Below are 72089 nucleotides of genomic sequence, written 5' to 3'. Positions count from 1 at the left end.
AAGAATGGCATGGCTGACTAATATTGCTAAAGCGTTTTAACCATAAAATTAAGCACTAAGGATTCTTTACTTGTGCGTGAACTCCTCTAAAGAAAGGTCGAACCGGACAAGCACCTCCTCCTATAGCTCCCTCTAAGCATTATTAAAATTCAAGTCCTTATAATTTCGCAGCAATATTGCTCTGGTAAAGACCAGTCGCGATATTATTGAAAAACTAATTTTATGATTTTAATAACCTTTATCTAGAGAAATCTTATCACGACCGCCCATACTAGGGGTGTTACAAATGAGGCGATCGTGACCAAGGGACAAACATTAAGAATAGCATTTAAGGATAACAGTTCATAAGAAAGCCTCAATTAGCTTAAAGAATAATATTTTAGTTCAAAAATATAGCAGCGGAAATAAGGTTTCAAAGAGAGTCAAGGATGACGCCTATGTATGAAGACACAACGCATCCATATTCCCTATGCCGACTCAACATCCACCGCAACATCCCGCTCAACCTGCACATAGGGAAAACATATGCAGGGCTGAGTACTTGTTGTACTCAATGGGCTCATGCCGAAAACATTTTCATAACAAACAGTTATGTCATCCATACCAGTGATCTCGAGTTTTATATGTAGTTAAGAAATATCACGAGAACACAAAAACATTTCAAAGTCTGGCCAGACAATCAATCTCTCCACTTTCTCATAAATCATTCAATCACATTCTCTTTCCATAGTGCGACGAAAGTGTGGCCACACTATTCGCCCACGAGACCGGCCGACTAGCAAGGACGGCTCACGATCCCACTTGTGTACACAGCCTGATAGGGTTTGCGGCCCTACTCAGACCCGAATTCGTTTCATTCATAGCCATATAGTCTAACGGAGTAAACTCAGACGAACTAGGCATCAGGCACACAATCTCAATCAAAACAATCCATGGCATGACATAACACTTTAAACCACCCTTATTACACCATAATCATACTTTTGAAAGCGTAAAAGGGTTTAGTAAAAGAAAGCTCACGTAAAAACTTCTCGTAAAAACTGTACGGTAACTAGAAAGCCCACGAAAAACTTAGTTAGAAAGCCCTACCTCGTTTGCTTAAACCATTCAATATCCATTTAAGGCAACCCTCGTTCCTCGAGCTCACGTATACTCAATCACCCTTGCCAACGACAACACAAATCAGCCTTCCACAAAATCATATTACTATGCATGTCCTATCGTTTCTCTCTCATCGTTATTCTCAATTTACCCAACCCAACGTTCGTCACAAAGGTGGAAAAATACACCATAATATATTTCAACGTATCACACGTGATCACATTGTTAAACACGTTCCTTGGATATACATGCATCATATAATACTTTTAAACTTGGGAATAAGTGTCATTTTATCAAGGCAGAAAATTGGCAGAACTGCGCGACCGTGTTGTAAAAATCACTAAAAATTCACCCGACCTCATATGAAGCTAAATTTTGGTCACAACACAGTAGACACATTCAAGTTCACACAGTTAAAATTTCACACCGAAATCATATCATTTGTCAGTCAAAACATTTATGCAATTCTCTGATCGGAACATAAAAATTCTAGTAGCACTGTGCAGTTCATTTGAAATATTCACCATAAATTCATACGATGTCCAATAAGGCTGAAAATTTTATAAGACTCAGAAGACACTTCAAATTTTCATCTAGTTCAAGAATTACATCAAACGGAGATCATTTGGTCAGTCAAAAAGATTTCGAAACCTTCTAGTCGAGAACACATGTTACTGGCAGAATTGCGCAGTCGACTTCAAACATTTTTCAAAATTTCATTTTTTGACAAAAAGGGCTGAAATTTATACTAGACACAGAAATCACATTCAAATTTACTCAGTAAAATTTTCATATCAAAATTTACTCAGTAAAATTTTCATATCAGGAAATACTGTTCGAACGTCACAGATTTCAGACTCATAAATTCGAAATTAGGGTTTCTTCCCCAATCATCCAAATACAAATTCTCATGCTTATAACACGAAATCATGCTTGATAAGGCTCTCATAAACATGTTTGCACATAAACTTACATCATTCACCAAGGATTCAAAACAATTTCACATAACCTCAAATCAAAACGCATACTATCAAAGTTCTCATGCAAACTCAATTTTATCACCGATAAATTTGCGATCTATGATTCCTACACCCTCTATATGCATGTAGGATTCAAGAATAAAGTTTCAATGAAAGAGATGAGAAGAAAACTTAGTTATACCTTCTTGAATCAAGAAACGAACGGTAGAAACAAACGTTGACACGATTCGTCGGAAATTCTTGGAAAATCCATTCCACTTGAAGCAATAACAAAGGTGGAAGAAGTTTTTCTTTTTTTTCGGAGAGGATGGAGAGTGAGGGAGAAAAAATGTGTGGGGGAAGGATGGAGTTATATATATATAGACAAAAGAAAAGAAAAAAAATGGAAAAGAAAAATTATTTTTCATAAAAGACAAAAATTCACGTCTTTTCGTTTCGATGCGACGAGTAATTAATATGGTCATTGGAAAACGTGCCTGATGCGACGTGGTTCTTATCCTAACTTTTCGTCTTGATGTGACGAGGTTCTTATCCAACTTTTCGTCTCAATTTGTTGTCGAAAGTGTATTTGATACGTGGTTTATTCGTTCGTGTAGGTATCGGGAGTGCAAAAAGTGGTGATAGAGCAAGACCCGGAGGACAGAAGACGGGCTGTCCCGGGGCTGCCCGGCACTCAGCACGGCTGTCCGGCGCGAGTCCATCCCGGCACGACTCTTGTGATGTCCGAAATCGTGTTCTTATTCTATTCTAGCATCGAACTCGTTGTAAAACGCTTTTGGACTCTTATGTGTAAAAAGAACCTCACAACTAGCTATTAGTTCTTCAATGCTAAAAGAACTACATGATACTTACTTCAAACCTAACACTCGATCCCAACGCGAGGTAAAAGAGATTAGATACGAAAAACAACACTAAAGAGTCGATTTTCCCCACATTAAAAAAATAAAAGTATCAAACACTTCATTCCATATCACCAACGAGAATTATTTCACATAATTCACTTAATCACATAGAAACAATCAATTTCATAATTGAAATTTCAATTCAACTCATTAAATAAAAGTCACAAAAAGCTGGGATGTTACATTCTTCCCTTCTTAACAGAAATTTCGTCCCGAAATTTGATCGTCTCACATAAACAACTCGGGGTACTTTTCTTTAATTCAATCTTCTAACTCCCACGTGGCTTCCTCGAAACCATGGTGTTTCCACAACACTTTCACGAATGCTATCGACTTGTTTCGCAACTCTTGCACCTTCCGATCTAGGATTGCCTCTGGCCTTTTCTCGTAGCTCATGTCGGGGTTTAGGATCATTTCCTCTTGACGAATCACATGCTTGGGGTCAAACACGTACTTGCGCAACTACGACACATGGAACACGTTGTGCACATTCCCAAAACTGGGAGGTAACGCCAAACGATACACTACAGGACCTACTTCATCGAATATCTCGTACGATCCTACAAAGCGCGGTTTCAACTTGCCCTTCATTCCAAACCTCACAACTTCTTTCGTCGGGGATACTTTCAAGAACACTTTGTCACCAACGTCGAATTTGATTTCCGTTCGACGCACGTCAGCATACGACTTCTGCCTATCTTGAGCTTCTTTGATCCTTGCGCTGATTTGATATATAATTTCGGTCATTTCCTTTATAGCGCTGAGTCTTAACATCTTCCTCTTGCCAACTTCATCCCAATATAGTGGGGATTGACACTTCCTGCCATATAAAGCTTCATACGGAGCCATATCGATCGTAGTTTGGTAGCTATTGTTGTAGGTGAATTCAACCAACGGCAGAACAGTTTCCCAACTTTCCCCTCGATCTAAGACAACGGCTCGTAGCATATCCTCAAGCGTTTGAATCGTCCTCTCTGACTGTCCATCCGATTGCGGGTGATAAGTAGTTCTGAAGTTTTGTTGTGTGCCCAATTCCCGTTGCAAACTCATCCAAAACTTTGATGTGAACTTCGTACCACGGTCGGACACAATGGTCTTTGGCACCCCATGCAAACGCACAATCTCATTCACGTAGAGCTTTGCTAGCTTGTCCGCGCCATAAGTAATTCGAATTGGTAAAAAGTGCGTGCTTTTAGTTAGTCGATCGATGATCACCCAAATCGCAGTATTGCCCTTCTGTGACTTTGGCAAACCTATCACGAAATCCATAGCTAGATGCTCCCACTTCCATTCGGAAATCTCGAGCGGTTGCAATTTCCATATGGCCTTTGGTGTAAGGCTTTCACTTGTTGACAAGTTAGACATCGTTCTACGAACGATACTACGTCTCCTTTCATTGCGTTCCACCAAAAATGTTGCTTCAAATCTCGGTACATCTTCGTGCTTCCAACGTGAGCAGTGTAAGGTGTGTCATATGCTTCACTCAAAATCTCATCTTTCAGTGCCTCGTCTTTCGGCACACATAATCATCCATCGAACGTCAAAGCATTGTTCGCCTCTTCACGAAAATGGTCATGTTTCTCGGTTCTCACCTTCACGCGTGTCTCTTTCAAATTTCTCATCACGTCGTTGGGCTTCTATGAGCGTTGTTCTCAAATCTGGCTCAATCACTAGCGTCGCTATTCTTCCTCCTACTGTCTCGGGCGCTTTTACTATTTCAATCTCATTCTATCGAATTCGCGAATCAACGCTTCCTCTTGCGTTAGGGAATAAGCCAATTGCAGTTGGTTCTTCCTACTCAAAGCATCGGCTACTACGTTCGCCTTGCCCGGATGATAGTGATTACCACAGTCATAGTCTTTCACGACTTCTAACCAACGACGTTGTCGCATGTTTAGCTCTTTCTGCTCGAAGTACTTGAGACTCTTATGATCCGTATAAATCTCACATCACACTCCATAGAGATGGTGTCTCCAAATCTTTAGTGCGTGCACTACTGCTGCTAGCTCCAAATCATGAGTCGGAAAATTAAGCTCATTCGGTCTCAATTGCCGGGAAGCATACGCTATCACTTTCCCATCTTGCATTAACATGCATCCAAGTCCTACTTTCGACGCGTCGGTACAGACGGCGAAGTCCTTGTCGCTAGGATAGGTGCTGTAGTCAACTTCTCTTTCAACAGTTGGAAACTCGTCTCGCATTCCGGCGTCCAAACCACTTTGATTCCTTTCTTCAGTTGCGTCATCGGTCTCGCAATTTTAGAGAATCCCTCGATGAAACGTCGGTAGTATCCCGCCAATCCCAAGAAACCGCGGATTTCACTCGGCGTTTTCGGTGATTTCCAGTTTTGCACAGCCTCGATCTTCGCTGGGTCCACTTGAATTCCATCAGCCGTCACTATATGACCAAGAAAGTTCACTTTGTTCAACCAAAACTCACATTTACTAAACTTGGCATACAACTTTTCCTTTCGCAAAGTTTCCAACAAGGTTCGCAGGTGCCATCCATGCTCCTCCTCGTTCTTCGAGTATACTAAAACATCGTCGATGAAGACTAACACGAAATTGTCAAGATACTCGTGGAAAACTAGGTTCATCAAGTCCATGAAGACGGCCGGGGCATTGGTCAGCCCAAATGGCATCACTACGAATTCATAATGGCCATAACAAGTGCGAAAAGCAGTCTTAAGTACATCCTCTCGTCGGATCTTTAGTTGATGATATCCCGACCTCAAGTCCATTTTTGAAAATACTCCAGCTCCTCGAAGTTGGTCAAATAAGTCATCGATTCTTAGAAGTGGGTACTTATTCTTCAAGGTCAACTTGTTGAGCTCACGGTAGTCGATGCACATCCTCATCGTTCCATCCTTCTTCTTCACGAATAACACAGGCGCTCCCCATGGTGACACACTAGGTCAAATGAATCCCAAATCTAGTAATTCTTGCAACTGAATCTTCAACTCTGCTAACTCTTTGGGGGCCATTCGGTATGGCGCCTTCGATACTGGCGCAGACCCCTGGTTCCAAATCAATAGTGAACTCTAATTGTCTATCGGTTGGCGGTCCAGGCAAAGCTTCGGGAAAACATATCGAGAAAATCTCATACTACTGCCACGTCTTCCACTCTCAAATCCTTCTTTTCCTCTCCGTTCAAGTACACAAGATACGCCGGATGCCCTTTCCTTATCATCATGGTTGCTTGCAATGCGGAGATTATAGAGGTTTGTCGATTTAAAGAAATCCCATACAAAAATAGTCGGCTCGTCGCCAGGGGTTTGAAAAGAAATTTGCCTCTAGCTGGTGCATCACTTTTACGCATGTCTGAGTATAGAAACTTATTCCCTCGTGTACATTCGAAAAGCTCAACCCCACCCTTTTCTCCAAGTCTAGTATCAAGAACTCGAAAATTGATCAAGCAGTCTTACTTGGATATGAACTGAATTCAAAATTGTAGCAACACTGCTGAAGGTGTCTTAATCAGAAAGGTTGCAGAATTAATCAAGAAAACAAGAAAAACACTTCTAATTCGACTCTTTTAGATCTCATCACCAACTTGTAGAAATTGGTTTGAAAAAAAAATAAGGCAGGGTCTAAGTTTCATTGATCTTGATCATGTTCATTCTGGAAATTAAGGTTTCAAATAAACTCATAAAGGTTGAGACTTTACTTCTGACGAGAGCTCGAAAGAATATAAGATAGGACTTGAAAACAGGATGAAACTGAATCAGGTCTCAAATTCCATAGTAGGCTGCCAAATAAGATATTTCAATTGTCAAATCAAATTTGCAAAATTTTGGCATCAATGAATGATGGTTCCAACATGTCTTGACATGAGATGATCAATCGTGGGAGGATTTAGAAGAATAGACAAATGTCATGAGGTAGCACTGATCATGATTCGACGACATCATGTTACTGAATAATGATGTCACATCAATGGATTCACAGGGTTGCAACCAACGTGAAGTGAACTTTTTAGGAAGATCGGCTAGATCAACCACGTTAAGGAAAAAGAGACACAATAGCCTTAACTTGGTGTTGCAGAAAGAAAATCATGGAGCATGAAACAATATATGTAGTGAAACTGAGCTAAAAATTTCGCTTCAGCAAGGAATAACTTGCCGCATGCATAGTTACGAAATAAAAAGGTGTACAAAAGTTCAAAGGAGGGAATAAGGTGTACAAAAGTTCCAAGAAGAATATTCCCTCCTTTGAAGAAACATGTTTGGGAATGGGATCGTACTGAAGGTCATAACTACAAACAACTTTAGAAATGAAGTTCAAAGGCGGAAGTTCATAAAGTCAAAATATTGTCCTTACAAAAGATGAATCAAAGAAGACTACTAATCAAGATGTCCCAAAAATGACGAAGGCAAACTCAAATTTTCAAGAACTGAAAGTGAATCATGACTCGATATAGGAAAAGAAATAACGTGCAATAATTGCGAATTGTGAGTCAAACAAGGTCGTAATTAGACAAAGGCTCACCGTTAATTGAAAGATTCCAAAAAGAATTTCTTATAATCCCAAGTAAGTACTGTTGATTAAAATCATTCATTCTAGCTACGAGGGTCACGCTCTCACGTTCATCTTTCTGAGGCCGAACATGGTAACATCGTTCTACGAAACTGCGGATTCCAAGTTGAGATTCATCGTGTCGTTACAACTAATAACAAAAGTCGAAAGCCATATCTTCATATATTCCTTGCACGTGATAATCGTCATTTTCTTAAAACGTTGTACTTATACTCGCGCTCATAACGGTCGTTTTCGCCGCATCGCCACTTTTGACCGAAGATCGGATTTATCCATTAGATCGCAGGTATGATCTCTACATCCGTTGTAGGATTACATCATTTCGCATCTCTTCTTGCCTCAAATATTTTCTCGTTTGGAACATCTCTTCAATTTGCACTTCTTCTTTTCTTAAACTCTTTATCATATGCTACGTCTTTTCGCATTCTCCTTGTTCTCGTCATTCAGAAAAAAAAATTCTGAATTTGTAATCATTCGATAAAGTTTGAGTTCACACCACATATTTCCATTTGTCCTATCACTCGGAAAAGTAATATTGCAGTTGTCAACACCTAAATTCGATATTATTCAATCTAACATACTTCTTAGGCACTCTAAGTTCACGACACATTTCATCATCTCGTAGATAACAAAATATCACAACAAGTACTATAACACACGACATTTTCACATCACAAAGCAAAACACTTTCACACTTCTCATTATCATTCAAAACTTTTGAAATAAAAAAATTTTCAGACTCTCACACTTTCCTCAAAATTTTCACATCTCACTTTCATCTTTAGAGTAAAAGTTTTGACTCAAAACTCAAAACATACTTGAACATCCACTTTCATCACTCGTATAAAACACTCCATAGAATAACGCTTCATACTTCGCACCTCATAACATATATAACATCACACTTCCATGGCTAAATTTTCCAATCGAAATGGTTTTTTTTTTTTATAAATCATAAACACAACATTTTCAATTGATCAATTAATTTTTCCCAAAAGAAAGAACTAACATGTTTTCATTTAAAATTCAAAGATTTTTTTGTTTTTTTTCAACAACCTTCCACGACATAAACATTTTTCCTCAATCAAACTCCACTAGAACAACGAGTCATTAATGTTACAAAACATCATAACACATTTGTATTCCAAACAAAACACTCATGCACTTCACATATATGTTTGAAACAACATTCTTAAATTACTCATTTATTTTTTTTTTTTTTAACATTCTCAAAACAACTCATCAACTTTCGTCCTTCATGTAAAACACTCCATCATCCTATGTTCACATGCTCACATCGTAGTACTTTCACACATATAAAACATACTTAGTCATCATACTAGTCTTGCTCATGCTCCATATAATCACATCATAACAATATCATGATCAACATACCACACGTGCTTAGATCATCTTGTCAATCATGCGCATACTTCACATAATCATACTATCACAACATCGTGTTCACATATATAACACGTGCTTAAATTTTCATGTCAATCTTACTCATATTCTACATAATCATATCATCAAAATTCATCTTCACGTATAACATTCATTCACATGCGTACACTTGCTAAAACATCCTCATCATATCATCATCAATTTCATACATCGATCTCACATTCTTTCAACAACTTAAAACATACCTCACTTTCTTTGATTGAGCGTGATGCTTTGGATGTTGAGCCTTCGTGACACTTCCAGTTTAAGGTTTACTATTCTAGACTTAAGGTGAAAGAAGACTCTCGGACCAGAGCGAAAGAATGAAGCTCTGATACCACTCTGTCACGACCGCCCATACTAGGGGTGTTACAAACGAGGCGATCGTGACCAAGGGACAAACATTAAGAATAGCATTTAAGGATAACAGTTCATAAGAATAATATTTTAGTTCAAAAATATAGCAGCGGAAATAAGGTTTCAAAGAGAGTCAAGGATGACGCCTATGTATGAAGACACAACGCATCCATATTCCTTATGCCGACTCAACATCCACCGCAACATCCCGCTCAACCTGCACATAGGGAAAACACATGCAGGGCTGAGTACTTGTTGTACTCAATGGGCTCATGCCGAAAACATTTTCATAACAAACAGTTATGTCATCCATACCAGTGATCTCGAGTTTTATATGTAGTTAAGAAATATCACGAGAACACAAAAACATTTCAAAGTCTGGCCAGACAATCAATCTCTCCACTTTCTCATAAATCATTCAATCACATTCTCTTTCCATAGTGCGACGAAAGTGTGGCCACACTATTCGCCCACGAGACCGGCCGACTAGCAAGGACGGCTCACGATCCCACTTGTGTACACAGCCTGATAGGGTTTGCGGCCCTACTCAGACCCGAATTCGTTTCATTCATAGCCATATAGTCTAACGGAGTAAACTCAGACGAACTAGGCATCAGGCACACAATCTCAATCAAAACAATCCATGACATGACATAACACTTTAAACCACCCTTATTACACCATAATCATACTTTTGAAAGCGTAAAAGGGTTTAGTAAAAAAATCCCACGTAAAAACTTCTCTTAAAAACTGTACGGTAACTAGAAAGCCCACGAAAAACTTAGTTAGAAAGCCCTACCTCGTTTGCTTAAACCATTCAATATCCATTTAAGGCAACCCTCGTTCCTCGAGCTCACGTATACTCAATCACCCTTGCCAACGACAACACAAATCAGCCTTCCACAAAATCATATTACTATGCATGTCCTATCGTTTCTCTCTCATCGTTATTCTCAATTTACCCAACCCAACGTTCGTCACAAAGGCGGAAAAATACACCATAATATATTTCAACGTATCACACTTGATCACATTGTTAAACACGTTCCTTGGACATACATGCATCATATAATACTTTTAAACTTGGGAATAAGTGTCATTTTATCAAGGCAGAAAATTGGCAGAACTGCGCGACCGTGTTGTAAAAATCACTAAAAATTCACCCAACCTCATGTGAAGCTAAATTTTGGTCACAACACAGTATACACATTCAATTTCACCCAGTTAAAATTTCACACCGAAATCATATCATTTGGTCAGTCAAACCATTTATGCAATTCTCTGATAGGAACATAAAAATTCTAGCAGCACTGCGCAGTTCATTTGAAAAATTCACCATAAATTCATACGATGTCCAATAAGGCTGAAAATTTTACAAGACTTAGAAGACACTTCAAATTTTCATCTAGTTCAAGAATTACATCAAACGGAGATCATTTGGTGGTCAAAAAGATTTCGAAACCCTCTGGTCGAGAACACATGTTACTGGCAGAATTGCGCAGTCGACTTCAAACATTTTTCAAAATTTCATTTTTTGACAAAAAGAGCTAAACTTTATACGAGACACAGAAATCACCTTGAAATTTACTCAGTAAAATTTTTATATCAAAATTCGACCGTTTGATAGGTCAATCACACATCAGGAAATACTGTTCGAACGTCACAGATTTCAGACTCATAAATTCAAAATTAGGGTTTCTTCCCCAATCATCCAAATACAAATTCTCATGCTTATAACACGAAATCATGCTTGATAAGGCTCTCATAAACATGTTTGCACATAAACTTACATCATTCACCAAGGATTCAAAACAATTTCACATAACCTCAAATCAAAACGCATACTATCAAAGTTCTCATGCAAACTCAATTTTCCCACCGATAAATTTGCGATCTATGATTCCTACACCCTCTATATGCATGTAGGATTCAAGAATAAAGTTTCAATGAAAGAGATGAGAAGAAAACTTAGTTATACCTTCTTGAATCAAGAAACGAACGGTAGAAACAAACGTTGACACGATTTGTCGGAAATTCTTGGAAAATCCATTCCATTTGAAGCAATAACAAAGGTGGAAGAAGTTTTTCTTTTTTTTTCAGAGAGGATGGAGAGTGAGGGAGAAAAAATGTGTGGGGGAAGGATGGAGTTATATATATATAGACAAAAGAAAAGAAAAAAATGGAAAAGAAAAATTATTTTTCATAAAAGACAAAAATTCACGTCTTTTCGTTTCGATGCGACGAGTAATTAATGTGGTCGTTGGAAAACATGCCTGATGCGACGTGGTTCTTATCCTAACTTTTCTTCTTGATGTGACGAGGTTCTTATCCAACTTTTCGTCTCAATTTGTTGTCGAAAGTGTATTTGATACGTGGTTTATTCTTTCGTGTAGGTATCGGGAGTGCAAAAAGTGGTGATAGAGCAAGACCCGGAGGACAGAAGACGGGCTGTCCCGGGGCTGCCCGGCACGACTCTTGTGATGTCCGAAATCGTGTTCTTATTCTATTCTAGCATCGAACTCGTTGTAAAACGCTTTTGGACTTTTATGTGTAAAAAGAACCTCACAACTAGCTATTAGTTCTTCAATGCTAAAAGAACTACATGATACTTACTTCAAACCTAACACTCGATCCCAACGCGAGGTAAAAGAGATTAGATACGAAAAACAACACTAAAGAGTCGATTTTCCCCACATTAAAAAAATAAAAGTATCAAACACTTCATTCCATATCACCAACGAGAATTATTTCACATAATTCACTTAATCACATAGAAACAATCAATTTCATAATTGAAATTTCAATTCAACTCATTAAATAAAAGTCACAAAAAGCTGGGATGTTACAAATCTAAACATACAAACTGGTAATGTTCCTCCCGTAAAGACATGCCGGTCACTACTTCGTACTTAGATCAATTTCATGGAGGCCATATACAAACATGTTGTAATTATCGCTTCATATTTTCGCGTTGGTAGTTTTAATAGTTTAATTATCACTTAAGAAGATTAGGTAGGCATCTACATTCAAAGTATAATTAAACATGTACTAGCTATGCATGCAATGCAATAAATACATAGGCGATGCCCGAGTTAAACTAGATTTTAACAAATAAAATCATAACTCAAATCAAATATCCATCAGTCATCATTAAAACATGTAAACACATTTACAAGTAGTTCACATAACCATAATGACGAAACTTGATTATTTAATTTAGCATCTAATATAGACAGAATTAGAAATTCTACCTTCACATGAACAAGACTATCTAGACATTAAGTCAATCTTAAATCATCATACATTATTAATCAAAACAACGTATCTTGATTATTAGAAATACCTTTTAATATACTTAGGATTTGCTTAGATAGAATTAATCCATCATTATCCTAAAATTAATGTCTAGGTGTATATCATAAAAGATTAGCTAAGTCTTAATTTAAAATGCCCACTTGGATATATAAATCCGCATTTGTCCAATCAAGACTAAATCCATTTAAAACACACCAATTAAATTCGAGAATTAAAATTCTCATAGCTTTCACAAAATCACATGATAAGAAGAAATTTATTACATCTTTAACTTATAACGATGTTTTCTAGATGAAACAAAATTCACCTTCATCAAAGATTAAAGACAAATTTCAACTTGAATAAATAATTAAGGATTTTAATAGCAAAAATTAATGCTCTATGAATTTCTCATACCTTTAAATCAATTTGATGTTATCTAGATGAAACAAATTCACCTTCATCAAAATTAAAGATAAAATTCAAATTTTAAACTAGGAATTGAATTCCAATTAAAATCCAATTAATCATTTCACACTTTAATAATTTAGGATTTTAGTAGCATGTCAATGCCAAATGAATTTCTCACTTCTTTAGTTAAATTGACGTTATCTAGATAAAACAAAATCCATCTTACATCAAATTAAAGACAAAATTCAAACTAGGAATTGGATTCCAATTAAAATCCATCTAATTATTAATTATGTAATTATCGAAATTTTTGAGGTTTTGAACAATTGAAAAACTCATGTCTTTTCCTTAGGTATATTTCTAGGAAATAATTCCGTAACACACCAATTAAAATAAAAACAATTTCAATTAAACCTTAAAATAAAACATGAAAGCACATTGAGAGAATATTCTTTAAAATTCCATCCGTTTATGGAAATGCCAAAAATTAGATCAATCAAATGTTGAATCTCCTTATGTTAATTACCATGATATTATCTAGATGGAAAGAATCCATCAAAATCAACTAATTAACAAATTAAATCAATTATCGAGCTAATTATTTCAATTGACAATTTTAAAGAAGACAACAAATCTCTTTAAATTAGAATCTTGATTAAACAAATTATTCATTCTAATTTACTACAAGTTAAATAATTCTTCTAGGTTTAGGATTTTAAACCAAAAATTATAAATTCCTTGTGCATTAAGAAACGAAACGAAAACGTAGAACAAGACAAACGCAACCCAAAACCCTAATTAGGGTTTAGGCCGCCACTGGGCCTCGCAGCAGCAGCTACTGCCGCGTCTGACCTCCACCGCCTGCTGACTGCTGCCGCCTCTGCCGCTCCCACTGGAGCAGCCGGCTCTGTCCAGCAACAAAGACCGCCGCTGCCTCCGTTGCTCCCACTGGAACAGCCGCTGCTGTCCAGCAACGAAGACCTCTGCGTTGTAGATGCTGCTCTCCGGAGATGGAGCGGCTGCTGGCACCACCGATCAGCCGTGACTACCCGAATGCGGCGTGTCTGCCGCTGACTTCCTGAAGACGTCGCTGCCATGGCTGGATCAACAAGGATCCATGGCTTCCATCTTCGTCAGCGCCGCCGCTGTCTGCTTCTCCGACCAGCCGTGACTGCCCGAAGACGACACAGCAATCGCCGATGGTGTTGTCGAGAAGGAGCTGCTGTGACTGCAGCGTTGCTGCTGTCCAGCCCTTCGCACGCTGCCTTGGCTGCCCGGAAAACATACTGCCGCTGTCCGAAGACGACGGCTGCTGCCCGGTGAAGACGACGGCTGCTGCCCGGTGAAGACGACGGCTGCCAGCCACCGTGGCTGCCTCCCTCAGCCGGATCTGGATCAGCGATCCCCGACAAGGCAAGATCCGCAGCCCGGTTCACGAACACATCTAGGACTAATCAAATTAATCAATTCTTTTATCTATGTTATGGAATTGAAAATTCCTGATAATAAAAATAATGTTAGTAAATCGTCTATTTTATCAATTTTTAAAAGTAAATAAATACTTATTCTGTTAGTACGTTTTACTAATAACATAAACATTAACTATGCAATATAAATAAAATAGTTATTACATTTACGGTGTTTATTGCAGTAATAAAATTTAGTAGTGTGGATATATTGTGATGCGGTGTTTGAAATAAATTTAAATTGTAGAAATCATTTTTTCTCATTTTTTCCCTTTCTACAATATTATATCAAATAAAATGAACTTTTACTCTTATGGTAGGGAATTAGGGATTAGTGGAAAAAGAACTCAAATCTCTAAAGTTTGTTATTCATCTTTTTTTTACTAAAATTTTTAACATAGCAATTATAAACAATTTCCCAAAATTAAACGATGGTAGAGCTTCTGGAGCGTCGGAAGCAGTGTACCATACTAGAGGTAGCACAAGCACAAGAGAACAAGCCTCAAGCTCTGTGCGTGCTTATACTCTTGTGGATAATGAAGATGACAGTGAAGATATTAATTTGGTTGTATCCGATGAAGGAGAAGAGGACTTACCTCGGAGTGATGATGATATTATTTAGTTAATTATTTTATGTTTTGCAACTTTTTTTGGAACTTTGATGATTTTTGATAATAAAATTCAGTTATTTAGTTATGTTATGTTGTTTAAAAATTTATATTTTTCGACTAACAACACCGCCAAGAACTACTCGAACTAGTTTATTGGATGTATTAATGGCTACTGACAAATTAACCTTCATGCGTTTGCTAAACTTTATGTATCGCATCATTTATGAGATATTGCAGCCAATTACTGCACAACTTTCCACTGACTTGTGAATCAACCTTGCTTTACTTGGATCTTCCTTCAACTGTTTTAATGGTTGATACACAGATGCTGGCAAACGGTTCATTGTTGCGCGCTTCAAGGACTTAAGCAAGTAAGCACTATGTCTAAAATTATATCCTACGGTCATGGGAAGAATATCTTTCAGCAATTGACTATTAACTTGCTTTGATTGATTCATTTTGCTTATTTCAGTTTAAATCTACTTGTATATATGATTTTGGTATACGATTGAAGAACAACCTATTACGTTAAAATTAGGACAATAATCCGACACGAATCCGCACGAAAATAACGGGTTTGGGTCACACCTCCTTATTGGGTTGATCCGTTAAGAACCCGAAATTTCTGGTTGGTTCAGGTAGGATATGGATAACCATTACGAAATAATATATATTATTATTTATATTATTATTTTATAAAATAATGCTTTAGTTTTTAGTTATTTAATTCGTTGTAAATCGGGTTTAAATCCTGGAAAATTAATTTTTATCATGTAAATCAAGTTTAAAATTAGGTTTAATCGTTTAATATTAAGTTTTAATCGTGTAATATTGGTACATGTCGTTATCGTGTCGTGTCAACCCATATTATATCTTGTCGTTAACGGGTTCGGGTTCGGTCGTGTTCAGGTATGAGGGTAGTAGGCCGGGTTCGTGTTCGGATTTGCAGTTTCCTTAACAAGTCGGGTTCGGGTTAGGTCTTATTGGGTTGAGTCGTTATCAGATTGACCCAATAACGACCCAATCCGCACGATTTGCCACCCCTATGTAAAATGATTTTATTTCTATTCTTGTTCAGGTGTCAGAAAGAGGCTATTGGAAGAGATTATGAACCAACCTTTAGCTGGTATTGAAGCAGTTCTATCTAGTGATAATCGGCAAGTGGCGGACTTTAACAGTGATGGAATCAGAAATTTTATGTTGGGGTCCAAATTTGAAATATTTTTTTGCTGTCGCACCGCCATTTTTTAATCATTATAATACAGTAAATAGATAAATAAAAAGATTTTATAAATAAGAACATAATTTTAAATTAACTTATACTAATTGATATATTAACACATTTAATATTAACAAAGTCTTCGAATACTTGTTCATCTAATAATATAAAGATTTATTTCATAAAATTTAACATATTCAAATTTTACCAGATAAATTAAGATATGAAATTTCTTATTTCACCTCAAACGATTGATTGATCGATTACTTAGAAATTTATGAATAGTAATAATTCTAAAAAATGTATATATTTGAAAGAGAATTTTAGTTTAACATATTCAAATTTTACTAAATAAATTAAAATATAAATTTCTTATTTCACTATAAACGATTGATCAATAACTTAGAAATTTATCTATATAATCATTCTAAAAAATATACATATTTCATAAATAGAGTTTTAGGAATATAATAAGGGTAGTGATTTAAAGACATAATGTCTCTAAGCCATAATGCTCCTATGTCATTTTGCCATAAAATTAAATTAAATATGGACTATATCCTTATTTCAAATAAAATGAAACTTGAATAAATATATATGTATCAATTTATTACAAAAGGAATGTCAACTCATATCAAATTGCTATCGTTTATCTAAATATACATCAATCAAAATGGTTTTATTAAAAAAATGATTTTATTAGTATTAAAAAAATATTAAAATTATAAGTCATCAAAAATACTATATGTATATATATCCTTAATTTCTTATTGATGTCATTCAATGAAATAATAATATTCTTTCGCATCCAGTTATTTTATTATTAAATAATCTTTAAAATTCTAAATTGTAAAAAACTAGTATATATACTTAATTTCTAATTGTTATCGTCCAATGAAATAGTAATAGTCATTCGCATAAAATTATTTATTAGTTTTAGATAATTAGTCAAATTCAAAATCATAAAACGATTACATGTATATTTAATTTTTAATTGTTACTCATTTGCATCAAATTATTCTATTAGCATTTAATAATTATTAAAAATCTAAAATTAAAAGTACTAGTAGTATATATATGTGCTTTATATACTTAATGAAAAGATAATAGTCGTTCGCATCAAATTATTTTATTAGTATTAAATAATTATTAAATTTCTAAGCTATAAAAATGACTGTGTATATATATACTTAATTTATTAGTGTTATCCTCCAACGAAATAGTAATATTTCGACACTCTTATTTTATCCTCTTTTCTTTTTTACTTTTTTTCTTTACTACTTTAATCTATTTATTCTCTTAACACTTAATCTTTAAACACTCAATTAAAATGGATAAAGAAAGTATATAAATTAAAATATTATCATAGTAGCTATATAAAATAATGTGAACAGTATTTAAATCAAATTCAAAAAATTCAACTAATTTTTTAAGTTCCAAAATTAAAATTAATCATTTATTGATAAATGCCTAAATAAAAATGAACTTTAATTTGGGAATATAAATGCATGGATTTTGGAATTTTAATTGCACTTTTATTAGTTTACTAGTATGGAGAGAGATTGGCGACATTTGAGTATATATTTGCTAAATTTAAGCCATCTACGTAACTCTCCTAAGCAAGTCATTCTTCATTACAATTGTATACGTATAAAATATATATTTATATAAAGAGTGAACTGCATCAAAAGGCCCTAACTTTTCGCTGTGTAACAACAGATGCCCCTAACTTTTAAAAATCCCACCAGAGGGATCTAACAAAATATGTAATCACAAATCGAGTTTTTCGGACCATAACAACCTCAGGGCTTGGAAGGGCAAAACCGCCATTTTGTATGGCCGTCACTGCTGCATGCACTGTTGATGGGACATGCGAAAGTAATTGATGTGACAGCAAAGCATGGTTCTTGTCCCCTATTATTTTCCCACGCTCGGACCTGCATTGTAATTTATTAAGCCGAAGTTTAGTTTCATTTCACCCGCAATTTTTTGTTTTCATTTCATATTTATTTGACTCAGTTTCAAGTATACCATTGATTATTCAATTCCCTTTTTAATGTTATATGGCATTGTTGTTGACAAATTGTTAGGATAAGATCATCTATTAATATGGTATAGTATAATAAAGTTGACTAATGAAATTCAAATAAATCATAGTAATAAAAATAAAATAAGCATTTGTCCTTATTTACATTTTTTTATTAAATGGTACGTTTTCCATTTTAATGTAGTACTAGTAGCTTTTAAAAACACAAATAACTTTTTGAATATATACTTACTATTTTAACATGGGAATTGCAGCATTAAAAATATAAATATTATGAATCCAAATCAATTTTTATAAAAATTAAAAGGGATACTGTGGCACAACATCCCATCGGACTTTCATCTTCATACGTGACTAAAATCCTATTCTTTTGCTGGGCACATTTGTTTGCTCCAATAAAAGTAGTTCACTTTTATATTTTATTTTATTTTATTTTTTTAATTATGTATTTCTATTTTTGATAATTTTCTTTCTATTACCAATTGACCATTTTCTAGAGTAATACTTCACTCACACTTTTTTTCATATCTGTCCCATATTATAAATTTCACATTAGAACTTACAGCACACGTCTTCCAAATTCTTTATTTTTTAGAAATTGGAATAAGTATTTATCTTGGTTATGTCCGTTGTTTAATTTGCAAAATAAATTGATAACAAGCCCATGTTATTTTCTCGATGACAAAGGACCGCACAGAGTTTATTTAACATAATCGAAATTCTGAGCCAATTAATTCTATATGGAGTACTACACCATTACCTAACTTCCTCCAATGTAAAAGCCACAGTACGTTTGCATTTATACCAAACAGCTACATCAATTAGGAGAATGGAATTATGAAGACTATACTGTTTGACAAGACAGCCCCTACACATGCAGACTATGTGCAGGCATAGGGAGCAAGTGTAGTACGTAAAAGGTCTAAACTGCCCTTCAACCTATTTGGGCATTTTCGTCCGAAAAATAGCAAAATATACACGTTTTGTGATTACATATTTTGTTAGATCCATCTGGTGAGATTTTTAAAAGTTAGGGGCCTCTGCTGTTACACAGCGAAAAATTATGGCATTTTGGTGCAGTTCACTCTTATATAAAAATTAAAAACAATTTAAAATTATTTTTTTATCCTCGTTATGGCATTTCCATTATGTCTCTAATCATTTTTCTAATAATAATTACTCATTTCGTCCCATAAAAGATGTCACACTTGTGAAACGGCACGTGTTTAGGAGGTTTTATTTTGTGTTAGATGGAAAGAGAAAATATAATATTTATATTATTGTGAGAGTGAATTTTTTCTAAATATAAAAATGTGACATTTTTAGTGGAATAAACTAAAAAAAGGAAAGTGAACATCTTTTATGGGAGTGAAGGAATATCATAGATATATGCAGAGTATCGACCCGCGACCTTGAGTTTAATAGGCAACGCCCAAATGTACATGTATCATAGATATATATATACCTGGATCTTCCATTGATGAACAGCACTTGACATTTTAGATTGATGAACTACCAAATCAACTTTTGCAATTTAAAAATTGATCTTCTTCCATTGATTCAGCACCAAAGTGGGCCAAAAGGCAACAACAGCATGCACTAACACCTCCTCCTTCTCTATCATTACACACCTCTACTTAGGGAACCATATAATGAACTTGGGTCCATTCATCAAAAGAATATATCTAAAGCCAACAAGCAACACATCAAATTCAACTCCATCATGGGGCACAACAAATTCAACTTCATCTTGTTGTTGCACTTCTTCACCTCTTTGGTCCACTGCTTAGCTGAATCACTAGACACCATTCTTCATGACCATGCTCTGAGAGTCATGAGTCAGCAGCGACAGCGCTCGGACAAGCTGTACGACGCTAGGCTCCCCAATTATCTAGCCGGGATGAAGGTTTCCGTGGTAGAGCTGAGGAGCAGAACTCTATGGAGAAAAGGAGCCAATTTCAGCAGCTTCCTCATCCCACCCAACACTCTTCCCAAGCCTTATGTGAAGAGAGTCCTCATAGTTTACCACAATCTTGGCAACTGCTCTTCTTCATACTACAGCTTATCCGGTTACACACTCTTGACCCCGGTTGTTGGCTTTCTGGTTTACGATGCATCCAGCAAAAACTTGTCGAACGTGGAGCTCAACACCAATGGGAACACGATATCTGTTTCGTTCAACAGTAACTCATCAGGCAACGAGGGTGCGAAATGTGCTGCATTTGGGCCTCTCGGGGACGTCTTCCTAAGCGATCCAAGCTCCCCCAATAGCTGTCACAGCAATAGTCAAGGCCATTTCTCTATAGTAACTCCAACCAATAAAAGACACAAGACGTCGGTGGTTTGGATACTCGGGTTTGTGGCAGGATTCATGGGGCTGATCTTAGGAACAGTGGGGGTGAGATGTTTAGTTTGTATGAGAAGTGAAGGAGTGGAAAGAGAAGCAGATGAAGGAGAGTTTTTGAAGACTTACTGGATTGGTAGCAGCAGCAAAATGCCAAGAGCTCAAGTGACAAGAACTCAGCCTGTTCTTGAGAGTCAAATTCACCCTAATCCAAAACTATCTTTATATGCTTAGACTATTTCTTATTGTACGACTTCTCATTAGAATAGCCTTCAAGGATCTCTCTCTTCTTGTAATCTATGAATATATCACCACTTTTGGGATTTGCAGATTACATATATTCTATACATGTACATAATGGTTAAAAGATTTGCTACAAAAACCCAAACTAGAGTTGAGTTCTTAAGGAACCAAACAATTCAATGCAATGGCATGCTTCTTTTATTAAATGCAAAGCTACAAAATATCTTTGTCAACAACAAAATCTGAGTTCCATTATTAGTTTTGGTGTTTCCCTGATAACTAAATTAATTTTGAGTTATATTAGCTCAAAATGAAATCATATTGAACTAACTGAATTAGTACGAATGTTAGTAGGACAAACTTGCTCAGATTGTCAGATTATTTGGATACGAACAATTCGGGTTATAAATTTTCAGAATATCAATTTTCTACCTTGACCATAAAATTTCGGATTTCAAGCTAACTAATAAGTGGACTTATCAGACCTATTTTTTAAAAAAAATTTCTAACTAATACATTTAAAATATAATTTTTATATTTGTAATAAATAAATACACATATGATTCCTCTATCCCATAAAAATATAGGCATATTATATGGTACGGGAATTAAGATAAAATTGTTAAAGTTTTAAGAAAGAGGACGAGAGGGTAGTTAAAGTAGTATTAGTGGATAGTGAGACAAATCATTATTATTAGTGTTTCAATGGTGGTATAAGTTGTTATAAGTTGTAAATAACATTTTTATGAAACGAATGAAAATATAAAGTGTACATATTTTTATGAAATGATGGGAGTATTACTCCTTTAATTAAGTCGTTTTTTTATTTTAAATTTTTTAATATAAATAAGTCATTCTATTTTTGGTAAAAAAAAAACCAGTGAGTTCCATCCTCGAGTGACACATCAACCCAGAATTTATTTTCTGAACATTTTGTTTATATTTTCTGGTCTGTGATAGTTCGCTTAATTACCCTACCACAAATCCACCAAACATACATAAAGCAAAAAAGATTTCCCACAAAAACAAGATTTGATTTTTTTTTCCAGAAAACGAAGGCGTATTTGGTGAAATGGGTAGCCGGGGATCGAATTTCGGGAACCGGATGTCGTTCTTGATGCTTTCCATGTTTGCTACCATGGCTTGGTTTTACGTCGCCGGCCGGTATTCCTATTCTTGAATTTTCTTTTTCTCCTCTATTTCTCATCAATTTTGATGGATGGATTTCTTCAGATTGTGGCAGGATACGGAAAGCAGAGTTTATTTAGTAAACGAGCTGGATAAGAGAACTGGACAGGTCAAATTTCACATTCTCTATATATCTCAAAATTTGCCTACTTTTTTATTCTGGTTTAGATGGTGAAAGAAAAAGGAAACGTGGGTGTGTCAAGATTATCCTTTTAGTGTAACCTAATATTTCACTTGTCAGCCTTTGATTTAGTGGTTGTGAATTTGTGATTAATGTATTGTGGGATTGATGCAGCTTCAATTGTAACGGGCATCTTGTTTGAAATAAGATATGAGCCCTTACAAGTCTAGCATCTTGCATCATTTTTCGCTTTATATTGAGCTACATAGTGGGTGATGATGATGATGATGGATAGTTATTGTCCATCTGTTATGTGAATGTATGCTGTCGAGGCGAAAAGTCGCTACTTGCTTGCTTCCACGATTGATGTTTGTTGATCTATTTCCGTAGTATATGTTTTTGCAATGTTGCACCAGAGAAACAATCCACGGCGGCAGTTCAACACATGACTGATTTGAGAACCTAAAATTTCTTCTTTATTCTGCAACGGTTTTCGTTAACTTCGTTTTTCTACGAGTGATGGCATCTTGTGTGTTCTATGTCAGGGGAAGTCGTCAGTCTCTGTAGATGACACGATGAAGATCATTACTTGCAGGTAGTTTTTGTATTTCATATCCACTGCCATTTAGGTGCTACATTTGTTTCCGATTGAGTTTATTAGGGCCCAACAGATGATATATTGTTTGTCAGGGAATATCAGAAGAGATTAGCTGATCTTAATGTGGATCTGGAGAAAGCTAGGCATGAAGGTTTCGTGCCTAAGCATGTCATAGAAAATAGTGTAACCACAAAGAAAAAACTTTTGGCTGTTGTAGGAATAATGACAATGTTTGGACGTAAGAACAACAGAGATGCCATTCGTAAGGCCTGGATGCCTACCGGTACGCCCTTCTTACATGTTGTTTTCTCTGTCAATACAAGTAGATGCGAACTATTTGAACATGTTTGTGCCTATAAAATATATTTCTCTTTATAGTACATACAGACACGATTGCTAAAATTTGTCATTACTAAGAATCACTTGCCACTGAATTTATAGCACTCACATTTACAATCTAACAACTCCAATTTTCAAGTGTAAATTTCCACTCTTTTAGTAAGATGGCTGCTTCTTGAATATTGTGTATCCTGAATTTAATCAATGTAGGCACTGCTCTCAAGAAACTGGAAGAGGAAAAAGGCATTGCCATCCGATTTGTGATAGGGAGAAGGTCTATGTGCCGCTGATACTAAACTGATAGAAGAGTAACTTAGAGCACTGGGTTTTGACTATTTTTACACATCAATGCAGTGTAAATCAAGGTGACAGTTCAGACAGGAAGATCGACAGCGAAAATAGGGAGGCTAATGACTTCATGATCCTCGTATGTCTGGTTTTTGAAATGGCTTTGTAATTAACACAAATAAGTCAGTCCCTTTGTCCATTGCATGATGGTCAAGACTCAAGATACTAACCATAACATGCTCATATATTTTAGGCTTTTAGCCTTCACCTAGCTTTCCCTTCTAGAATTCATGACTTTTTCCTTGCTTTCCTAGTCACTTTAATTTAACTATTGTTCTAGATCTCTTTAATTCAACTACAAGACTGCTTTTTGGGGTTGTTTTTTAAACCCTTGCATAACAAATAAGAAGATCGACTTTCTTTATTCTATCCATCTGACATGGGAACATACCTTCCATCATTTGAGAATATCACTATCATACACATGGACAATGGTGCCGCGTCTTGATATCCTACTCATGCTCTCTCTTACCCGTAAAACGTCAATTAGACAGTATCTCTTCACATTCTTAAAAGTATTATACATAATGGTTGAATTTTATAACCTTGTCAGGAAAATCATGTCGAGACAACTGAAGAGCGAGCAAAGAAAACAAAACTGTTCCTGATTCATGCTGTGGAGCTCTGGGATGCTGAGTTCTATGCTAAGATTAATGACGATGTGTATGTTAATATTGGTATGTGTTCCTTCATCTACTAAATGCTGAAGATCTTTGCTTGTTCTTCCTCTAATACACTACCTAAGGGCTAAGGTCCACTGCATAATCTATAACTCTGAACCCGTTATTGAGTCTGATTTCTAAATTTTTGTTTAGTTTCGGATTTACGGTTCAATCAATGTTCATTAGGAGTATTTCATTACTATGAAGTTTCTCTTGGTAACATCTGAGGTTTCTCTACCAGAGAATTCCCTGAAAATGTTCCAATAAAACCGCATTACTTTTTGTTCGTGTAGAGTTCTTAAAATTCCCTGAGTCTCAGACTAATCAGAGCAGATCCACTTTCGTTGACTAAAAAAATTCCTGATATTCTTGACTAGCTCTAGAATCTACATTAAGTTTATCATTTGTTGTATCCATCTTCTGACAGGATCAACCAAATAACACTTTAAAATCTCGTAAATAGCTCAAGATACAAGTGAAGAAGAGACCCTTCTAAGCTTGCTTCATGTTTTGTAAAAACTTTCAAGAACTAAGCTCTTTTTTCTACAGATGCTCTTGGATCTGTGCTTGCAAGTCATTTGGATAAGCCTCGCGTTTACATTGGATGTATGAAGTCTGGAGAAGTTTACTCTCAGCCGTGAGTTCATTGGACACCTGGGACAAGTCATTTCCTTGGGATTGAATGTTGGAAATATCTTTGATATATTTTTGCTTATAAGTTTTTCTTTCATATGCAGGAAACAAAAATGGTACGAACCCGACTGGTGGAAATTTGGGGATGGGAAATCGTAAGTTTAGATTCTCTTATCAACTTTCTTTACCCTGTCCTACTTCTTTCCGAATTTCTCTATTCTCTTTCACAGTCTACAATCTAGTCTCCCTAGAACATAAGCACCTCACTTTTGCTTTTCCCTCTTTTTGCTTATGGATTTCAACAGTTGATACTGCTGTGCCGTTTTGACTGCAATATTAACTATTCCCTATAAATAGATACTTTCGACATGCTTCAGGTGAAGTGTTTGCTATATCACAACCACTAGCTCAGTTTGTTTCAATCAACAGGTACTTGTTTTTGGGCATTCTCCTATGAAGCCATTTGCCATGACTTACTGAAATTACTACTATATACTATTATTATGTGGTTTTGCAGATTGATCCTCCGTGCCTATGCTCACGATGATGTGAGTGTTGGGTCGTGGTTTATTGGGCTTGATGTTAAACATGTTGATGAGGGGAAGTTTTGCTGCTCATCTTGGGCATCAGGTTGTCACTATTCCTTTCTAATATCAATTTGAAATAAGTTAATGTAACTTAATGACATGATTGGGAAATTTTGGTTTGGTAGATTAGATGTGACTTAATCTCACTATATGTTGTTCAGTTGCGTGGACTCCGCTCGTTACTGAGTCTCGTGGCAATGGTATGCAGGATTAGTCAAGCCTTGACTCCCCTTTGACAAAATTAATCTCGAACCAGTTCAATCTAGATACTTTCTAGCCAACTGAGTGCTCGAATAGCAAAACTGCCTCTTTATAGTTCCATTCCTCTGTCACAATGAGATAACACCCTTCCTCATTGGGCATGCTGTAGCACCCCAAAACTAGTAATTAGATAATAGTATGTACGTACGCTGTGACCTAGTTTCGACTTCACAATCTGTAAAAAATAATCTTTATCCAACAAAAAATGAAGTAATTTTGAAAATATTATTGAGAGTTGTGTCGGAAAATTATGGTGATGATATTATTTTTGTTTGTAAAGTGAAGAAAGAGTTAATTGTTTGATGGTGTTGTTTGCAGGAGCTATTTGTGCGTCTGCTTGAGCTTAACTTTGTGTTAGTGAGAAGAAGCTTCTGTTGTTAAAGTTTCCTATAGCAAAGCACTGTGTGTGTAGAGAAATGCAGATGTATTATGACTTCCACCGAATGTGGTTTTTCTTCCATTTGTTTGGGTTATAATATAATTTGAAATTTTCTACTAGTTTGGTTTTGTGAATATTTAGAATTATTAGTAATATACTCATATTATGGGGATTATAGTTATTTATATCATTAATTTGGTTAAATTCTGTCAATTTCATGATCTTTGAATAATATTAGAAAATAAAGAAACGTAAAATTAAAGTATTTGTTTTAATAAAATATGTCATTTTGAATGTCATTAAAAAATAACAAATAAAATATGTCATTTTGAATGTCATTAAAAAATAACATTTTGTGCATGAATGCGACAATTGACAAAAAAATTAAGACCGAAACTTGGTGACGAACAATAGGTAAAAGAATTGAAAACTCTAGTTCTGTAAATTAATATGATAAATAATGACTAAAGTCAAATTTTGGTCTCCTACATTTGCCCTAAAATTCTTATATTACTTTTGTGACCTTTTGGTCCCTGGGGGAGTGATCAATTGCTAACTCATTATTTAATTGCTAACTACAATTAATTTAAGATCATAGGATTTCAGAAATCTTATGGTCTACAATTTGCCATGTGTAGTTTCGTTTTCATTTTTTAATATTAAAAAGATAATAACAACTATCAAATTTAGGGTTTAGAAACACAATGTAACCTTGTATGAAATACATCAACACAAAGACATGACAATGTCAATACAATTTCATATTAACATTGTACAAGCATTGTATTGACATATTATGTGATGTGTATTGATATAAAGCTGTTAACGAAATTTATGAATATTTACAAAAATTTTATCAAATTCTGACATAAAAACATATGCATGTTAGATCTCGTTGGAATCCTTATAAAATTATCTTTAATTTGATATATGTTATGCGGAAAAATAATTTAAATCGAGATAGTTATATGCATTTAATGTTTTGAGATATTTTTCAAAAGTTAGTTATAAATAATTTGTTGTTAATTGATATAATACCCTAATTAATATTTTTTGTGCATGATATTGATACTCAAGGTTGAATGATCTTAGCCTTTAATTTAAAAATCTAATGGCTATTATTTAGTTATAGTTAGCAATTTAAAGATGAGTTAGCAATATAACACACCACTGGTCCCTAATATATTATTTTGGTATCTTTTGGTCCTAAACATATTATTTTGGTCCAAAATAACCATTTTATGTTAACATTAACAGTCAAATGTTTGATCAATTTACTAACTTAATTATAATCTTGGACTAAAATCCAAATTTGATGCTGTATATTTTCCATAACATTCTTTTTCGGGTCTCATACATTAAGTTTGTGACCTTGTTTGAGACCAAAAGGTACCAAAACAATATGTTATGGGCCAAAAAGTCACAAACTTAATGTATAAGATCAAAAAGAATTTTAGGACAAATATAATGGACCAAAATTGGACTTAGTCTAAAATTATAAGTAAAAGAATTAAAATATCAAGTTTCATAAAATATTTTAAATTTCAAATTATAGATGTTAAATAGATCTTATATAGCGTCGTAGTTATTAAAATTTGACACTAGTATGTATTACTTAATCGTACTTAAAAGGGTAAGTAGGGTAGTGATAAAATATATATTCCATATATTGTACAAACTTCAAACCATGATTTGGATTGTTAGAAAATGTAAACAAAATGACAAAATAATAGCAACAAAAAATGTCAACACAATTTCAACACAAAATTAACCGTTGATATTGTGTTGACATTTTTTAACATTTTCTAACGGTCCAAATCATAGTTTGGAGTTTGAACAATATATAGAGTTTGCATTTTATCACATACCATGGTAAGTATATATAAATAAAAAGTTCTATCAATTAAATATTTTTAATAAATAATATGAGTAATTTATGCATTAAAGAAATATATTCTATCCTAATTAAATCCTTCAATTATGACTCTTTATATATATATATATATATATATATATATATATATATATAGGAAAATGATCAATACAAAACTTGATCTCAATACAAAATCCAGACCAAATCCTGACCATGAGATTTGACAATTCAATGGTCAATAATTAAACAAAAACACGGAGGGTCATTGTAAAGCAGTTTTAGGTCATATTATAAACTTTGGGTTTGAGGTCATGTTAAGATCATTTCATGTCATCCTTACTATAATGACGTAAAAATAAGCTTACAATGACCTAAAAAAGACTTTTGTATGCTTGGTTCTGCATTTTTGTATTAAGAATGGTTTTGCATGGATCAAAACCATATATATATATATATATATATATATATATATATATATATATAATTGTATTCAAATCCTTTGCACCTATTAAATCCAATCTCCTTCTCAATTTCGTCCATCCATTTTCATAATCATATGGACGAAAATAAAGCCTCATCAATTTAATTTTAATCATTAAAAATTTCGAAAAGGGCAGTTTCGGGAGCTCAAATTTGTATCGGTTAATTTAATTCCTAAATTCTCTCCTTCTAGTTTGGTAAATATATAATCTGATTTATTTTCCTTAATTAAGTTTCTTCTCTCTTCCTATTTTACGGTAAATATATTGGGAAGACATTCTTCTGCAATTTTTGGAGACAATCATGAAGCTCTTTTTTGAGAAGTTAGTTTAGTATTCCTTCATTAATTTCGAGACAATCATGAAGTTCTAGTCCAATTAAATTGTATATGTATCTAAATGATGTGCTTGTGTAAGTATTTAATGTTTGGCGAGATTTAAATCCATATACCCTTTGGGTTTAGCAATCCATGGGGCTTGGTTATAGTACTCACTCACAAACGGAACCATCACAAAGGGCAAAGAGTTTGAATCATTTCCCTTGGGTTTAGCAACCCATGGGGCTAGGTTATAGCACCAACACATGAATTAAATTTCATTTTTAATGCGTTTAAGATTTGGTACAGTAAATAATGTACCAAAAGTGTCTAATAATGTGCACGGATCAGTGAATAATGTACATATTGAAGCAAATAATGTTGAAAGGAAATTGAATTCATGCCCTTTGGGTTTAGCAATCCATGGGGCTAGGTTGTAGTACCCACTCACAAACGGAACCATCACAAAGGGTAAAGAGTTTGAATCATTTCCTTTGGGTTTAGCAACCCATGGGGCTAGGTTATAGCACCAACAGATGAATTAAATTTCATTTTTTAATGCGTTTAAGATTTGGTACAGTAAATAATGTACCAAAAGTGTCTTATAATGTGCACGGATCAGTGAATAATGTACATATTGAAGAAAATAATGTTGAAAGGAAATTGAATTCATGCCCTTTGGGTTTAGCAATCCTTGGGTCTAGGTTGTAGTACCCACTCACAAACGGAACCATCACAAAGGGCAAAGAGTTTGAATCATTTCCCTTGGGTTTAGCAACCCATGGGGCTAGGTTATATCACCAACACATGAATTAAATTTCATTTTTAATGCGTTTAAGATTTGTTACAGTAAATAATGTACCAAAAGTGTCTAATAATGTGAACGGATCAGTGAATAATGTACATATTGAAGAAAATAATGTTGAAAGGAAATTGAATTCATGCCCTTTGGGTTTAGCAATCCATGGGGCTAGGTTGTAGTACCCACTCACAAACGGAACCACCACAAAGGGCAAAGAGTTTGAATCATTTCCCTTGGGTTTAGCAACCCATGGGGCTAGGTTATAGCACCAACACATGAATTAAATTTTTTTTAATGCGTTTAAGATTTGGTACAGTAAATAATGTACCAAAAGTGTCTAATAATGTGCACGGATCAGTGAATAATGTACATATTGAAGAAAATAATGTTGAAAGGAAATTGAATTCATGCCCTTTGGGTTTAGCAATTCATGGGGCTAGGTTGTAGTAGCCACTCACAAACGGAACCATCACAAAGGGCAAAGAGTTTGAATCATTTCCCTTGGGTTTAGCAACCCATGGGGCTAGGTTATAGCACCAACACATGAATTAAATTTCATTTTTAATGCGTTTAAGATTTGGTACAGTAAATAATGTACCAAAAGTGTCTAATAATGTGCACGGATCAGTGAATAATGTACATATTGAAGCAAATAATGTTGAAAGGAAATTGAATTCATGCCCTTTGGGTTTAGCAATCCATGGGGCTAGGTTGTAGTACCCACTCACAAACGGAACCATCACAAAGGGCAAAGAGTTTGAATCATTTCCTTTGGGTTTAGCAACCCATGGGGCTAGGTTATAGCACCAACACATGAATTAAATTTCATTTTTTAATGCGTTTAAGATTTGGTACAGTAAATAATGTACCAAAAGTGTCTAATAATGTGCACGGATCAGTGAATAATGTACATATTGAAGAAAATAATGTTGAAAGGAAATTGAATTCATGCCCTTTGGGTTTAGCAATCCTTGGGTCTAGGTTGTAGTACCCACTCACAAACGGAACCATCACAAAGGGCAAAGAGTTTGAATCATTTCCCTTGGGTTTAGCAACCCATGGGGCTAGGTTATAGCACCAACACATGAATTAAATTTCATTTTTAATGCGTTTAAGATTTGTTACAGTAAATAATGTACCAAAAGTGTCTTATAATGTGCACGGATCAGTGAATAATGTACATATTGAAGAAAATAATGTTGAAAGGAAATTGAATTCATGCCCTTTGGGTTTAGCAATCCTTGGGTCTAGGTTGTAGTACCCACTCACAAACGGAACCATCACAAAGGGCAAAGAGTTTGAATCATTTCCCTTGGGTTTAGCAACCCATGGGGCTAGGTTATAGCACCAACACATGAATTAAATTTCATTTTTAATGCGCTTAAGATTTGTTACAGTAAATAATGTACCAAAAGTGTCTAATAATGTGAACGAATCAGTGAATAATGTACATATTGAAGAAAATAATGTTGAAAGGAAATTGAATTCATGCCCTTTGGGTTTAGCAATCCATGGGGCTAGGTTGTAGTACCCACTCACAAACGGAACCATCACAAAGGGCAAAGAGTTTGAATCATTTCCCTTGGGTTTAGCAACCCATGGGGCTAGGTTATATCACCAACACATGAATTAAATTTCATTTTTAATGCGTTTAAGATTTGTTACAGTAAATAATGTACCAAAAGTGTCTAATAATGTGAACGGATCAGTGAATAATGTACATATTGAAGAAAATAATGTTGAAAGGAAATTGAATTCATGCCCTTTGGGTTTAGCAATCCATGGGGCTAGGTTGTAGTACCCACTCACAAACGGAACCATCACAAAGGGCAAAGAGTTTGAATCATTTCCCTTGGGTTTAGCAACCCATGGGGCTAGGTTATAGCACCAACACATGAATTAAATTTTTTTTAATGCGTTTAAGATTTGGTACAGTAAATAATGTACCAAAAGTGTCTAATAATGTGCACGGATCAGTGAATAATGTACATATTGAAGAAAATAATGTTGAAAGGAAATTGAATTCATGCCCTTTGGGTTTAGCAATTCATGGGGCTAGGTTGTAGTAGCCACTCACAAACGGAACCATCACAAAGGGCAAAGAGTTTGAATCATTTCCCTTGGGTTTAGCAACCCATGGGGCTAGGTTATAGCACCAACACATGAATTAAATTTCATTTTTTAATGCGTTTAAGATTTGGTACAGTAAATAATGTACCAAAAGTGTCTAATAATGTGCACGGATCAGTGAATAATGTACATATTGAAGAAAATAATGTTGAAAGGAAATTGAATTCACACCATCCCAAGTGCTTTACATCGTCATAAATCTAGAAAAAATACCCTACAAATCTATTTCAAATCAGTTGGACACATCTTGAAGTACAATGTTGTTGTCGTTCTTGTTTCAACTAGCTGCTGCAAAATCCTCTCTCACCGGGACCGCCACAGAGCCGTCGCTGCCACCGCAGCGCACAAGGAATGCAGTTGATCCATGGGCATGAGCATTTTCAAACAAGCCTACTTGGTTCATCTTCCTCCAACACCTCCTGGTTGGGTGAATTTAGACGTCATTGCTGCCAATTTCCTCCAACACCTCCTGGTTTAGCAAAAGTAAATTATATGTATCAGTGATGTAACAGAACAATAATGTACAAAAATATATGTATAATGCATGTGTAATAGCAACAACAGTAATGGTTAATATAACATGTGAGTAATGTACGATAAATAACACATAATGCACGGCAACATATCAATAATGTACCAAAAGATATTTAAATTTTCCCATGCAACTCAGTAATATACCAAGAAGTTCATATAATGAGTAGTAACTGACTATTAATGTACCAAACTTTATATATAATGCATGTATTACATCGAACACAATATTACGTACTTGTAACTTGTCAGTAATATATGAAAAGTGGTAATGTAATGTACAAAACGATATAAATAATGTAGCTTACAACAGAACAGAATGAATAATGCATCAAATTAAACTAATGTAATGTACAAAACGGTATAGATAATGAACAACGTGTAAACAAAAGAAAAGAACAAATATGAATCAGACCACTACCTATTACAATTTAATAACCAATGCCTAAACACCATTGTACAATAATGCACAATTTCAGTGGAAACCAAACGTTTTTTATTGAAACAAACTCATGATGTACAAAACAGAGTGCAATAATGAACAACGAACAACCAAATAATGCAGAGCTCTAGCTGAACCAATGGTATCAGATTTGAACAAATTCAAGAAGAATGCAAAAGATTTATCACCTGTAGTCTGTGTTGGTTGGGTTTTGAAGGGTCTGCCTCCTTTCGTCATTGATGCACTGTCAGACACACCATGGAAATCAGTTAAATTTCTTCATCCAAATCATAAAAAACACAGATATAACTCAATAATCAACCCAAATCGTCAATAATGGACAAAATCAACAACACATTGAACACAAAATCGGACATTTTCAGCAACATCTACGACATCAGTATGGTTTCACCCGGAATAATCGAACATATACCAAATGTAACACAAAAGTCAACTACACACTTCAACAATGACCAGAACCCTAATCCGAATGATTACCATTTCATTGTTTACAGAAAAATCTACCAAAAAAAATTGTGCATTATTGCATCTAGGAACTTAATCAACACTAAAAACTGTGAATCGATTACTATGTGGTCTCGTAAATGACGACAATCAACGTTTAAGAGTGATTATTACCCAAAAATGGAACTTTGGAAACCCACATTGTTGCGAATAGAAACTCAATCGGCGTGCGCACAATTGAAAATCGGAACTTTAAGCCTGTGAATCGTCGACCGACGGTGAATTCCGCGGCGCGAATCGACTGTGGATTTGGTTTCTCTTCAATTGGAGAGGCGACTAGGATTTCAGCGGTTTTGAAATGGTGGAGAATAGTTTTGATCGTGGGCTGATGGGATAGAGTGAGAGAGTGAATGAGAAGATGGAAGGTTTATGAGAGAGATAGTGAGTAGATGGAAGGTTGTATCAAAATCCCGCTGGAAATTCGCTCCTTCCGTTTTGGGCGGTTTCCAATTTAGTTATTTTACTAGTTTACCCTTATAATGCACAAATTCCATCATATAATGCAACACGGGATTAAAAAATGGGGTTTCATCCGGTCCCTCCATCCACCAAATCCAACGACCCAAATTAAGAAGGAACTTAAATCTAAGAGAGGAAAAGGAGATTAACACTACCCTATATATATATATGTAGATATATGGAGTAGTGATATAGGGCAAGTGCCCATTAAGCACAAAACTAGAGAACAAATCACAGCCACAAGATCAAGAAAATCAAGGGCTAGTATTAATACATGTGATTTTTGAATTTAAAGGAGAAATTAGTTCCATCTATCATAAATTTACTTCACAATAACAAGACGGGGGTATAATTGTCATTGCACAGAAAAAATAGGTTCAGTAAATTTTTATCTCTCGATCTCTTCTGCAAATTCCCTTATCTTCCCGCTTCATACTACTCTTGGGGTTGAGATCGCGCGTCCGACTCAAATCGTAATGTTGCGGGCTGAGATTGAGATCCTGTGCGATCTCGGAGATGTGAAGAGGGTCGATGGAGTTGGCTATGTCGATATTGGCCGGAACCGGCGAGACCATTTCTGAGTTTCCTTGTTGTCTTTCCCATTCTGTCTCTCAGTTTCCGTGGTGGTGAGAAAGTGGAGGAGCGTGATTGTGAGAGGGGGAAGTATTTGAAAATAGGCACACGTCGGCGTCATGGTCGTCAATATGCAAACGACGCCGTTTATCTGTCAACATAAACTGTTTCACTGTTTGGATTAAGCATTAATTAATCAGTAGGCTTACTTAATTATCATTAATGGCAGGAGAGACAGGTGTCTTATGGGTTCAAACTTTATTTCTGATGATCTACTTTTATAAATATTGTTGCCATCATGTCCCTTTATTTAAAGGCAAATTGATAGTTCAACTTTCGCTGATTGTAATTAATGTTTTATCAAGGGGTGTTTAGCTAAAAGCTTATTGAACATTTCAATCTTGGGGAAATGATCTTACTCATATAGTGATGTGTTTTGTTAACAACAGTGAAGTAAAATCATGCTAATAGTGATGTGTTTGTTAACAACAACGAAGTAAAATCATGCTAATAGTGATGTGTTTTGTTAACAACAGTGAAGTAAAATCATGCTAATAGTGATATGTTTTGTTAACAACGGTGAAGTAAGATCATGCTAAAAGTGATGTGTTTTGTAAACAACAGTGAAGTAAAAATCATGCTAAGAGTGAAGTGTTTTTGTAAACAACACTGAAGTAAGATCATGCTAAGAGTGATGCGTTTCGTAAACAACAGTGAAGTAAAAATCATGCTAAAAGTGAAGTGTTTTGTAAACAACAGTGAAGTAAGATAAACAACAGTGAAGTAAAAATCATGCTAAGAGTGAAGTGTTTTGTAAACAACAGTGAAGTAAGATCATGCTAAGAGTGATGTGTTTTGTAAACAACAGTAAAGTAAGATCATGCTAATAGTGATATGTTTTGTAAACAACACTGAAGTAAAAATCATGCTAAGAGTGAAGTGTTTTGTAAACAACAGTGAAGTAAAATCATGCTAAGAGTGATGTGTTTTGTAAACAACAGCGAAGTAAAATAATGCTAAGAGTGATGTGTTTTGAAAATAACAGTGAAGTAAAATAGTGGTAAGAGTGATGTGTTTTGTACACAACAATGAAGTAAAATAATGCTAAGAGTGATGTGTTTTGTAAACAACAGTGAAGTAAGATCACGCTAAGAGTGATGTGTTTTGTAAACAACAGTGAAGTAAAATCACGCTAAGAGTGATGTGCTTTGTAAACAATAGTGAAGTAAAATATTGCTAAGAGTGATGTGTTTTGTAAACAACAGTGAAGTAAAAATCATGTTAAGAGTAAAGTGTTTTGTAAACAATAGTGAAGTAAAATAATGTTAAGAGTGATGTATTTTGTAAACAACAGTGAAGTAAAATTGACCATATTTAATTCATTGTGGTTTCTAAAAAGTAAAAACAATTATAAGTACTTGCTCCCCAAGCTCCATCCTTTCTTTTTCTTAGTATAATATTGCCACCAATGTCAACTCTATCCATACTAATTATGTATGCACCAAACGAAATTATTTTTTGAAAATCTCTTCAAACTAAACAATTTACATTTTATAAAATGAATAATTGATCAAGCTTGGGTACCAATGGCCACCTACCAATAAACATACATGATACATCCCCTTTCATCACCACATTCTCATACCACAAACCTTACTTCCAATAATGCCATCCAAAAAACACAAGCCAAAGAAATCATCCATCACTAACACACCACAGCCGTTGCCGTATCGCTCTCAACAACAGTGTTCTTGGACGAAGTTTCTCTCAACTAACATCACCGCCACACACAATCCGCGGCGCACCAACTGCAGCTCCGCTCCCGCCGTCACCAAATCACGGCTACCACCACCAACATCAACATGATGCGACGCCCATCACAACCAACCGCTCCAACTCCACCAAGTCGCCAGCGCCTGCATCAGCGCCGGCCACTGATCCCCTGCCTCAAGCTGAAATCGATCACATGAACACGATTCGAGCTGGCAAAAGCCTCCAGAATTGCCTGGTTCGCCGTGAAATATGAAATTTGTAAGAAATCGCGCTTTGAATTTGGGAGAAATCAGCGTTGACGTTGATATATTGCGCTGAATTCACGTTGATATATTGAATTCCGAAAATTCCCTTGGGCTATTATTTTTTATAAAAATCTGCAAGATTATTTAAGCCATAAGATTAATTTGGAGTAATAAGATGTGTGGCTGAGATTTGTTCTCTAGTTATACACTTAAAATTAGTTAGACCTTGATCACTCCTCTCTATATATATATATATATATATATATATATATATATATATATAGGGTCATGATCTATGGCAAGTGCCCCTTAAACCTATAACTAGAGAACAAATCATAGCCACAAGATCAAAAAAATCAAGGGCTAATATTAATTTTTGAATTTAAGGAGATATTAACTCCCTCAATCACAAATTTACTCTATAATAACAAGGCGGGGGTATTATGGTCGTTGCACATCCAAAATTAGGTTACGTCATTGGCAAATTCAATTCATTTGAAAAAGAAAATGCGTTCTTCTCCTCTTCTCCTCTTCCTTCTTCTGCAAAATTAAACCACGATGTGTTTAACAAAACAAAAAAAGCTAAGTGTGGTGAAGAATCCATTTTAATGGCAGATCCATCTTCTCAGTGCTTTTCAACGTAAAGCAAACACACCTTTTTTTTCATTTCAAGGATTATCATCGAACAGAAGAGGCGCAATCGATCCGCGTCCTTCACCATATGGCGGAGGACGACGATGATGAGGTGTTCGGAGATTTCTCTTTCGCTCCCTTCCAACCGAATTCTCTATTCACCGCACCAAATTGTTGCCCGCTCCCGCCGCAGAAGACGAGGACGACGAGTGGGGCGATGTCGTGGAACCGCCGTCGCAATCGAAGCCATCGGGAACTGCGACGAGTGGGGCGATTTCCTGCCTGGCGTCGGTGATCTCGAGGATGGATTGCAGCTGCCAGAGCTTCATTTGGATCACCTCGATTCGACCGCGGAGCTCGGGGATGTGGCGTGCTTTGTATATTAGGAGCTCGCTGAGGCTGCGTATTACACAGAATACGACGTATTCCGCTATTGTTGGTTGGGGATTGATTCAATTCAACTGCGGATTGCGGATTTGATTTTTGAGAAATGGTTGTGTACTGCAAGTTGACTTTGAGTTGATGCCCAACCGTGTTGAATTTTGGACTATATTATTGTACTATTGCAAGTTCATATATTCAAGTTTCTGGAATTTGGATTGGTGATTACTAGTTGAGATTGCATTTTCAAAACTTTTATACTCTTAGATACCATGCTGATAGTGATGTGTTTTGTAAACAAGAGTGAAGTAAAATCATGCTAAGAGTAATGTGTTTTGTAAAAAAGAGTGAAATAAAATCACAATAAGAGTGATGTGTTTTTTAACCAAGAGTGAAGTAAAATAACAATAAGAGTGATGTGTTTTTTAAACAAGAGTGAAGTAAAATCAGAATAAAAGAGTGATGTGTTTTATTAACAAGAGTGAAGTAAAATCGGAATAAGAGTGATGTGTTTTGTTAACAAGAGTGAAGTAAAATCAGAATAAGAGTGAAGTAAAATCACAATAAGAGTGATGTGTTTTGTTAACAAGAGTGAAGTAAAATCACAATAAGAGTGATGTGTTTTGTTAACAAGAGTGAAGTAAAATCACAATAAGAGTGATGTGTTTTGTAAATAACAGTGAAGTAAAATCATGCTAAGAGTGACGTGTTTTGTAAACAAGAGTGATGTAAAATCATGCTAAGAGTGACGTGTTTTGTAAACAAGAGTGAAGTAAAATCATGCTAAGAGTGACGTGTTTTGTAAACAAGAGTGAAGTAAAATCATTTTGAGAGTGATGCGTTTTGTAAACAAGAGTGAAGTAAAATCATGCTAAGAGTGATGTGTAAAATCATTTTGAGAGTGATGCGTTTTGTAAACAAGAGTGAAGTAAAATCATGCTAAGAGTGATGTGTTTTGTAAACAAGAGTGAAGCAAAATCATGCTAAGAGTGATGTGTTTTATAAGGTTTAGGGTTTAGGGAGTGATGTTTTCTACGTTTATGTTTAAGATTGATGAAAAAAGCTAATCATTTGTTTGAATAATAACGTTAGCAGAAATTAATTTCTCTAATAACGAGTAATTTAAATTGAAATTAAATTTTAAAATAAGTAATTATTTATAATTTATTCCATTTTAGTAAGCACTATAGGTGAAATCTGTAGGAATAATATTTTAACACATTTATTTGAATTTAAAATTAAGTGATCCATGGTGTGTGTTCAAGTACGCGTTTGACCATTTTGTTCGACGACAACCTCATCATTCCATGGCTTCAACCTCCAGTATCGCCACCATTCCCCGATTCCGCTCCTCATCTTCCCACTCTTATCTCCACCCGCCGCGCTTCCTCAAATTCTCCTCTCATTTACAAGAGAATGATCCCCGCCGTCACAGGATTTTCTGCGGAAACAATTCTGATCCCTCCGCCGCAAAAATGGGGGTTTCCCAGCGACTCCACCTCCGCGCCGCCGCTGCCGCCGCCGTGTTCCTCACCTCTCTCGCCGCACTTGGTCGCAGATTTGGAAGGAGAATCGAAGCAGATTTGATAGAAGAGAATGGAAGGAAAACCACGTAATTTGAGTGCATAATTAAATTTCATAATGTAATTTACAAAAATACCCTTAGTCTATTTTATATAATTAATATATATAATATTTGTTCCATTAAGATGTGTGGCTGAGATTTGTTCTCTAGTTATACACTTAAGATTAGTTATATATTGATCATTATCCTATATATATATATATATATATATGGAAATGATCCAAACAAGTATCACTTTAAATCCAGAAATGAAGGCCGAATTTAGACCATAGGATTAGGTGTTTTAATCTTGAGATGAGAAGATCTAATGGCTTAAACATTTATGCAAGTTTTTTTTTATTCACTTATAATCCTAAAAGGTTAATAGTGTCATTCTAGTTCATTAGATTGTTATTCCAATTCCTATAATGATGCACGTCTCTCTTTCCATTAACAATTCCTTCCGTGATTGGGGAGTTAATTTTCATCTTCTTCATCTCCTGCAGATTTTACATCTTCTTCAACAGATCTGCCATTATTATTGTTTCATATGCGATCATTTTCTTGTCCGATTCGTATGTGTTGTTAATATTATTCTACACTCCGTCGCCGTTTATTTCATCGGTAATTTAGGTTCATATCAGTTTTTTATATCCTAATTAATTTCTTTAGTTGGTTTTCATTATTTAATATGTAAATTCATTTTCGTAATTTTTTCTGATTCTGTTTAACAATATCAATTTTCATTTTAGTTGTTTTTTTGTAGCATAGATTTATTGTACCGTTTCTCCATAAATGGAAACCGTAGTAGATCATTCTTCGCTGGGAGACAATCAATCATTCTCCGATAACGTTGTAGAAAACACAGGTTCTGTTGTGAAATTTTTGTGTTACAGTTTTCGACATATCTCAATGGCTTGGTTGTATATTTTATCGCAACAATGTTCTATGTCGCTTGACGTTATGTTTGCATTTCATTTTTTTGGGAAATGTCAATTTTAATTCATTTGTTATGATACGATTACTTGTTTAGCATGACTCATTATCGTTGTTATTTTTTGAATTTTTGTAATTTAGCTTGTATGACACATTTTTGGCAGTTGTATGATATGTTCTATTATATGCTGTGATTTTGCCTATGTATGATCTATGTGGTTAATTCGTAAAGCAAGCATCAGATTTTTTACGATGGCGTAGTAATGTCTACAGCACAAAAGAAGAAACTAATATAGGACTTTTATGGGGCAGAGGCACCCAAGAAGTAGATGTTCACCCACCAGAAGTCGTCCGTACGAAGGGATCTGGTAGTAGAGTCCTCTCTAGAGTGGAGAAGGTTTTGAAGCTTAAGAGCAAGCCTTTGCTTCAATGCAAGAAATGTCAGTAGTGGGATCACCGCGATTCAATGAATTGCGACAAATTCAAAGAGAAAGAAAAGAGGCGGTCTAGAAGAAATTCTGAAGTTTGATGCCATGTAGTCTCTTTTTTGAAGTAACGTCTGTTTAAGTTTTTTATTGGACTCCATTTTATTTGCATTGTCAAGTTGTTTGAAATTACTCAGTTCGTTCAGATTTGTATGAGGCATCCTGGTACTCGGTAATTTTATGTAATGACTCGAATATTGGATTATTATGACCCAATTTACTCATAAGTTGACATGACCCAAATATTCGTTTAGTATGACCTAAAGAATGGCTGATGTTTGGGTTATTGTTTGTGTATTCTTTGGCCGTATTAATATTGGGTTTTTTTTAATATGTCAAAAATATGAGAATAATCTTGTATTTTACTTCAGTTTGTTTGATACGAACATTTCGATCAGATTTGTATGACGCATTCTGGTACTCCTTAGTGTTATATAATGACCCAAATGTTGGTTTATTATGACACAAATTAACCATACGATGCTATGACCCAAATATTCATTTATTATGACCCAATGTATGAATTCTCATATACTATTATTTTTTTTGCCTGATTACGTTTATTATGACTCTTACATGCATATATTATGACATGAACGGCTAATTTACATAATCAATTTTTTCTCACAAGTTGCTTGGTTATTGTACAAAAATTCCCACAACAAATTAATGATTTTATTTTTATCTTTTTTGCTCAAAATGACTCTAACATGTACCAAGCATGACATAGAGTCATCTTATACTGTGTTTTTACTTTTCAGAAGAGATCAAACAACCATCGTATTTTACCTTTGTCATAGAGTCAGAAAAATAATTCATATTAAAGTCTAATTTGAAGAAACAATAAAATCCAATGTCATTTGAAAACCCATATGTTAAATACGCACATAATTATATCAATGAAACATACTTTAAATCCAAATTTTTTGACATGGCCACTACAGAAGCCCTGTAGCTTGCTATCATCTTTTCAACGTCGATCATCATTTTCTTGTTGTCTGTTGCATAATGTTTGGATGTCGATGTTTTATTAGAAAGGGAGCTGTGATTATTTTCGGCCAACTTCAACACAATACTTTTTAGCTCTTAAATACTGAAGCACACCCTTATATCTAGTCGATAATCCACAATTCCAATGGCCTTCTCTCACCCATGTTGACTTCCATCTGAGAAAATAAACATTGCTGTCACTTATGACATAAAAGTGATACAAGGATGACCTAATTCATATACTTCACTTATGACATAGAAGTGATTCAAACATGACCTAATTCATATATTGCTACTACATAACCCATAAAACTATTCCAATGCTAATCAGTGACCATACATTTATTTTAGGTGATTCCAAATTGAATGCAACTTATAGAAACAATAACAGTTTGTAAACATGACACAAAACTGTTACATATATGACCTAATACGTTTCTTGTATATGAAATGAAATTCTGAGAGAGATTCTTAGTTTTTTCTGTAAATATATTACCTTTTAAAACATTGGATCCATCAATTGTGGGAGCCTTGTAGATTCCTTTCCAATTTCTGGTGTTGCCATTTCATTTCCGATTGTGCTGTAAATTAAATGCCAACAGTTATTAATAAAAATTATTTTTCCATGAAATTTAACTAAACCCACATTTAAGTTCATGTTACCCATTTCCAACAAAAAATATTAAAGTTCAGTTCACATTTCTCCATTACTGAAAAAGACATCTCGGTAAGTACCTTTTTCAGGACCATTCATATTTTCTTAGGCTTTCACCTTTGCCATCAATGATTCCCTCTCAATTGTTCTTCAAAGTTCGCCAACCAGATTGAGCGGCTATTCGAAACACAACCAAGGTTAGAAAATTAGGGCAAAATTTAAAAATCCAAACAATCGACACAAAAATGACCCAAATCTAGGCAGCCAAATACCATTTTTCGGAGGTTGGTTTTGTGCTTCTTTCTTGTTCACCTTCATCCTTTCATAAACTTGTGGACAACGAATAAAAATGCCAGAAATCGTGAATCAATTTTGACCCAAAAACTAAAAATAGAAGTTATTAGAAAGTTTTATTAACCTTTACCGTCCACGATCCCTGCTCCAGCAGAGTGAGTGGTCGTTGTTGCTAAAGAAGCGTCGCTGTTGAGAGATATCGCCGATTTCGTTGAAGCGTGTGAAATAAATTACTAGGGTTTTTTGGTTTAGGAGTGAATGGTTTTGTGTTATTTTCTTTGAAGAAATGATAAACCTTTTCTCTCTCTCACCTAATAACTAGCGTATGAAATGAAAATGTATTTTGCTGTCAATATTAATAAATGCCATAAAATCCGTCCACTAAAACGGTAGGTGACGGTTCCTAATTTTTTTTATTCTTAATTTACCCCTCACATGACACAAATCCGTCTTATTATGACCCAACAAAAACAAGGATTCATTCCAGATCATGGCCATTAATCTCCAAATCTGACGGTCCATATATGGTATGTATTTCTATACTTAAGGACTTCTTTTGGTAGATGAAAACCCTATATATATATATATATATATATATATATATATATATATATATATAGGGGAGCGTTATTCTCCTTTTCACATCTTAGATCCTTTTTCCTTCTTAATATTACGCGTTAGATCTAAGGCATCAACGGATCAGATTGATTCTATAAAACTGGTTCCGTGTTGCATTATAGAAGGTGATTGTATGCATTACAGGGTTATTATTGACATTTGACGGAAAAGTAACTGCCACATTTTGGTATCTGCGAATAATGCACCACATGGTCACGAGTAATGCATATAATTGACTATATAATGCACAATATGTGAATTGCAATGCATACGAATAAGATGTACCATGTTATGATGTTTGGACACACGTTTCTTGTTTCCCCTAAGGGTTTAATAAGCTTAGGGGCTAGGGTATAGTACGTAGACACGTATGTAATCTTCACATGGTAACGAGTAATGGATATAATTGACTATATAATGCACAATTTGTGAACTGCAATGCATACGAACAAGATGTGCTGTGTTATGATGTTTGACACACGTTTCTTGTTTCCCTAAGGGTTTAATAAGCTTAGGGGCTAGGGTATAGTACGTACGCATTAATAACAAATTATAAAAGGATACGAATAATTCACCAAATTGTCACGAGTAATGCATGTTATTAACTATATAATACACAATATGTGAACTGCAATGCATACGAATAAGATGTACCATGTTATGATGTTTGACACACGTTTCTTGTTTCTCCTAAGGGTTTAATAAGCTTAGGGGCTAGGGTATAGTACGTAGACATTACTAACAAATTGTTGTTATTGGAATATACGTATGTGCATTATTTGGTTTAGGTAGTGCATTATGTAGCTGTTAATTGTCATTATCTCAGTATATTATGCATTATTAGAGGTATTGTGTATATGGGTTAATCAACGGATTGAAGATTACATACGTGCATTTAGTAATGTCTACGTACTATACCCTAGCCCCTAAGCTTATTAAACCCTTAGGGGAAACAAGAAACGTGTGTCAAACATCATAACATGGTACATCTTATTCGTATGCATTGCAGTTCACATATTGTGCATTATATAGTTAATAACATCCATTACTCGTGACAATTTGGTGAATTATTCGTATCGTTTTATAATTTTTTATTAATGAGTACGTACTATACCCTAGCCCCTAAGCTTATTAAAGCCTTAGGGGAAACAAGAAACGTGTGTCAAACATCATAACACAGCACATCTTGTTCGTATGCATTGCAGTTCACAAATTGTGCATTATATAGTCAATTATATCCATTACTCGTTACCATGTGAAGATTACATACATGTCTACGTACTATACCCTAGCCCCTAAGCTTATTAAACCCTTAGGGGAAACAAGAAACGTGTGTCAAACATCATAACACAGCACATCTTGTTCGTATGCATTGCAGTTCACATATTGTGCATTATATAGGCAATTATATGCATTACTCGTGACCATGTGGTGCATTATTCGTAGCGGTTTCCAGCCATTATTAGATTACTATTGTACCCTCATAATGCACAAAATAGGACAAATAATGCAACACGGGATTAATTACACAATGTTGATCTTGACCGTCCATTTCTCTAATCTAATGGCTGATATTAAGAAGGAAAAAGGATGAAATATAGGAAAAGGAAATGAATACATCCCTATATATATATATATATATAGAGTCCCATTATTCACAAATCCACTCTTAAAGACCGAACCACCGAACCATACCAAATTAGGGTTTTTAGATCTAGTTTTTTATGGATGAGAGGCACAAATTTATCAATTATTTTCGTATTTTCGCCTTCATCACGAGCCTATTTTAATTCATCCGGAGGTAAATAAGCCATACTAACATGTTACGAAGATTTAACTTCATTCCAGTAGGATTATTACTTCATTCCAGTAAGTAAATGCGGTTTCGCTGTCGCGTGCCGTTCTTTCTCTCTACAATATCTATCACCACCGCCACAACGCTGATATGGTGTAATAAACACATGGAATGATGTAATAAATTATTGGAATGAAGTATGTGTAGAAGCATTTGAAGTCCTACTGGAATGAAGTAAAAACCTTATCCAATGATGTAATGACTTTTCTGGATGAAGTAATAAACGCACTTGAATAAATTACATTTTTTAATGTAAATAAAGTAAAAACTCATGTCAATGAATTCAAATGAAACATATGTTGAATCATTTCAAAACCTACTGGAAGCAAGTAAAAACATGTTGTAGTTTCAAGGTATTACGTACGGAATGAAGTAATAAACCTATACAATGAAGTAAAATGAGCTTGTAATGAATACCGAAAAATTTACACAGCAGCATATCTCATCAAAAAACTAGATCTAATGGCCCAGATTTGGTCTCTAGTTCGGTCTTTCAAATTGGTTCGACATTGATCACAACTCTATATATATAGAGTTGTGATCATATGATAACCCCCAAATCACGTAATAACTCTATAACCAAATCTGAATCACACATATTTTCTAATCTTGTGGCTGAGATTCAAACTTAGATTTACTTCATAAAAAAGGTGCAGATGGTAAATATGTCATTTTCCTCATTTAATTTCTGAATTTCGCTTCATTCTTTCACTTTCTCTCAGTTCGATTCTCTCTTCTCAGCGATCTTGTTTCCATATTTCTCGCCTATTTTATTTACATAGGCTCCAGATTTTCTTCCGATTTGGTTCATTATTCCATAATCTCCAGATTTTGTTTCCATATTTCTCGCATAATTATGACCGGGAAGATGTTTTCAATTTTGCATATAAGTTGATAAAAATGATACTTTAACCTGACAAAATGACATATTATGCATTGCCGATTATGTGTTAACATGATACTTTTGGCTTATAAATGTTAGGTTTACTACATAGAATGATAGTTTTGCCGGATAGAATGATACTCTGAGTTGATAAAATGATAGTTTTGCCGGATAGTTTTGCCAGATAGAATGATACTCTGAGTTGATAAAATGATAGTTTTGCCGGATAGAATGATACTCTGAGTTGATAAAATGATAGTTTTATTGATTTTTAGGTATGTACATTCCTGCATACAATGATTGTTTTGCCGGATAGAATGATACTCTGAGTTGATAAAATGATAGTTTTATTGATTTGTAGGTATGTACATTCCTGTTTGTGATGATGCTTTGAAGCCAATGATTGGTATAAAATTCAATACATTAGTAGAAGCAGCTGATTTCTATTAACATTATGCTCGTTCAGTTGGTTTTGGCATTCATAAACTGGGCAACAAATCAGTTCATGATATTATGTAATTATATTATGCATTGCCGATTATGTGTTAACATGATACTTTTGGCTTATAAATGTTAGGTTTACTGCATACAATGATAGTTTTACCCGATAGAATGATACTCTGAGTTGATAAAATGATAGTTTTGCCGGATAGAATGATACTCTGAGTTGATAAAATGATAGTTTTGCCGGATAGAATGATACTCTAACTTGATAAAATGATAGTTTTACTGATTTGTAGGTATGTACATTCTGGTTTGTGATGATACTTTGAAGCCAATGATTGGTATGAAATTCAATACATTAGTAGAAGCAGCTGATTTCTATCCCTGGTATCATTTTATCATTTGAAACTATCATTTTATAATTTAAAACAATAATTCATCATGGAATAAGGTATGAATTGATGATACAAAACCAAGTATGAAGTAAATTCAAAGTAAATTCATCATGTTGTCAAATGTAACTCTAAATCTACACTAAAAAACTATAGAATCGAAAAAAAACGAGAATCTCTGGCAAAATGATAAAATCGAGCAAAAACAAAAGTGAAATAAGTAATAAACTTCATCCAGTCTTCCTTCGATGATGCTTGAGCGTTTTCCTTCGACATATTCCAGAATTTGGATGATTTTTCCTTTGAAACTGAAGAAGCAAGGGTTTGAAATGCGATTCAGAGGGTTTGAGTGTGAGAGAAATTGAATGCAGTGTTTAATTCACGTTTTCTTCTTACCCGCCCAATTTTATAACGAAATGACTATTTTGCCCTTAATATATCCGAAATATGATAGTTTTATTTGATAAAATGATAGTTTTGTTAGATTAAATCCAAACCACATATTTTTAAAATGTGTGGTGGAGATTTAGTTATAGGGTTATCACACAAATTGGAGTTATCATTATAATGCACCCCTATATATATAAATATATTTATATATATTTTTAAAAAATTACTCCCTTCATCCGTCCTATTTTAAGTGAAACATTTCTATTCTGGTAAGAGAGAAGGAAAAAATAGAGAGAATGATATTTCTATTTTTAGAAATGTGTCATTTAGAGTGAGACTTCCCAAAATGAAAATGATTCACTTAATGTGGGACAAAGGGAGTAAAAACCTTTCCACCTCTCTGTTAACTGGAAATGCTATCGCCTTGCAACTGTAGCGACACCCTTCACCACATACAATTCATCCCTTCTTCTTTCCTGTTTATTCTTTGTTGAAGATGATTATGGTTAATATGTCAAATTAGAAAGAAAGAAGTTACCGAAATAGAAGTATTCTATCAAAATAGAAAAAAGTTGTATTTTTTATAAGACTAAGTGAGTATGTATAAATCAAGCCGTAAACCTGATTATTTAGGATTAGGGTAAGAAATTTTTAACTCATATTAGCTCATAACCCATGTACGCGATACGGTGGATTGGTCACATCATTACTAGTATAGAGCGATAAATAAATAAAATATCTTCTATTAATAGAAAAATGAAATAAAGGTAATACATCTATGTTAAAAGAAAAATCACCTTTTATTTACATACGTTAAAATTTATGTATTGTTTTAAGCTTTTTTAATGCTCCGCAAAACTATGAATTCATAACCACTTATTAGGTTAGTTCAAATAAAGCAAAATAAGTTAATGAACAATATAAGGTTATTTGAGTAATTAAATAATACTCCCTCCATTCTATTTTAATAGAGGCGTTCATTTTCTGCACTCATTTTAGAAAAATAATACTTTCTCCGCTCCGTAAGAATATGTATTTTTTCGTTTTTAGTCCATTGCATAAAAATATACACTTTTCAAATTTGAAAACTCTTTTCACTTTAATAAGGTAAGACTCATTTTCTACTAACAATACTTTAATTACATTTTTCTTTTTATTTCTCTTCTACTTTATTAATTGTGCATTAAAATCTGTGTCCGACCAAAAGTGCATATTTGTGGGACGGATGAAGTAATAAATAATTAAGATGAAAGAGTAAAGTAAGAGAAAATAATGTAGAGAAGAGTCTTCTCTACATTATTCTCTTTTTTACTTTACTCTTTTTCATTTTAATTATTTTTCTAAAATGAGAGCAGAAAATGAAATATAGTACTCTCTTTGTTCCATAGTAATGGAAGCGTTTCTTTTCGGCACGGAGATTAAGAAAAATTGTGTTAGATGAGTTAAGTAATGAGGAATAAAGTGGAAAATGAAAAAGGTAGAGAGATGAAGAGAGAAAAAAGTAAGAGAGAGTAAAGTATGTGTAGAAAAAATGTGTTGACTTTTACTAAAAAGGGAAATGATTTTATTACTATGGAACGTATCAAAATGGCAAAATGACTTTATTACTATGGAACGGCGGGAGTATCTATTAACATGGAATGAAGGGAGTAGTACTTCTTTTGTTTTAAAAACGTACTTTCTTTGTTCCCTCATAGTTGAGGTGGAACTTTTTGGCATAGAGTTAGAAAAAAATGTTTAGTGTGTTAAGCAGATAGATAAAAAAAAAGTAAGAAAATAAAGTAAAGAAAATAAAGTAAGTTAGAGAGAATAAATAAGAGAGAAAAAAAGTGTTAATTATTGCTACTATATATAGAAATGACTTAGAAACTTTTTAAAATAGAAAAATAACTCAATTACGAGGGAATGGAAGGAGTATGTCTTATGGATGAGCCAAATTTTTTAATAAGAATGGTTGTGTTTCACGTACCTTGGGCGTGGTGTTTAATAATGATTATTGTAATTTGAGAAATCGTTGAATCATGTGATAGCAAATAAAATTAATTGATATAATATTGTTATACAACTGAATTTTGATTAGTAGAATATATTATTTTATATTACTAGGAAGTAAATTTATGATGATTTCTGAAATGTGCCAACGCTTGTAAACGGCCAAATATTTATGAGCGGTAGTGTGCACCATTAATATACCATAGTTTTGGACATGGGAAACCTCTGACAATCTTTAATGCACTCAAATTTCGATATCATTCATCATTCATGAAAAAAAAAAGTTGAAACCCAATCCTAAGGGTCCCTCGTCCGACATTATTATGAGGGGTGTTAAATCAGAGTACGCAATAAAATATCATTCATCATGTCGTTACAGTATGCAGCTTCGTATAAGAGTTAAATGATATGTGTTTTAATGCACAATTGATAAAGTAAGAGATAATAGAAAAAAATTGGTAAAGTAAGAGAAAAGAAGAAAAAATTTAGTAAAGTAAGAGAGAGGAAGACAAAAAAATAATAGAATTAATATTAGTGGATTGTGGAGTCCATTTTATTATAGTGGTATAAGTGGTAAATAAATTGATATATAGAGGTTTAAAGATTTCCTAATATAGAAAGTTTGAAAGTTATTATTTTTAAAAGACGCACTAAAATGAGAAGAGTTGTTATTTTTAAAATACGGAGATAGTACTACTATCCAAGTCCCAATTTTAGAAGTCCCATTTGAGTTCGGTATAGGTTTTAAAAAATGTAAAAGAAAGTTGATGAAAAAAAAATAGTGAAATGTGAGTCCTACTTATATACATTTGTTTTATAATAGAGTGAACTACAAAAATAGTACTTGATCTTTCACTTTCGCACAAAAATAGTACATGATTTTTGTTTTATATCGTTTTTGGTACCTCATGACAAAAATAACCATATGTACCAAAAATGTGATTTTTGAGTCATAGACAATATATTTGGAAATTTCAATTAAATATTACTCCATCTGTTCCATAGTAGTAGAGTCATTTTTCTATCTTTGTACGTTCCATAGCAGTGAAGTCATTTCTCTTTTTAGTAAAAAGTCAACGCATTTCTTCTCACTTACTTTTCTCTCACTTATTTTATTCTCTCTTTATCTCTCAACCTTTTTCATTTCCTATTTATTCTTCCTTATGTTAACTCACTTAACACAATTTTTCTTAATCTCCATGCTGGAAAGAAATACCTCCACTACTATGGAATAGAGGGAGTACCAAATATGCGAATTCTATTTTTTTTTTCTTTCTTCTTTACTTTATCTTCTTAGGCCACTAGCAATGGGGCCGAACGATCGGCCCAGGAGGGAGCCGATGGCCACTCCCTTCCGCCTCCACCCCAAGGCCGATACATCAGCCGATCTCCCCCTTTAAAAAAAAATTAATTCATCTTCTATCCACTATATATACCTTATTCTCTATCAATTCACATTTATCCTTCTCTAATGGCAATCTCAATTTTACTTATCTCTTGTTTTTTTGTTTTTTAATGTAGAATGTTTTATTTTGTTTTTTTTTAAATTAGCTTCTCGTTGTATTCTTTTTTTCCAATATTGTAATACAACAAATAATTAATTTATTATGTATATTTTAATGGAGTATAAAATATTTAGACATTGATATTAAAAATAAAATAAAATAATGATGATGTGGAAATGAGATAAGTTCTGAGATAGGCTCTGGAATGAACTCTCATTACATGGAGATAAGCTCTGAGATGGGTCTGCTGACGTGGTAGGAGAAAATGAAGATAAGCCCTGAGATGGGCTCCAGAGAGGGGACACCATTGCTAATGCCCTTAGTTTCTATTTCCTCTTGTTTTTATTCTTCATTTTCTCCCTTTTACTACTAGTATTTTATACATACACCTAATTGACATTCGTAGTATAAGTTAAGGACAAAATATCTAATTAAATAAATTATTTAAACTAATTAAATTAATTTAATATTTTTAATTTAATTGTTTTATAATACTCCCTCCGTCCCCAAAGAATATACAATTTGGATTCGGCACAAATTTTAATATAAAATTAGTAAAGTAAAAGAGATGTGAAGAGAAAAAGTAATTAAAGTATTGTGCGTGGAGAATGAGTCTAACCTTACTAGAGAGAAAAGACTTTTCAAAATTAGATAATGCATATTCTTGTAGGACGAACTAAAAATGAAAGAATGCATATTCTTGTGGGACGGAGTGAGTATCATTTTAGGACTAAAACACCTAATTAAAAGTATTCAATCATTTTATATTGTTATATATATAATTCATAATTTTAAATTTTATTAAGACTACATTGATAAAATAATAATAATAATAATAATAATAATAATTATCATTATAATTTAATATTATAAGATCTATATATTAAATAAGTAGTATATTATAATTATTAATCAATTACGAGTTATTAATGTTATAATAATATAATAATAATAATTAAAACTATATCTGTAATTAAGTATGAGTTTAATTTAAATAATATTAAAATATAAATTAAATATAAATTTATAATATCACAATATTAATATTAATAATAAAAGTATAGAAGAGAAAGATAGAGAAGATATATACTTCATCTGTCTCATTAAAAATTGAACGTTTTCTAAAATACAAACAACACTTTCTCTATTTTTTCATCTCACTTACTTTACTCTCTATTCATTAACTCACAAAACAACATTACATAAAATCTCGTGCCAAAAACTAAATGTTTGATTTTTATTGGGACGGAGGGAGTATATCATTTTATGTCCTCTTTTCGTGTATGACCAAAAATGCCCTTCATGGAACGAAAAATGTGAAAATGTGTTTTTTAGGGGGTATTTTGAGGTGAAAATGAGCATCAGATACTCAAAATGTGATTTGTAGGTAAAAAAATGATATAAAACAAAGATATGGTGTCATTTTTGTGTGAAAGTGAAAGATCATGTACTCCCTCCGTCCCATAATAGATGACACACTTGGGAAATGACACAAGATTTTAGGAGATGTTATTTTGTATGTTAAGTGGAGAGAGAAAATAGTATATTTATATTAATGTGAGAGAATTTTTCCTAAAAAATGAAATATGACATCTTTTGTGAGGCAAACTAAAAAAGAAAGTGTGACATCTATTATGGGACGGTGGAGTACTATTTATGTAGTTCACTCTTTATAATAAAATGTGAGTAGAAAAAAAGTGAGTGGAATGTATGGTCTATTACCATTTATAGAATATTTAAATCTGGATTCCTAAAGTGGGACATCTAAAAATGGTAAAGTATGACTCCTTAAGTGGGATAGAGGGAAATTACTTAATACTTCTCTGTCTATAAAAAATAGTCTTATTTGTAGACAACTCAAATTTCAATATTGATATAGTAAGAGAGGTGAGGTACAAAATGAATAAAATAACAGAGGTAGGAGAAAGATAAAGTATTAAAGAGAGAAGAAAAGGTGGAAAAAATATAAGAGAAAAACTTTTCATTTTTAGAAATAAGACTATTTTTTGTGAAAATCCAAAATGGCAAAATGAGTCTATTTTTCATGGATGGAGAAGTATTTTTGTATACATTGATTTATAACATTTGTTTGTGTATAAATGCTTACAAATCACACTTAACATAAGTATATTTTCGAATTTAATTAACAGCCTCGACTACGCATAAGAAATTATGCCTTGGTTGAAGAAGCATAAACAATATTTATTAACTTTTTTTTCCATTAAATTCTTTTGTGGCCATCCGCTATATTGTTTTAGTTGCAATGATTAGTGGTAATTGACTTTAAACTTGTCATTATGATAGTTAGGCACTACACTAGCATTTGTCAATGTTCAACTCCACTTTCACTGTTTATGCAAACAATCTGATAGTTGTAATCATAGGAATCGGATCCTCTGCTGTGCCCCTTGGCACAGCAGGAGCTGCTGTGTATTAAACGCAGCATCCAACAAATGAAACGCAGGTATGTTTTTTTCATTCTTTTTATTTCCTTTTCCTTTCTTTTACAATTTCAATCCTTTTTGCTTTTCTTTTATTGTATGTTTGCGTATGAATTTATGGTAGTTGCATAATTTAAGTGAGTTTGATAATGTCTATGTCGGCTATTAATTCAGGCACAAATACCCATATTAAATCTGCACTTGTAATTTAGTTAAATAAAGGAAAGCAAAAAGGATTGAAATTGTAAAAGAAAGGAAAAGGAAATAAAAAGAATGAAAAAAACATACTTGCGTTTCATTTGTTGGAGGCTGCGTTTAATACACAGCAGCTCCTGCTGTGCCAAGGGGCACAGCAGAGGATCCGATTCCGTAATCATAAGCTTCAATACACTCAAGTATCAAATCTTCAAATCCATTTTAACTTTTCATTGGATTCTTCTTCCCTACCTTTTTTTATTTACTATTTAAATTTACTATCTTTAGTTGGACTTAATTAATTTTAAATCATAGTAAAACAACAACTGCTCCTACACGAGCCAGCCAACATATGCAAACAAAAAATGCATATAAAGTCACCAAATACCAAATTCTTTAACGAATACTATTAATTTGAATTGACAGAGAGTCGAGAGCCCTTTATAATATCAATGTGCCTTTTTCGGTGCGCATTAGGGTATCCACTATGGAGTGGACGCGGCTATAGCCGCGTTCACGGGCGGGCGGCGGGCTATAGTGGCAAGGTTGTCCGCCCCGGGGGTGGACGCGGCGGGCGTGGCGAGGGGGGCGGACGGGCGATCGCCGGGTGCGGGGCGAGGACGCGGCGGGGGGCATAGCCGCGCCTATAGGCGCGGTGACCATAGTGGCGACATCCGCCGCGGTGCTTGCGGCGTCAATTTCAATTTTTTTTTTTATTTTTTTTCTCTATAAATACCACTCCCCACCACCTATTTTTCACCATTTTCACAAAATCCCTCCACTCACTATCTACACAACCACTCTCTAAAAAATGCACCGAGGAGACGACGAATCACCCGACTCTCAGGAATCGGGATATGGCAGCAATCCATCAAACCCCTCGGGCTATCCTTCTCAGCCATCGGGTTTTGGCGGATATGCTTCTCAGCCGTCGGGCTTTGGCGGATATGCGCCTCCGTCCCAGCCTTGGAGTTGGAATCAATCTCCCCCACCGTGGGCATCGAGTCCACCCCTTCCTCCATCTCAGTCGTGGAGGTCTTCTCCAACTCCGCCACCTTTACAGCGGAATCTGAGTCGTTCCGCATTTGGAGATTACAGACCCAACCTAGACACGCTTCACCAGCCAGCCCTCCCCAATCCCACAGCCCACGGTGCAACCCCACGAGGTATTGGCCAATACCATAGAGTGCAGTTGATGCAACAACTGCAAGACGTATGCAGGTCATACCGCGGGGGAAACTGACCCGTACGTCAGGAACGTCTACAAGAGGCTCATCAATCGGATTGAGAGTCGACTGGGGTTGGTTGATAATGGGCCTGGGGATACCGCGGCCGGCAGCAGCGAGAGAGGAGGAGGAGGAGGAGGAGAAGAAGAAGAAGAGGAACACGAGGAAGCCGACTTCGACACCGAGTAGACGGTGGCGGAGTTTTGTAGTTGTATTTTATTTTAATTATTCATTGTATAATTTTACCGGTTTGCAATACAACGAATATTCGGCCCTAATTACCTCGTATTCTAGTAATTTACACTGCGATTATTTAAATTACACTTGATTGAAACTAAAAATATTTAAAAATGAAAATTGATTATAAAATTTGGGGGCTATTGGAGGTGTCAACTATAGTGGCGGAAATAGAATTTTGGGGCTATGGATAATAAAATTGGGGCTATAGACAAAAACTGGGGTGTGGTTATTAGGCGGGTCCGCCTTATAGTGGACTAAGCGTTGATCTTTGTGAGAGAATAAGATCCAATTTCGAATTCCAATTTCAAGTTTCTAAACTGGAATAAAGAGATCCAACAAAAAGACTAGAACAATAACGTTGTATTTTGAAACCATAACTAAATCTTTCTTAATTCACTTTGCCTTTTCCAGAGTTTACTTCATTTCTCTATAAAACTTTGTTCTTTCTCTCTCATCATCACTATTTCTGTGTGAGAGCAGTTGTTACAAATGGCACTCAATTCCAAAAATCCAACACAGACAAACAACTCTTCGTTTCTCTAACAAGCCAGCCCCCTTTCTATCTCTCCACTTTTCCCAAATACAATTCTTGAAATCTTCATCCTTTGCTCAAAAGTTGAGTTTTTTGTTTCAAATTCTTCAAACCCAGAAAAAAATCCAATCTTTGAGATGAAGGGGCAGCTGGGCCTTGCTGTTTTCATGGCGGGTGCCATTTTTTTGGTACTGAAATGCCATGCTGCTGAAAAAACTCTTCTTGAAAGCGACAAGCAAGCATTGCTAGATTTCGCAAACAATCTCCCTCATTCTCGCTCTCTGAACTGGGATGCGAATTCCCCAATTTGCCACAACTGGACCGGAATCTCCTGCGACGATGAGGGCAACAGAGTAATTTCAGTGAGGCTGCCGGGAATCGGCCTCCACGGCCCTATTCCGGCCAACACGCTCGGCCGCTTATCAGCTCTGCAGATCTTGAGCCTCAGATCCAACGCCATTACTGGGTCTTTCCCGCTTGATTTTGGGGGCTTGAAAAACCTAACCTTTCTCTATCTTCACTACAACCGTTTCTCTGGCCCACTCCCTTTGGATTTCTCTCTTTGGAGGAATCTAACCGTGCTTAATTTGTCTCACAATGCCTTCACCGGCGCCATCCCTACCTCCCTTTCTAGCTTGTCTCAGCTCACTGCATTGAATCTTGCCAAGAATTCTCTTTCCGGTGAAATTCCTGATTTGAATTTACCTAATTTGCAGCAGCTTAATTTGTCAGACAATGATCTTGTGGGTAGTGTGCCTAGGTCATTGCAGAGGTTTCCCAAATCTGTGTTTGCGGGAAATGATCAATCTTTGTTGGATTACACTGTCACTAGCTCACCTTTAGTGTTAGCACCGCGTGAGCAAGGTTCAAGAATCAAGAATGTAGGAAGGCTTAGTCAAAATGCAATGCTTGGGATTGTGGTAGGTGGCTCTGTTGCCGGGCTTGTTGGCTTTGGTTTCCTATTGTTTGTGTGCTTGCTTAGGAGGAAGGCTGACAATGATGATGTGTTTACGGGGAAGCTCGAGAAGGGGGAGAGAGCTATCTCCGGGGGCGAAGATGGTAGTAATAAGTTGGCCTTTTTCGAGGGGTGTAACTATGCCTTTGATTTGGAGGATTTGTTGAGGGCTTCCGCTGAGGTGTTGGGTAAGGGCACGTTCGGGACGGCCTATAGGGCGGTCATGGAGGATGCGACGACAGTGGTGGTGAAGAGGCTCAAGGATGTGAACGTCGGGAAGAAGGATTTCGAGCAGCAGATGGAGTTGATTGGAGGCATCAAGCATGAGAATGTGGCTGAGTTGAGGGCTTACTATTACTCAAAGGATGAGAAGCTCATGGTTTATGATTATTACACTCAAGGGAGTTTGGCTTCAATGCTTCATGGTACTTTTCTCACACCTTTTCTCCATTTTGCTTCTCAATTTTTTGGCAAACAACTGTGATTTTTGATGTGTGGAATTGGTGATTTGTTTATAATATTTACAGCATCTCTTAGCCTTTTGTTTGCTAACTACTACCATTTGTTATTTTGGGATGATTCTCTATGATTGATCCTCTTGTTTTGTTCTTACAATTATTAGTCTTGCATTATTGTTGATCATTATGGATGTTATCAGCTGTTGCTAACAGATGGATGAACAAAGCGGTTAAGTAGTTGTGACTCTTGTTGAAACTTGCAGGAAAACGAGGAGAAAACAAGACCCCGTTGGACTGGGAAAGGCGAGTAAAGATAGCCCTCGGAGCAGCAAGGGGCATTGCCCGTGTCCACGAAGAAAACAACGGGAAGCTCGTCCATGGCAACGTGAAATCCTCAAACATATTCCTAAACCCTCAAAACCATGGGTGTGTGTCGGATCCTGGTCTGGCAGCAGTAATGAGCTCGGTGCCTCCACCAGTAGCTCGTGCTGCAGGGTACCGTGCCCCGGAGGTGACAGACACGCGAAAGGCAACACAGGCGTCGGATGTGTACAGCTTCGGAGTGATCCTGCTGGAGCTCCTGACAGGTAAGTCACCCATACACACGACGAATGGGGACGAGATTCTCCATCTGGTGCGTTGGGTGCACTCAGTGGTGAGGGAGGAGTGGACAGCGGAGGTGTTCGATCTCGAACTGCTAAAGTATCCGAATATAGAGGAGGAGTTGGTGGAGATGTTGCAGATAGGTATAGCTTGTGTGGTGAGGATGGCAGAGCAGAGGCCTAAAATAGCACAAGTTGTGAAGATGATTGAGAATGTGAGGCCGATGCCTGAGTAGCTAACCTTGTCTTGTCTGAGGAGTTGGGTTCACCGCCTTGGTGAAAAGGGACTAGCTTTATATAATTTGGCACTTGATCATGTTCATCGATTTCGTTCTTGATCAATTCTTGGTCAATTATTTTAGACATTACATTTGATATTCATCTATTTAGAAATCCAGTGTGTTCTTCACTAACATATTTTTTCAATCTTGGTTTGAATGTTTTTTTTATTTGCCATCAATCAATTCTCTTTGTAGTTTCCACTGATTTCAATACAGTAGTAGCAGGTACTCCATCCTGCCCAAAAAAAATAGAATAGTTTTATCATCTTGGATTATCCGTTAAAATTACATAAAGTCTAAATATTAAAAGTTTTTCAATAAATAATAATTTTACACATCATTTATACGTGGACCCCACAATTCACCAACACTTATTCCACTATCTTTTTCCTTGCTTTCTTACTTTTTCATTTCTTATTTTAATAATTGCAGATTAAAACCCGTATCATTTCTATGTTAATCAATTTTTTAGAGGCGTAGAGAATATTATAGTAGGATAAAATAAAATATATTGGTTATGTAGATTTATAAAAATTAACATAATTCAAAGCTAATAAATTCGATATGTAGAATTATTAAAACTAGAAAATTGCGACAAACCATAATTCAAAGTTCAAGATGGCCTTTCAAATTTTAGTAAATTTGCTTTTGGTCTAAATCTTTGCATGTGCTCCCTCATCCCATAAAAGATGTCATACTTATGGGACAGGACAACACGAGATTTTATAAGGTTTTATTTTGTGTGTTAGATGGAAAGAGAAAATATAATATTTATATTATTGCGAGAGAGAGCTTTTTCTAAAAATGAAAATGTGACATTTTTAGTGGGACAAACTGAAAATGAAAGTGAGATATCTTTTATAAGACAGAGTATGTTATATGAAATACTCTGTATTATGATTAGCCAGAAATATACTAATAAGGCTATTAATTTATAGGTTACGATTAAGTATTTCTGAATGTAGGTTTAGTTAGAGCATCCACAACCGTGCTCTTGCCAGCGGCACGGTTGTGGGCTCGGCCCCACTTTTTCTGCCTGCTCTCTGGCAAGAGCACAACACCCACAGTTGTGCTCTTCTGTAGGGACGAGCACAATTAATTTAAAATTAAATTAAACAATAACATTTCCATAATAATAAAATTCATTAAAAAAACCTAAATAAAATTACAAATGACAAATAAAATAAAAACGACATAATTAAAATCCTAAAAATTAAAAATTACATAATTAAAATACAAAAAATTAAAAAAACCACTACTCGTTGCCGAATTTCATCCACATGTGGTTGATTAGGTCTTCTTGTAACTGAATGTGGGTTCGAGTATCGCGCATTGTGTGCCTTGTCTCGATCCTCTGGCCAACCGTCGTATGCTCACCTCGGCGTGGTGGAGACCTCGCTGTTGAGCTTCCGGCTTCATCCTCGTCGTAGAAGCTAGCCGCCCTCGGCTCTTCGTCGGCTATAATCATGTTGTGTAAGATAATACACGTGAACATGATGTTAGCGATATTATTCATGTACCACAGCCGAGCCGGGGCCTTCACAATGTTGAATCGGGCTTGAAGGACCCGAAGGCTCTTTCGACGTCTTTCCGCGCGGACTCTTGACGCTGCGCAAAAAGAACCCGTCTCGGGTCGTGCGGGTTGTGGAGCGTCTTCACGAACGTCGACCACCTTAGGTAGATACCATCGGCGAGATAGTAACCCATGTGGTATGTATTTCCGTTCATCACATCATTGAAGAGTGGTGAAGAATAGAGCACGTTCAAGTCGTTGTTGGCTCCGGCAACGCCGAAATATGCATGCCAAATCCATAGGCGGTAGTCGGCGACCGCCTCAAGGATAAGTGTTGGGCCGCCGCCTTTGTGACCGCTTAAGTGTTGCCCCCTCCAAGCATTCGGGCAATTCTTCCACCTCCAATGCATGCAGTCAATGCTGCCAAGCATTCCGGGAAAGCCATGGACTGATTCGTGAAGACGAAGCAACCGTTGGCAATCATCGGTGCTGGGTGCCCGAAGGAATTCATCCCCGTAAGCTGAACGAATGCCCTCGCAAGTTCAAAATCTAAATCGAATCGAACCCGAAAAACCGAAACCGAAAAACCGAAAACCGAACGTAAAAAACTGAAAAACCCGAACAAAACCGAAAAACCCAAAAAAAAAAACTGAAAAACCTGAAAAAAATAAATATAATATAAATTTATATTTATATATGTGTATTTTATTTTATTTTATATATACTAATAGAATATTTATATATAATATAAAATTAATAATACATATAATATATATTATATAGTAGAATATATTAAAAGAATATATATATTATATATAATATAATATATTAAATTAATAGAATATATATATAATTCAGTTTTTCGGTTTTTCGGTTTTTTCTTCGCCCGAACCGAAAAACTGAAATTTTTTTATATTTAAAATCGAATCGAACCGAAAAACCAAAAAAACCGAACCGAATTTCAAAATTTCGGTTTGGTTCGGTTCGGATATTCGGTTTCCGGTTTTTTTGCTCACCCCTACTTGTCGCTGCATGTTCCTTTTTTTTTCTTAAAGAAAAATCTTTGAAATAAACTTAATTAGAAAGAGGGATTTACAAAAACTTCAAATCTTTTTGTACTTTTCAAAAAATTTTATTTTTTATTTATTATTATTTTTTTGGATTTTCTTTGGAAAATATTCACTAGAAATAAAAATCGACTGAAAGAATTTACAAAAAGAGCTTCTAAAGTATCCAAGGACTACATTAATGCAACCAATAAACAAAAGATGGAGAGAACAAGAAAACTTCCAGGACTTGTTCACCCCATAGGCTTCTTTGAGCCACATGTAATTATAGAGCTTTTTTTCTTCACTCCAGTCATGGTCTTTTCAACCTTGGAAACACCTTGGATAAGAAGTTCTGCCTAAAACAAAGAAAACGATCAAAAACAGAAAAAAAAAAAAAACGAAAGCTATTCACAGTGTCTTAGAAATAAAATCAAGTAGATCACACCATAGTCTCCGACAACAGCGCCATTTGAAGACAGGAGTTTTGCACGTGTGTTTTGTGCACGTGTCCCTCCTTTCAACAAGATTTATAGTTTCCCACTTTTGCAACAAATAATACTAAGTATAAGCGGCAAGAGAGGGGTCGAACCACATAGACTAGGGACCTACTCGACATCGATTCTATGACACGGGGTTGGTGTTAGCCACCACGCCTTAAGCACTTGAACATGGACCTAAACAATAGAGTGGGAAACTTGAATTTAAAGCATGATAACAGAGATTGGGAGCTTAAGCTAAACTAAGGGAGCATGGAAGAGAGTTTTGAAAGCTTCAAGAGAAAATAATGAGATGGAGACGGAGACTTGACATGAAAATTCCTAAACTAAAGACAACTTGAAACAAACATTTGCTTGAAATCATTTCAGAAACAAGAGTAATGGATTTGCAGCTTAAAACAAGATCGAGATTGAAAGGTTGCAGGGAGAAAATAAGCAAGCTTCGGAAAACAATTTACTTCTAAACTAGAGCAAAACAAGAGAGCAAATCATACGCAGCAACTAGATCTCAACATCTAAGCCACCAATTACGAAAAGCATCCAAGAAACATGAGTAAATAACATCATCAACATGAAAATAAACTAAAGCTTCATAAACTGGAAATAAGTGGAGATCCAACGTCGGAGTCGTCAATTCCTCTGCCGAAACCATTAAATCTAACTAGAAAGCGAGGTGTGAAGGAGCTTCTAAGATGGAAGCTTCAATTCCACCGTTGAAACGGCCAACACACTGTAAATCTACACTAATTTCTTGAAAACATGATATAAAACATAATCCTGACGTCGAAGTTGTCAATTCCTCCGTCGAAATCACGGAACTAAGCTAAGAAAGTGGTGGCGTTAAGCGCCTATGAGAGCTCCCTACCTAAACTACAATAGCGTTAAGCGCTGCCTCTTCATCGTGGAAAGCTTCTATTTTAAGGGCGACTTCAACTTCAACCCTAAGGAAACTTCTCATCCGATTTGACCATTTTACCCTTGTAGTAAGTGAGGATGATTCAGCAGATACGTCTTCATGTGGTGAGCTCCTCTTGATCAACTCAGTCATCTTATGTGGTGAACTCCATGTGATCAACTCAGTCATATGGTGAACTCCACTTGATCAACTCAGTCATCTCATGTGGTGAACTCCACTTGATCAACTCATTCATGTGGTGAACTCCGCTTGATCAACTTGCTGGTTGGGCATGCTCCATTGCTTGTCTCCAACTGATCTATTTGTTTTCAGATCTGGCCATTTTTCACTCCTTTTCTGAGTTGATCAAGTTGTTCCTGCATTCTGCCGCTTCAACACTTTTTAGCACATGCACACTTAAATTCACCACTTTTTCTCACATTATCACCCCGATTAGTGTAATAAACCCCTATAAAACCATGTTTGTAACGAGCCCTATAAATACTTTTCAGTATATCAAACCTAATAGAAAGAAGACAAAAACCACTCTTAAAAGAAAGAGAGAAGTTCAAAATTCTCCTAAGAGATTTTTTGATAATTAATGAAATAATGTTCTAATGTCTTGTGTCTAGTCTCCTTTATATAGAGTTATGATGGGCCAGATTAGGGATCAATGGAGGTTTGGATGCAGGCCACACCCAATTAGTTTTTATCTAATTAAATTGAACCCCAATTTATTATAAGCTTGAATTGGAATATTATCATCAACCACTACAGTAATAATATTGGTTTGCCCATCCAAATCTTTACAAGTAATCTGGGTTTCCTCGTTGAAATGATTATTCCCCTCGCTTAATTAATTGAAGTTTGCTATGGACTTACTATAACATCTCATTTACTCCAAGAGTGGACTCAACAAGACACACTTATTTATTATTCATGGAATAATTAAATTCCATGAGGCCAATTTTCTGAATAATAAAACCTTGTTTCGAGCTCCTCTTGAGGACATCATCAAACCAGACTCACCGCAAGCTATTCATCATAATAGCAATCATAGCACCGCTAGATATTAATAACCACTACCCGAGATATCAGGATTATTGGGTTGTGAAAAACCCGCACCATTTGATAAGTCAAAATAATGCATGATCAATAACGTATGCTCAAGGCTAAATTTATTGATTAAGATAGTTTATCAAGACCTAGTATTTCGGTAGATAACATAAAGACACATCTTGCTGTAGTGCTATACCACACCAACGTCATCTTATTTCAGTAAGGCTTAGAAATAATCGGACTAACATTGTAACCTTTCGCGATAGGTAGCCAAAGCCTATCTAGATTGTGAAATTCTTCTTTCTCTTTTGCAAAGCATTGCATAGAACAGTCTGTGAGTACCTTAAAGTAGACGACGCCCACAACCAGTTTACTAAGCAAAAGACTTAGGCTTTGTTTGCTTCTTATGCATTTAAATGTTTGTAAAACATCTTATAAATGCACAAGCAAACACAATGTAATAATAATACTGATTCTATTCGTGCGAAACTTGCTTGAATAATACCGAATCGGGTTAAAAGTGGATTGTAGATTTTTTGTATATAAGCAAGCTTCTATTCATGCTCGAAACATGCTTTTTAGTATACAAAACCTAACAATTTTGTCATCTGTTGACATATTTTAACGGTCTAGATCATAGTTTGGAGGTTGTATGATATGGATCCATGTAGATCATGATCCATTAACCCAAGGAAAAGCCAATGGTAGATGCTTGATCTAATATTTTTGGTGAAGTAGGTTTTCAATTAATCAAAATAAACAAAGGCAAATCATAGATCCAACAAGATTTAATGAATCTAGGATGAACAAGAAGGATCAACATTGGATAATGTGGAAAAGGGAATACAAAGTCATTGATGAAGTAAGCTAAGACACTTACACCATACTAACATGCATTCATGGCTAGATCTTCAAGGTAACCACAATCCTCTAAGCATACCTCTACTTGATCCATGCTTCACTAAGAATTTGTGGATTCAAGCAACCTAGAGCTAGGAATTGGAGGAAAACCCTCAAAAGGGAAACAAATCTCTCAAGCTTCTATGTCAATCAAAGTCTAATTGCAAAATGAGGAAAATTACTATTTAGAGTAAAGGCCCAAAATTCTAAAAAGGAGCCCACAAAATCTATCTCTGCAGTGCTACTCGGCCGGGTGGATTTCTAAGGTGATAATTCACCAGGTCGGGTGCCCATTTCGGACCACTCTCTGTCTCTTCGACCTACCTGGCCGGGTGGATTTTAACAAAGTAAATCTACCCGGCCAGGTGCCACGTTTCAACCCCTTCCTGACTCTTCCAGACCCGGCCGAGTGGCTTCCTCAGTCCCTCCTTGTGCTCCCAACCCTTCATTCTTCAACACGATCTGCATCATCGACTCTCCCTCCTTCATCGACTCCTCCCGCACGGCCTTTTGGATGAACGTGGAATGTCCTTCTCGAAGCCGCCTCTCCATGGCCCTCGTCATGGGTCCGCCACGTGGGATCTTATCATTCTCCCCTTGGAAAGGATTTTTCCTTGAATCCGGGCTTTCTACAGAGTCAAAAGGACTCAAATCAGCCACGTTGAATGTGTAACTCACATTATACTCATCGGGAAAGTCGATCACATAGGCATTGTCATTGACGCGCTCCAACACGAGGAATGGTCCATCTCCCCTCGGGGCAAGCTTCCCCTTGGTCTTGTCGGGAAAACGTATCTTCCTCAAGTGTACCCACACCCAATCCTCGGGTTGGAAAACCATCTTCTTGCGCCCCTTGTTCACTTGCCGAGCCACTTGTTCACCCTTCCGGCGGATCCGCTCTTGTACTTGCACGTGCAAATCCTTCATAAACTTATCCTTCTCCTCGCCACCTACATCCATCAAATAAGGCAAAGACAAATCTACTGTGGACAAGTCCAACGGGGTGAGAGGATTGAAACCATATACAACTTCAAAAAGGAGATAAGAAAGTAGTAGAATGCATGGTTCTATTATAAGCAAACTCGGCAATGGGTAAGCACTCTTCCCAAGAAGTTTTATTCTAAAAAACAAGGGCACGAAGGAGAGAACCTAAGGACCGGTTAACTACTTCTATTTGACCATCCGTTTGGGGAAGGGCGGTGGTAGAAAAGAAAAGTTTAGTGCCCAACATACCCCAAAGAGTCTTCCAAAAGAAACTAAAAAATTTGACATCCGGATCACTCACAATGGTCTTTGGAACCCCATGTAGTTTGACTACCTCCTTAATGAACAAATTAGCAATGAACTTAGCGTCATTTGTCTTCCTACATGGAATAAAATGAGCCATCTTGAAAAATCTATCTACTACCACAAAAATGCTATCATTCTTCCTAGAAGACATGGGGAGACCAAGCACAAAATCCATGGAGATATCTACCCAAGGGTATGTACGTGAAGGCAAAGGAGTGAAAAGCCCAAAGTTACTAGATTTAGACTTAGCTTGCCTACACTCTATGCATTATCCTCAAAATCTCTCAACATGTTTCTTCATGCAAGGCCAAAAGAAGTGCTCACTCAAAATATCAAAAGTTTTAAACACTCCAAAATGTCCCAACAAACCACCCAAATGAGATTCCTTAATCAATAAGTCACGAATAGAACAAATAGGGATGCAAAGCTTGTTTTCCCTTTTCAAATATCCATCCAATCTATAGTACTTATCAAAGGAACCCTTTTTCACAAGCTTCATACATGGTGGCAAAGTCATGATCATGGTCATACAAATCTTTAATGCATTCAAAGCCCACATACTTGGAAGCACACATGACAAACAATTATTTCCTCAAGCACATAGCATGGTTCTCATTCAAAACATTGTCAAGCAAAAGGTTATTAGGCTTCCTAGAAAGGGAATCGACAACCACATTTTCCTTACCCTTCTTATACTTGATCACATAAGGAAAAGTTTCTAGAAAAACACTCCACTTAGCATGCCTCTTATCAAGCTTATGTTGTCCCCCTAGGAACTTAATGGACTCATGGTCGGTGTGAATCACAAACTTCCTATGCATGAGATAGTGTTGCCAATTCTCAAGACTCCTCACAATGGCATACAACTCTTTATCATAGGTAGGATAGTTCAATTGGGCTTGGCCAAGCTTCTCGGAAAAATAAGCTATGGGTTTCCCTTCTTGCATGAGAATTCCACCAATTCCTACCCCACTAGCATCACACTCCAACTCAAAGATTTTGTCAAAGTTGGGAAGAGCTAACAAAGGAGGATGAGTAAGGTCATTTTTCAAGATGTTAAAGGCGTTCTGTTGCTCCTCTCCCCACTAAACTCTACATTATTCTTCACAAAGTGATTTAAATGGGAGGCCTTAGTTGAAAAATCCCTCACAAACCTCCTATAGAAGCTTGCTAGACCATGGAAGGATAGAATCTCACTCACATTCTTGGGTGTAGGCCACTCCCTAATTGCCTTCACTTTCTCCTCATCCACCTCCACACCTTCCCTTCCCACAACAAACCCAAGGAACACAACTTCATCAACACAAAAAGTGCATTTAGGAAATTTGACATACAAAGCATGCATTCTCAACACTTCAACCACATCCCTAAGATAACTGGCATGCTCCTCAACACTTTTACTATAAATCAAGATGTCATCAAAATACACAACCACAAATTTTCCAATAAAGGGACAAAGCACATGGTGCATTTAACGCATGAAAGTAGAGGGAGCATTAGTCAACCCAAAAGGCATCAAAAGCCATTCATACAAGCCAAATTTGGTTTTAAAAGCAGTTTTCTACTCATCTCCCTCTTTCATGTGAATTTGATGGTATCCACTAGCCAAGTCAATCTTAGATAACAAGTAGAGCCATATAAGTCTTCAAGCATGTCATCTAGCCTAGGTATGAGATGCGAGTTGAGGTCTTGAATGATTCGAACTCCCATTCCTTCAACATGGCGTTCAACGGTTTCACCGCCAAAACCTTTGTAAAAGGATCTGCCAGGTTGTTCTCTGACGCAATCTTGACCATTTGTATGTCTCCTCTCTGCTATATATTTCTAATGATATGATACTTCCTCTGTATGTGTTTACTCGCTTTGTGAGCCTGTCACAGCACCAGAATTGTCACAATAAATGGTGATGCTCTTGGGCAGATTCGTAACCACACCTGAGTCCATAAGGAAGTTCTTGAACCATACAACCTCTTTCGCAGCCTCCGAAGCGGCCACATATTCGGCTTCCATGGTAGAGTCCGTGATGCATTTCTGCTTGACCCTCTTCCAAATTACGGCTGCACCTCCTAAGGTGAACACATATCCAGAAGTAGATTTTCTCGAGTCCTGATTAGCTTGAAAATCTGAGTCAGTATATCCCAAAGGACAGAGCTCGGCTGCATTGTAAACTAGAGCATAGTCCTTAGTCCGTTTAAGGTACTTGAATATGTTCTTTATGGCAGTCCAATGTCCTTGCCCCGGATTCGACTGATATCTTGCCACCATGCCAACAACAAAGCAAATATCAGGCCTTGTACAAAGCATAGCATACAAGAGACTTCCAACTGCCGAAGCATATGGTATCCTTCTCATCTCTTCTATCTCATACGACGTTTTGGAGCACATCTCTTGAGATAGATGAATGCCATGTCTAAAAGGTAAGAAACCTTTCTTGGCATCTTGCATGCTAAAGTGGCTAAGTACAATGTCTATGTAAGGTTCTTGAAATAAACACAACGTCCTCTTCTCACGATTCCGAAGAACCTTGATTCCGAGGATGTGTCTCGCGTCTCCCATATCCTTCATCTCGAACTGGTTCGACAACCAAGTTCGTACTGATGACAACAACTTTATATTGTTTCCAATTAGAAGAATGTCATCTACATATAAAACTAAGAACACAACATTCCCCTTTTGAACCTTCTTGTAAACGCATCTTTCATTTGGGCACTTTTCGAATCCAAACTTATGAACAACCTTCAGGTAGGATGGACAAATAGTAGACTTCTTTGTCTATCATAGATTCTAGTTCCGAATTCATTGCTTTCACCCATTCGCAATGATCGACATCCGCCTGCGCCTCTGCAAAGTTATAGGGATCTAATACATTGCTGTCTGAGGAGTGATCCATAGATTCTCCCAAACCAATGTATCTATCGGGCTCACTACATTGATGTCCGATGAGTGATCTAATACATTGCTGTCCGAGGAGAGACCCTCCCACTGCAGCACGTCACTACAATACTTGGAGTAAAAGTTGAAATTTCGGGAATTGTTTATACATGATAAGTCGTATTCTAGGCCTTTGTTACGGGTCAGTATGATGTGCAAAATTGATTATATCTGCAAAACAGTTGCTCAAAGTGTGCAGGTTAAGTGTTCTAGCCAGTAGGGAAGTTTCGGAATGTTCAGGTGAAAAAGGGCGCTAGCATGATCTCATACTGATCAGTATTCGTGCTGAAACGGCTTGAGATGGAGAAGACGGATAGCTGGGACGGATTACCCACAATTAAGGGCAAAGAAGTCAACTTGCAATGAGGATTTACCCTAAAATCAAGGGTAAGCCTCCCTATAAAAGGAAGCCAAGAAGGAGAGAGAGAAAAAAAATCCACATTCACTCATTCACCACCATCTTTAGGTAGAGAGTTCTCTCGGTAATACCAGTCTTTCAGCCGTGTCCCGCTTCTTGCCTCGCGGCAGCCATGATCACCTGACGCCCAGATGTTCCCAGAGTTCCAGTCATCGTCCGTTCCAGCCAGCAAGACCGTAGCTTAGAGATTCCATCGCCCGGAGTGGCAAAAACACTTTCCTTACGTTGGATCTTTGTTGCTTTTGGATATTTTCTGCTTTTGAAGTACTTGTTGAAGATCCGAACGTGTTTATGCTATGAAGTTGATTTCCGTTTCGTTTATTGTGTTGTTTTCTTTTCCTTCCTTGCCTAGTTAGCTTAGATCTAAAGTTTCTTAATGTTTTAAGTGCTGAATCTCCCATTTCTGTTTTACGTAGCAAGTTTCTCTAGGATAGTATAAGCTGGTACTGTTTGATTGGGAAGTGGATCGTTGCATGCAAAGCTTAGTTTTAATTTCCGAATCGTTCTTCCATGTTGACCAGTATGCAGAAGTCCAGTTCCAGTGTTTGATTTCAGATTTGATTTCGTAGTTTTAGATTTGTGTTCGCGAGTTGATAATCTGTGTTTTCCGTGTTGAATCTGGAATTGTTATCTGAATTTTGGATGTGTTGTTGAAGAAGATGGTGTCTATTTCAATTGGAGGGGACCACTTACTTTTTAGATGCTTTTTGCTTTTGACCTTCACTTTTAGTTAAGCCCTGTCAGCCTAGTCACCAAACTTCCACTACCCTCTGAATATTCCGTTTAGCCCAAAATAGAAACCCGTACCTTCTAAATATTTTCTGTTACAAAAATGTCTCCCCATTTCACGTACACAGTTACATTCCAGATGTCTTTCATACCGTCTGACCAGTAAAACACCACCTTTAAGTTCTTGCCTAGGTAGAGACTCAACCCAAGCGTGGTAGCTAACCAACCTTTCCAAATATCACCTCGGTAGTTTAAACGCACCATCTCTGTGGGATTCGACCCTTATCACCACTATACTGATCAGTAGGAGTGGGTTGAGGAATCTTTTAAACCAGGGTCTAGGCTTAGTTAGGATCTCTATCCTGACCAGTAGGATATATCCTTACTTGAACGACACCTACGCACCCCTGGTCCGTTTCAAATGGCGTCGTTGCCGGGGATGGATGGCGTTTTTGAGTTGCTATTGTGTGTGATACTTTGGTGTATATATTGTGTATAATTTTCCTTTTTCTTTTCATTTCAGTTTATGAGCAGTAGCTCGTCTCCTGATCAGTGGAGGCCGAAAATACTCAAGCGAGGAACTATACTCGTAACCACTCGTTCTGGCCTGTCGACCACCTTGTCTGACCTAGGCACGAGTAGTGACGAAGAGAAGGGCACCATAGAGGGACCAATACCAGAAGAGAAACCACTGTTGGAAGGCAACCCAAGGGAAATGGCCAACCAGGGAGATGAAGACCCGGAGATCGGGACGCTGAACGCACATACTGAAGGAGAGCCCCCGCAAGCCATAGTCGTTACTCCAGGGCAAACCGCCTGTGATGTGAAGCCTCATGTGATCGCGATCCTGCCTACATACTGTGGGAAGAGCTATGAAGGGCCGTTTGAGTTTCTTCATGAGTTTTGTAAAATTTGTAGGGCGCAGAGGAGACCAGCATGAGCGACTGAGGATGATTATAGGCTGAAGGCTTTGCCATTTGTGCTCAAGGGGGAAGCTAACACCTGGTTCATGCGCCTGCCCCCCAACTCTATTGAGACTTGGGCCGATTTCAAGTCAGCATTCCTGGGTGAGTTTTTTTCGTCATCCAAGACAAGCGCGCTGAAGAGGGAAATAACTAATGTGAAGCAAGGGTATGATGAACCCTTGAGTGATTATTGGGCAAGATACATGAGTCTTTTGGAATCATGTCCCAACCATCGCATGGCGGACATTGACGTACATCATACTTTCTACGAAGGTATGAACGCGGTAACCAAGGACCTGGCAAATTCATCGTCAGGAGGAAGCTTCACGCAATTACGGGTCAGCGAAGCGAAGAGAGTCCTAAGGAAGCTACTGAATGCAAAGAAAGAGTATGACCATTCAAGGGAAGGATACAACCGAGAGCGGGCTGCTGTTGCCTCGTTTACTGATCAGGAAAATAAGCTGGAGCAGAAAATGGATTTGAAAATGGATGAGCTGAAGAAGTCACTTCTGAGTGCGATCGAGAAGAGCACTCCACCACCTCCCCCAGCTGGGAATTACAAGGGTGCAGAGCAGGGAAATCAAGGACCGAACTATGATCAGCCTAATGACTTCAGGAATATGAAGCAAGTTAATGCTGCGGGGTACTTCAATTCTAGTGGGCATTGGATTCAAGGTAGACAACGGGATGCACCATGGAGGGATCATCCAAACTTCCGATGGGGTGACGGAAGCCAAAATCAGAACCAAGGTCAGAACCAGTATAACCCCCATCCGAACCAAAACCCTAACCGTGGACCAGCAAACCCAGACTACCAGCCCAACTGGTCAGGAAGAAACCAACAATCCCAAAACCAAAACCCACAAAACCAGAACCCGAACCCTGTCTATGTGCCGCCCCACCAGAGAAACTTCCTAAATTTCCAAAATCAGCCGAACCCAGGACCCCAATACCATCAGAACCAAAATCAATTCTAAGGCCAGCACCAGAATCAATATCCTCAAGATCAGTACACCCCTCCTGCCCAGTATAACCAATACCCGCCTAATCAAGGCCAGCAAAACTCCCAGAACTATCAACACCAAAGGCCGAGTCATTTCCAAAATTCGAACAGGCCAAGGAGATCCGTTGAGGACATGATGGGTGAAATGCTAGCGTCACAACAGAGCATCAAAGGAGAATTGCAATCCCATAATGAGGTCGTGCAGGGGATGCAAAATGCCCAGAAGGAACATAAGGCGAACATGGATATGATGAATAGGCAGTTAGCTCAACTGGCCAGTTCGGTGGGTGATTTGAAGGGAAATGTGGGGAAACTCCCATCTACAGTCTAAATGCCCGAAAAGGCAAATGTTAGTAAGGTTACGTTGAGGTCAGGAACTACTTATGACGCGCCTCAACCGAAACGACCTAGTGGAGGATCCAATGGAACGAAGATAGGAGGCGATACCATTTCAGCGGAAGAATTAGGGAGACCTATGCCTCGGATGCAGGATCCATTCTTCTTGGATGATACACCAAGTGTAAGAGGTGAACCCGACATCCTACTGACCAGGAAGGAACCTCCTCAAGAGGAAGAGCCCAGAATGGAGGCCCAGACCCAGGAACTACCCAAGAAAGACTCCAAGAAGGTTGCTGAGGGACCAGTAGAGGAGAAAAAAGGCGAGAAACCATTCCCATTCCGATTTGTTACAAAGAGGAAGAAAGAGAACCCGATTGACTACTTGTCGATTTTTGGGAAGTTGGATGTCACCATACCATTCCTCCAAGCCGTGAAGCTACCCCCTCTCGGGAAATTCATAAAGGACTTCATAGCTGAGAGAGCCCAGAAGGATGGCAAGATTATGGTGGAAGGGATAGCGTCAGCAATAGTGCAAAAGAAGTTACCACCCAAGAGAGCCGACCCAGGTATGTTCACCCTACCCATAACTGTAGGAGATGTGAAGGTCGAACATGCAATGTGTGATTTGGGGGCATCTATAAATGTCATGCCATTGTCTATTTATAACCGGTTGAAAGGAGTGAGGCTGTCAAATACAAGGGTGTTGATCCAACTGGCTGATAGGTCGTGCATAAGTCCTGAGGGAGTTTTAGAAAATGTGTTAGTAAGAGTGTATGATTTTACATACCCTGCTGATTTTTATGTGATCAAAATGAGTGAGCATGAAGCGAGGGAGTCTAGTGGAGTCTTGTTAGGGAGACCTTTTCTGAGAACGGCCAAGACAATAGTGGATATGGCTGAGGGGACTATTTGCATTGATTTTCATGGGGAGAAGTTTACCTTCGATATAAATGATGCCATGAAGAAACCCATCGATTCTGAAAATCTATGCTATGTTGATGTGATTGACCCCCTAGTCCAAGATTTTCTTGAGACCGAACTATTGCAGGAGAAACTCCAGGCTTTAGATGTTTATGAACAGGCTGACATAGATGCTGCTGCATGGTGTGATCTGATCAGTAGCCAAGGGTTGACTGATGAAGAAATAGAAGTAGCGATCAAGGAATTCTGTCAGAAATCGGAGTTCATTGGAGCCGCAGGGGCTCAGCTACCAGTCAGTATAGAAGAACCATCATAGGGAGATTTAGAAAAAGAAGGAGAGACTGAGAAAAACCCCTTACCCGAAGACACACTTCCACCCCAAGTTGAGCTGAAGAAATTACCCTCGAATTTGAAG

The 72089-nt window shown here is 36.2% G+C and overlaps 3 protein-coding genes across 4 annotated transcripts; all 3 read left to right on the top strand.

The window, feature by feature from the left end:
* Positions 1-20050: 20050 nt before the first annotated feature.
* Positions 20051-21076, top strand: LOC121755005. The gene has a single exon (XM_042150290.1). It carries the CDS (start codon positions 20090-20092, stop codon positions 20942-20944), a length of 855 nt encoding a protein of 284 aa, XP_042006224.1. The 5' UTR covers positions 20051-20089; the 3' UTR covers positions 20945-21076.
* Positions 21077-21890: 814 nt separating this feature from the next.
* LOC121753933 (hydroxyproline O-galactosyltransferase HPGT1-like) lies at positions 21891-26259 on the top strand. Of its 2 annotated transcripts, none has more exons than XM_042149226.1 (12): positions 21891-22117; positions 22187-22250; positions 22808-22857; positions 22953-23143; positions 23410-23473; positions 23554-23626; positions 24101-24224; positions 24759-24846; positions 24947-24997; positions 25200-25271; positions 25360-25472; positions 25591-25960. In XM_042149226.1, exons 1-12 carry the CDS (start codon positions 22026-22028, stop codon positions 25641-25643), a joined length of 1035 nt encoding a protein of 344 aa, XP_042005160.1. In that variant the 5' UTR covers positions 21891-22025; the 3' UTR covers positions 25644-25960. The 2 variants fall into 2 exon arrangements, with proteins under 2 accessions (XP_042005160.1, XP_042005161.1); XM_042149227.1 differs by lacking the exon at positions 25591-25960 and adding an exon at positions 26009-26259 and having other exon boundaries at positions 21893-22117.
* A 28420-nt stretch (positions 26260-54679) lies between these two features.
* On the top strand, positions 54680-57297 carry LOC121753667 (probable inactive receptor kinase At4g23740). The gene is made up of 2 exons (XM_042148906.1): positions 54680-56249; positions 56546-57297. Exons 1-2 carry the CDS (start codon positions 55007-55009, stop codon positions 57118-57120), a joined length of 1818 nt encoding a protein of 605 aa, XP_042004840.1. The 5' UTR covers positions 54680-55006; the 3' UTR covers positions 57121-57297.
* Positions 57298-72089: the final 14792 nt, after the last annotated feature.

The sequence above is a fragment of the Salvia splendens genome, chromosome 11 (genome assembly GCF_004379255.2).
Source record: "Salvia splendens isolate huo1 chromosome 11, SspV2, whole genome shotgun sequence".
NCBI classification, from domain to species: Eukaryota; Viridiplantae; Streptophyta; class Magnoliopsida; order Lamiales; family Lamiaceae; genus Salvia; species Salvia splendens.
Note: the sequence above shows the minus strand (reverse complement) of the source record. Positions and strands in the feature narration are given on the sequence as shown.

Bases quoted from the DNA above. Each gene is read 5' to 3' on its own strand.
- LOC121755005 (XM_042150290.1), top strand. From the start codon at position 20,090: ATGGGGCACAACAAATTCAACTTCATCTTGTTGTTGCACTTCTTCACC.
- LOC121753933 (XM_042149226.1), top strand. From the start codon at position 22,026: ATGGGTAGCCGGGGATCGAATTTCGGGAACCGGATGTCGTTCTTGATG. The intron at 24,225-24,758 runs GTATGTGTTCCT...TTTTTTCTACAG, and splicing joins CGATGTGTATGTTAATATTG to ATGCTCTTGGATCTGTGCTT. The intron at 24,998-25,199 runs GTAAGTTTAGAT...CCCTATAAATAG, and splicing joins AAATTTGGGGATGGGAAATC to ATACTTTCGACATGCTTCAG.
- LOC121753667 (XM_042148906.1), top strand. From the start codon at position 55,007: ATGAAGGGGCAGCTGGGCCTTGCTGTTTTCATGGCGGGTGCCATTTTT. The intron at 56,250-56,545 runs GTACTTTTCTCA...TGAAACTTGCAG, and splicing joins TTTGGCTTCAATGCTTCATG to GAAAACGAGGAGAAAACAAG.